Genomic DNA, 72,089 nt, shown 5'->3' on the forward strand with positions numbered 1-72,089 from the left:
ATAGCCCGCCTCCAAGCTGCAGCCCATGATGCAATAACTGTTGCATCTCAGTACGACCCCAACTATAACTTTGGATATCCGCCAGGCCAGCCGTGGCAATAGACCAACTTAGGCCAAAAGCCTAAGCTTGGGGGAGTACGTATCTCTCACCGGCATTACATTCATGTTGACACACTCATTGCTAGTTGTCGGTGCTCATACTCTTTCATTGTACTATCCATGCTAGTTTATTTCCCTTTTTATGCTTTCTTCTTGTGTGTTTGAAAAATCTTAAGAAAACCAAAAAAAATAGTAGTAGCTTTTAGCTAGTTTACTTTCTTGCTGTAGTAGTAATAATTAAAAGAAAACCCAAAAATATTTCCTGTTCTTCTTTTGCTTGTTGGGAGCTTTCCCGTGTAAATAGTTTTCTTTTCTTTTCTTTGGGGGTCGATAGGAGAAGGCCATGATGAAATTGTTGAAGTGGCTCTTATATGCATTGTTGTTGATTTAACCAAGAGCCCATATTCCCTTGTCTTCTCCTGTTTATTGAATGCTTGCAGATTCCAGCTTAGTCCAATGCACGTGCACTATTATTATTATTCACATCGTTCGGTCGTGCAAGTGAAAGGCAATTATGACGATATATGATGGACTGATTGAGATGGGAGAAGCTGGTATGAACTCGACCTCTCTTGTTTTTGTAAATATGATTAGTTCATCGTTCCTGATTCAGCCTATTATGAATAAACATGTTTGCAATGACAATTAGAGATTATAGTTACTTATGCCATCCTTAATTAGCTAGGAGTTTATAATGGTTTACCTTGCGTGCCAACATGCTATTAAAATGGTTGTGATGTGGTATGATGGGGTGGTATCCTCCTTTGAATGATTCAAGTGACTTGACTTGGCACATGTTCACACATGTAGTTGAAACAAATCAACATAGCCTTCATGATATTTATGTTCATGGTGGATTATATCCTACTCATGCTTGCACTCAATGTTCATTAATTTTAATGCATGTTCATGACTGTTGTCGCTCTCTAGTTGGTCGCTTCCCAGTCTTTTGCTAGCCTTCACTTGTACTAAGCGGGAATACTGCTTGTGCATCCAATCCCTTAAACCCCAAAGTTATGCCATATGAGTCCACCATACCTTCCTATATGCGGTATCTACTTGCCGTTCCAAGTAAATTTGTATGTGCCAAACTCTAAACCTTCAAATGAAATTCCGTTTTGTATGCTCGAATAGCTCATGTATCAACTAGGGTTGTCCGTATCTTCCATGTTAGGCGGGTTATTCTCAAGAGGAGTGGACTCCGCTCCTCACTCACGAGAAAATGGCTGGTCACCGGGATGCCCAGTCCCATGCTTTATGCAAATCAAATCAAAATAATTGCAAACAAAACTCCCCGGGGACTGTTGTTAGTTGGGGGCACCCGTTGTTTCGGACAAGCCATGGATTGATGTTTGTTGGTGGAGGGGGAGTATAAACTTTACCATTCTGTTTGGGAACCACCTATAATGTGTGTAGCATGGAAGATATCGCCATCTCTTGGTTGTTATGTTGACAATGAAAGTATGTCGCTCAAAATATTATTTATCTCTATTTCAAAACCGAGCTCTGGCACCTCTACAAATCCCTGCTTCCCTCTGCGAAGGGACTATCTATTTACTTTTATGTTGAGTCATCACCCTCTTATTAAAAAGCACCAGCTGGAGAGCACCGCTGTCATTTGCATCCATTACTATTAATTTATATTGGGTATGACTATGATTGGATCTCTTTTACCATGAATTACAATGTTTAGTCAGTCCTTGATCTTTAAAGGTGCTCTGCATTTATGTTTTGCGGTCTCAGAAAGGGCTAGCGAGATACCATCTTGTTATACCATATTATGATTGTTTTAAGAAAGTGTTGTCATCTGAGATTTATTATTATTGCTCGCTATTTGATTATGCCATTGATATGAGTAAACATGAGACCTAAGAGTTATTGTGAATATGGTTAGTTCATAATCTTTGCTGAGAACTTGAATGCTGGCTTTACATATTTACAACAACAAGAGCAAACAGAGTTTGTAAAAGTTTTTCTTTATCACTTTCAGTTTGTCAACTAATTGCTTGAGGACAAGCAAAGGTTTAAGCTTGGGGGAGTTGATACGTCTGCGTCGTATCTACTTTTCCAAACACTTTTGCCCTTGTTTTGGACTCTAACTTGCATGATTTGAATGGAACTAACCCGAACTGACGCTGTTTTCAGCAGAATTACCATGGTGTTATCTTTGTGCAGAAACAAAACTTCTCGGAATGACCTGAAACTTCACGGAGATTATTTTTGGAAATAATAAAAAATACTAGCGAAAGAATCAAGGCCAGGGGCCCACACCCTTTCCATGAGGGTGGGGGCGCGCCTGCCCCCTGCCTCGTGGGCCCCCTGGAGCTCCACCGACCTCAACTCCAACTCCATATATTCGTGTCCGGGGAGAAAAAAATCAGAGAGAAAGATTCATCGCGTTTTACGATACGGAGCCGCCGCCAAGCCCTAAACTCTCTCGGGAGAGCTGATCTGGAGTCCGTTCGGGGCTCCAGAGAGGGGAATCCGTCGCCATCGTCATCATCAACCATCCTCCATCACCAATTTCATGATGCTCACCGCCGTGCGTGAGTAATTCCATCGTAGGATTGTTGGACGGTGATGGGTTGGATGAGATTTATCATGTAATTGAGTTAGTTTTGTTAGGGTTTGATCCCTAGTATCCACTATGTTCTGAGATTGATGTTGCTATGACTTTGATATGCTTAATGCTTGTCACTAGGGCCCGAGTGCCATGATTTCAGATCTGAACCTATTATGTTTTCATGAATATATGTGAGTTCTTGATCCTATCTTGCAAGTCTATAGTCACTTACTATGTGTTATGATTCGGCAACCCCGAAGTGACAATAATCGGGACCACTCCCGGTGATGACCATAGTTTGAGGAGTTCATGTATTCACTATGTGTTAATGCTTTGGTCCGGTACTCTATTAAAAGGATGCCTTAATATCCCTTAGTTTTCATTAGGACCCCGCTGCCACGGGAGGGTAGGACAAAAGATGTCATGCAAGTTCTTTTCCATAAGCACGTATGACTATATTCGGAATACATGCCTACATTACATTGATGAATTGGAGCTAGTTCTATGTCACCCTATGTTATAACTGTTGCATGAATAATCGCATCCGGCATAATTCTCCATCACCGATCCAATGCCTACGAGCTTTTCACATATTGTTCTTCGCTTATTTACTTTTCCGTTGCTACTGTTACAATTACTACAAAACCCCAAAATATTACTTTTGCTACCGTTACCGTTACTTCCATACTACTTTGCTACTAAATACTTTGTTGTAGATACTAAGTTATCCAGGTGTGGTTGAATTGACAACTCAACTGCTAATACTTGAGAATATTCTTTGGCTCCCCTTGTGTCGAATCAATAAATTTGGGTTGAATACTCTACCCTCGAAAACTGTTGCGATCCCCTATACTTGTGGGTTATCAGTGTGCAGATCGCGGAGGTGCCGTACTTTCGGTACTAGGATCGGTCGGACCATGAAGACGTACGACTACATCAACCGCGTTGTCATAACGCTTCCACTTACGGTCTACGAGGGTACGTGGACTACACTCTCCGCTCTCGTTGCTATGCATCACCATGATAGATCTTGCGTGTGTGTAGGAATTTTTTTGAAATTACTGCGTTCCCCAACAAATATGACCTAAACGGCAGTGCCAAAAATATGTTGCACTATCATTATCAACTTTGCATCTTTTGGCATCAATATTATGAATATGTGTATCACTACAATCGAGATTCATTAAACCATTCACCTTGGGTGTATGACCACAAAAGGTTTTATTCATGTAAACAGAATAACAATTATTCTTTGACTTAAATGAATAACTGTATTGCAATAAACATGATTCAATCATTTTATGCTCAACGCAAACACCAAATAACATTTATTTTAGGTTCAACACTAATCCCGAAGGTAAAGGGAGTGTGGTATGGTGATCTTATCAACCTTGGAATCACTTCCAACACACATCGTACCTTGCCCTCAACCAGTCTTTGTTCATTTTGTAACTCCTGTTTCGAGTTACTAATCATAGCAACTGAACCAGTATCAAATACCCATGGGCTATTATGAACACTAGTAAAGTACACATCAATAACATGTATATCATATATACTTTTGTTCACTTTGCCATCCTTCTTATCCGCCAAGTATTTGGGGCAGTTCCGCTTCCAGTGACCATTTTCTTTGCAGTAGAAGCACTCAGTTTCAGGCTTGGGTCTAGCTTTGGGCTTCTTAATGGGAGTGGCAACTTGCTTGCCATTCTTCTTGAAGTTCCCTTTCTTTCCCTTGCCCTACTTGAAACTAGTGGTCTTGTCAACCATCAACATTTGATGCTTTTCTTGATTTCTACCTTCGTCGATTTCAGCATCACGAAGAGCTCGGGAATCCTTTTTGTCATCCCTTGCATATTATAGTTCATCACGAAGTTCCAGTAACTTGGTGATAGTGACTAGAGAACTCTGTCAATCACTATTTTATCTGGAAGATTAACTCCCACTTGATTCAAGCGATTGCAGTACTCAGACAATTTGAGCACATGCTCACTGTTTGAGCTATTCTCCTTCATCTTGTAGGCAAAGTACTTGTCAGAGGTCTCATAGCTCTCGACTCAGGCATGAGTCTGAAATACCAATTTCAGCTCTTGGAACATCTTATATGCTCCGTGGCGTTCAAAACGTTTTTGAAGTCCCGGTTCTTAGCCGTAAAGCATGGCGCACTAAACTATTAAGTAGTTATCATACCGAGCTTGTCAAACGTTCATAACGTCTGCATTTGCTACTGCAATAGTTTTGTCACCTAGCGGTGCATCAAGGACATGATTCTTCTGTGCAGCAATGAGGATAATCCTCAGATCACGAACCTAGTCCGCATCATTGCTACTATCATCTTTCAACATAGTTTTTCTCTAGGAACATAAAAAAAATAAACGGGGAGCTACATCGCGAGCTATTGATCTACAACATAGTTATGCAAATACTATCAGGACTAAGTTCATGATAAATTAAAGTTCAATTAATCATATTACTTAAGAACTCCCACTTAGATAGACATCCCTCTAATCATCTAAGTGATCACGTGATCCATATCAACTAAACCACGTCTGATCATCACGTGATATGGAGTAGTTTTCAATGGTGAACATCACTATGTTGATCATATCTACTATATGCTAGGCTCATCAAGTTTAACCCGAGTATTCTGTGTGTGCAAAACTGGCTTGCACCCGTTGTATGTGAACGTAGAGCTTGTCACACCCGATCATCACGTGGTGTCTCGGCACGACGAACGTACGCAACGGTGCATACTCAGGGAGAACACTTGTACCTTGAAATTTAGTGAGAGATCATCTTATAATGCTACTGCCGCACTAAGCAAAATAAGATGCATAAAGGATAAACATCACATGCAATCAATATAAGTGATATGATATGGTCATCATCATCTTGTGCCTTTGATCTCCATCTCCAAAGCACCGTCATGATCACCATCGTCACCGGCTTGACACCTTGATCTCCATCGTAGCATCGTTCTTGTCTCGCCAACTATTGCTACTACGACTATCGCTATCGCTTAGTGATAAAGTAAAGCAATTACATGGTGATTGCATTTCATACAATTAAGCGACAACCATATGGCTCCTGCCAGTTGCTGAACTGTTACAAAACATGATCATCTCATACAACAATTTATATATCATCACGTCTTGACCATATCACATCACAACAAGCCTGCAAAAACAAGTTAGACGTCCTCTACTTTGTTGTTGCAAGTTTTATGTAGCTACTACGGGCTTCTAGCAAGAACCGTTCTTATCTACGCATCAAAACCACAACGATTTTTCGTCAAGTGTGCTGTTTTAACCTTCAACAAGGACCGGACGTAGTCAAACTTGATTCAACTAAAGTTGGAGAAACAGACACCCGCCAGCACCTGTGTGCAAAGCACGTCGGTAGGACCAGTCTCACGAACGTGGTCATGTATTGTCGGTCCGAGCCGCTTCATCCAACAATACCGCCGAATCAAAGTAAGACGTTGCTGGTAAGCAGTATGACTATTATCACCCACAACTCTTTGTGTTCTACTCGTGCATATAACATCTACGCATAGACCTGGCTCGGATGCCACTGTTGGGGAACGCAGTATTTCAAAAATTTCCTATGATCACGCAAGATCTATTTAGGTGATGCATAGCAACGAGAGGGGAGAGTGTGTCCACGTACCCTCGTAGACTGAAAGTGGAAGCGTTATCTTAACGCGGTTGATGTAGTCGAACGTCTTCTCGATTCAACCGATCAAGCACCGAACATACGACACCTCTGAGTTCTGCACACGTTCAGCTTGATGACGTCCCTCGAACTCTTGATCCAGCAAAGTGTCGAGGGAGAGTTCCGTCAGCATGACGGCGTGGTGACGGTGATGGTGAAGTGATCCGCGCAGGGCTTCGCCTAAGCACTACGTGAATATGACCGGAGGCGTAAACTGTGGAGGGGGTGTCGCACACGGCTAACAGTTATTGGTGTGTCTTCTAGGCGCCCCCTCCCCACGTATATATAGGTGGGAGGGGGAGAGGAGTAGCAAGGGCGCGCCCAAGTAGGAGGAATCCTACTTGGGGCCTTGTCCAATTCAGCCTCCCCCTTCCAAAAGTGTTGGAGGGGGAAGGAAAGAGAGAGAGGGGGGGGGAGAAGGGAAGGGGAGGCCGAATCCTCCCCTTTCCTTTCGCTCTTCTCCTCCTTCCTTCTCCTCCTATTTGGCATATATGGGGCGCACCAGCCCACTAGGGGCTGGTCTGTCCTGCCCTTGGCCCAATAAGGCCCATATCTTTGCCGGGGGTGCCGAAACCCCTTCCGGTGACCCGATACGTACCCGGTACCCCCAGAACACTTCCGGTGTCCGAATACTATCGTCCTATATATGAATCTTTACCTCTCGACCATTTCGAGACTCCTCGTCATGTCCGTGATCTCATCCGGGACTCTGAACAAACTTCGGTCACCAAACCACATAACTCATAATACAAATCGACATCGAACGTTAAGCGTGCGAACCCTACGGGTTTGAGAACTATATATGTGGACATGACCGAGACACATCTCCGGTCAATAACCAATAGCGGAACCTGGATGCTCATATTGGTTCCTACATATTCTACGAAGATCTTTATCGGTCAAACCGCATAACAACATACGTCATTCCTTTTGTCATTAGTATGTTACTTGCCCGAGATTCAATCGTCGGTATCCTCATACCTAGTTCAATCTCGTTACCGGCAACTCTCTTTACTCGTTCCATAATGCATCATCCCGCAACTAACTCATTAGTCACATTGTTTGCAAGGCTTATAGTGATGTGCATTGCCGAGAGGGCCCAGAGATACCTCTCCGATACTCAGAGTGACAAATCCTAATCTCGATCTATGCCAACCCAACAAACACCTTCGGAGACACCTGTAGAGCATCTTTATAATCACCCAGTTATGTTGTGACGTTTGATAGCACACAAGGTGTTCCTCCGTTATTCGGGAGTTGCAAAATCTCATAGTCAAAGGAATATGTATAAGTCATGAAGAAAGCAATAGCAATAAAACTGAACGATCAACATGCTAAGCTAACGGATGGGTCTTGTCCATCACATCATTCTCCTAATGATGTGATCCCGTTCATCAAATAACAACACATGTCTATGGTCAAGAAACTTAACGATCTTTGATTAACGAGCTAGTCAAGTAGAGGCATACTAGGGACATTTTGTTTTGTCTATGTATTCACACATGTACTAAGTTTCCGGTTAATACAATTCTAGCATGAATAATAAACATTTATCATGATATAAGGAAATATAAATAACAACTTTATTATTGCCTCTAGGGCATATTTCCTTCACTTAGGCAAGGGGATCCCCTCTCCCCTTATCTCTTTCTTTTTTGTGTGGAGGGCTTCTCTGCTCTTTTAAAGAAGGCCCAACAGGAGGGTAGCTTGAAGGGAGTGGCGTTTGGGAGATCTGGCCCCCATGTGACTCACCTTTTGTTTGCTGATGATAGTATTGTGTTCTTGGAGGGCACAAGGCAGAATATGGAGACACTAAAAGATATTTTACAGAGATATGAGGAGGCTTCAGGCCAACGTGTAAACTTTCAGAAATCGGACATTTTCTTTGGGAAAGGCTGTCCGGAGGGGACAAAGAACGAGTTAAAGCAATCTATTGGGATAGAGGAGGAGGCTCTAAGCGAGAGATACCTAGGCTTACGAACACTGGTTGGAGGTCTAAGGATGGTACTTTCAAATATGTGACGGAGTGTTCGAAGGGCAAGGTTAGCGGATGGAAAGGACAGGGGTTGTCCAAGAAGGCAAGAGAGGTTCTCATAAAATCGGGCCTCCAAGCGACACCTACGTTTACCATGAGTTGCTTTCACCTCACAAAGAAGATGTGCCAGAATCTGACTTCTATCTCTTCTAAATTCTGGTGGGGGCAATGGATGGTGAATGCAAGGTGCATTGGATCGCTTGGGAGAAGATGTGTGCTGCCAAAAAAGATGGTGGGCTTGGCTTCCGTGACCCGGAGGCGTTCAACAAAGCTCTCCTAGCAAAATAGGCTTGGAGAATCCTTCAAGTTCTTGGATCTCTTTGTGCTCGAGTTCTGAAAGCTCGATATTTTCAGGAAGACTCGATCCTTTCGGCAACTTGTCCATCGGCGGGCTCGTTCACGTTCCGTAGCATTCTCCATGGCAGAGACCTCCCGAGGGAAGGACTGGTGTGGCGCATAGGTGATGGATCAAGGGTTAACATTCACCATAACAATTGGATCCCGCGAGCTGGAAGTATGAAGCCACTCGGCCAGGCATTTGTTTGGGGCATAATGAAAGTTAGAGACCTCCTTCTCCCCAACGGAACGAACTGGGATGTGAATCGGGTTGATGCAATGTTCACACAGGATATAAAGAGGATTGCAGTGGGAGGGCCAGATTGTGAGGACTTCTTAGCGTGGAATTTTACTAAGAATGGTGTGTTCACAGTGAAGTCAGTGTATCATCTGAGAATGTCCATGAATAAGTCGAGATCCGGACGGCCGGAGCCCTCGACGTCTACCAGTAAACACAAAGGCTTCATGGCGCTTTGGGATACCTCGGCACCGGGGAAAGCCAAAGTGCATGTTTGGAGATTGGTGAGGAATGGACTGGCTGTGGGCTTGGAACTCCATCGACGAAGAATTAAACCAGGGGGGTTTTGTGTGGCGTGCGGGTGGGAGGAGACGATACTCCATCGTTTCTGGACGTGCCCACACTCAGCACTCTTTTGGCAGCTGTTGCGCTCGGAAACGGGAGCTATGGTGGCAAACACACCAGAGATGACTAGGTCCTAGAGTGAGCCGTCGAACTGGTTGTTAGGATGGTTCGCAGGTGCTGCAGAAGAGGAGAAGGAGCTGTTTATCCAAGCAGTGTATGGGCTATGGTTGGCAAGGAGCGTGCACCACATGAAATAATGACGACTGTGCTGATGCATGTGAAGGAATGGGGGGAAGTACATGGTGTAGCACCTCGACCTCCAAAAGTGATTGTTCATCAAAGATGGGAATCTCCTGAGGCGGGCTGGGTGAAGATCAATGCGGACGGAGCCACGACATAGGTTGGAGAAAAAGGAGGGGGGAGTGGTTTTACGGGATCAAAACGGGGCATATATAGCCGGAGCCTGCTACTATTTCCCTCAGGTTGCGGATCCGGAAGCTGCAAAGATCCTTGCCTGTAAGAAAGCGTTGCAACTGGCGAGGGAGCGTAATGTCAATAAGGTGCACATTGAGCTGGACTGTCAGACGGTGGTGAAAATGATCAATGAACCAGCCAGAAACCTGAGCGCCGTTGGGCCTTGGATTAGGGAGGTGAAGGAAATGGTCCGGTCTTTCGAAGATGCGAAGGTAACTTGGGTGCGACGCTCGGTGATTATTGCTGCACATAAGCTAGCACGTGTAGGGGTAGGGGATGAAATTTGTAATGTGTGGCTTATGGTTCCTCCAGACTCTATTCTAGATGTAATTGCGGATGAAATTCCGAGCTCTAATACTTAAATAAAGTGGAGTGTTTACCCTTCAAAAAAAAGTATGAACCCATATCCGACTACACCTTCAAAGGACTACAAGAGCATGCAGAGCCCGACCAGTTCGACATGCATGTGAAAGGGTGCTTCTAGTCTTTCAGATCGCCTCCATGACCCTTGAACGGTAAGCTTTTTGTCCTTGGAGAAAGCAACAAACGGGAAAGTTTGACAACTATTTGAGGAGGATAGTGTTTTGACTAAAATCAAAACAAATAGATAATTTTTTTAGAAAATGTGTTTTTTCTTTTTTTTTGCGGGAAAGAAAATGTGTTTTTCAAACAAACATGTTCATGTATTCTACATGCCTGTAAATTTTATGAAAGAATACATGTGTCGTGATTTGAGAAAACAACAAAAACATGTTCGAAGGCTACTTTCTCTAGCATGGATTTTGCTGTTTTCACATGTTCTTTTCTCACATTTTTATAGATAACACGAAAATGTCTGTCATAAACAGTTTCATAATTTTTAATTTTTAATTGTACATTACTTCTATTGTACTGTCAGCTTGAGCAGAGTTTTTTTTTAGACAAAGCCTGAGCAGAGTTTCTTTTTTTTGAGTCGTTGCCCAAAGAAGGCCCAAACCCAAAACCTTGCCTGAGAAACAAAAAAAAAAAAAAAACCCCAAAACCGCCCAAGTGCCTCCCGACCGCCATCGCAGTTATGGATTCCTCCCCCTCCGCCTCCCCCGCGGCGGCGGCGGCTGCGCCTGCTGCTGGTGCTGCTGCCGCCACGGACCGGTACACGTTCAGGCCGGGGCTGCGGTGGCAGCCGGAAGTCGAGGAGTACTTCGCGTCGGCGTACGGCCGCGACCACTTCGCCCGCATCTCCCAAGCCCTTGCGTGAGTTCGGTTAAATTCCTGCTAATCTTAGGTTCCTTGCTGGTTATTGCTTTGATTTCGGACGAGGGTAGCTGGAATAGATCCTTAGGGTCTTTGCCGCGATAAGCTTAAACATTTTTCTGCGGGCGGCCTTGCCCTTAGACAGCCGGTGCCTATGCTTTTGTTAGTTTTGTGTACTTCAATGTTCCACTGGAAACTCGAAAAGCTTTTCATCTCGATGCGTTGATAGCAGAATAGTTATGTACGAGCCCAAAGAAGGGTCGGAAGCAACACCGCTAGACCCACTGCAGCACTGCCTCAGTGCCCCTGTCTTTGCCTGCAGACAGACCTCTGCCGTGATTGTGTCGGGGAAGCTGGTGGGTGTTGGGCTACATTGTGGAAGAAGTCGGCATTGTGCTGCTTCGAGATCCACCATGCCACAGCATGCTCATTGAATAGGTAGGTGCCCTTTCGAGGGGCGGTGTGGGCAGAGTGGATGTCTTGCTGTCACCAATCCACGAAGTATTCTCCAACAATGGGCAGCCGGGTGGTCGATTGAATCCATGAAAGGGCCTCGTGCCATAAGGTTCAGGGAAGAGGCAGCCGGTGAGGAGGCGGGCCATGGTCTCCTCTGACTGTTCACAAAGCAAGCGCCATGGGGCATGCTGCAAGCCACGCTTCGCGAGCCTGCCTGCAGTCTAACAATGGTCATCTGTTAAGGTTGAACTGCGGAGGAGCCCAAGAGTTCAGTTAAGCTTCTAATGTCTTGGAAGAATAACGGCCTCATTGGTTCGAAGACTTTGTGGTTTAATTTCTCCTACATTGGATGATAGGAATACTTCGCCGTTTCTAAGAAACCAAAGCAATTTCATAGGAATCAAAACATTTACCACTTCCTCTATTTTGCACATGCATTTATATCATATTACTTTGCACAGTTTGCATAGGTTCATGCGAATAAAAGAGACAAAGAGGCCCTAAAAATCCAAATAGAAAACAAGCTTAACTCTGATCTCTCCTGCATGGTTCTTAAAAACAAGCTCAACTCTGAGACTGTTGTTCTATCCTAAGTCAGTCGACTATGATTCTGAAGTAATGTGAGACTACAGTGGCTGTGTACAAACAGAAACCAGGTGCTGATATGATTATGGAAAGACCAGTCTTAATCTAATGGCTAAAGCAAAACACAACTAGAATTACTGTTTCAAGATTTCCCAATACTTGTTTGACTTTAGACTTTCTACTTAGTTGCTCTGATGATTGAAGGAGGAAAAAAGTCTTTTTGCATAGTAGTTAATTAAGTACTCCCTCCATCCCACGATATAAGAGCGTTTTCGACACTAGTGTCGAAAACGCTCTTATATTATGGGACGGAGGGAATAATTTTTTGTGTAAGTAAAAGTTTAGGATTTTTTATGTGATTAGGTTTAAGGATGAGGAATATGAGCATTTGCCTTTGCTTGTCTTGTTTTCAGTTTCCAACCTGCCAACTTGGTTGTGTAATTAACTTTATCCCTGCCTTTTCAGTACAACAAGGTGCAAAGCTTTTGCGTTTTCTCAAAAAAAAAAGAACATTTAAGCTGGAGAGAAATATAACTCAAAAAGGGGTATTTAAGAACAGAAGTGTGCTTTTACTTGGCCAATTGATTTATAGAAAATTCATCTTCAATTCACCACAAAAGTGTATTGATTGTCGAATTTTCTGATTCCATGACTGTCTGTTAATTTCCTAATTCATATGGTGTGAGGAGAATGGGTTTCGAGAAAGAGATGAAAAGCAAGATGATTTGGGGTTGAGAGTTAAAGCTTGTGAGGTTTGAGCATGTAACTGCAACTTGGCTCAAACCCCACCAACTGAACTTTGTTGTGCATATGCTTTCGCTGCTTCCACTTATTACTACAAACACCATTTGTATCACTTCACTGAGCATGTGGATGTTGCTAAATCGTAGCAACACTTCAAGGATATTATGATTATGGTGAGTTTTCTTGGGATAGTACTTTGTGTCCTTGGCTTCCTTCACATTATACTGTACATACTTTTCTTTACTATGTTTAGTCTTGGGAAATACCAAGTGGAAAACTAGAGTGGCTCGTGACTTCACCATGCAGTCAAGTAGAGATTGATGGTAGCAGTAGTAAAAGGAGCTAAATCTGCAGTTTCGTGCCAATTTCCAATGACCTACGGTGTTAATGTTATGTTATGACTAAACTAAGTTTAACTTTCTTGATCAGGCATCCTTCTTGCTACTCTTGCATCCGTGTGAATACTCTAAAGTCTACCACTCATACTGTCATGCAAAAACTGCTGAAATTGGTAAATCAGAATGGACTTTCTTGTGGATTTAATGGTTTGAAGATCGGTGAGCAGAATGGTGGAGAGCAAGCACATGAAGGGAGTTACCTGGTGCACAAGTGCCCGTATTCAGGCCTTGAAAATGTTCTATTTATTCGAGGTTCAGGACCACATGCTCTGCATTACAATGACCAACCTGGTCACTCTATGAAGGAGATAATTGTAAGTCGAAAATGTGCAGAGTCAGTTCTTCGAGGAGCCCAGGTGTGTTCTAAAAACCACCACCATCTTTCAAAAGACACTGTTGGTTATTCCTTCCATATTTTTTTCAGACCCTTCCACATTGACGTAGGACATTAGACTTCTTTTTTGCCATTCAAGTCTTGCATGATGTCAAGTTTTGCGTTATCACTCCCAATCCCAAATTTATTTGCCACATTTTTCATGCATGTTTATCTACTTCTCAGTAAGTCAAAACATCGTTCGTAATGTCACAAACATGCTCATGATGCACTGGGAATACCTACTGTATCTTACTAAACTACCTTTAACAAGTTCGGAATGATTGTTGTTGCCCTTCTACAGTTAGCTAATTTATTTCCCTTTTTCTGGTTAAATGTAATATGCTTATATTGTTTTTTCCCTTTGCTGACTATTGCATCTATTTATTTTCTCTTGAGCTTTTTGACCTGCATTCGATAAATTACTGAAAAGAGTTCTCAGAAGTCCTTGGTGCTAGACTGGGTGGTGTACATTGATCTTAATGTCTTCATCCATCTACATCTTTTCCCTGGAATTTGAAATTTGGAATACCTTATTTACTACTCGTAGATGCTATCTCACTGCAAGTTCACTGTTATTACGAAGCACACACTCCCTTTTCTGTATGTTTGATCTTTCCTGTTCATTTGCTTTATCTTTAGGTGTATGTCCCTGGTGTTTTAGCTTGCAGTGCACATGTTGAAAAGGGTGATAAGGTTGCAGTGTCAGTCGCTATTGAACAACCTGTCAAGGACAGTGGTTGGGCTGTTGGTATAACACGAGGAATCGTTCTACAGGGGTTGCAGTCAGGCGAGTTTTTGTAGTGGAAGTTGCCAGTTCTCTTTGATGCCTTGTTGAATAAATTGATATGTTTTTTCTTATATGCCTTAGAATAGATGGTTGAGCTGTATTTGTTTTAGTTTGGTGTACAATGTTGTTTCCCCTGATCAAAATACAAGGTCATAAGTTGTAAAGTCTACTTAACATTGCAGATGCACATTATGAAGAGAGAAAGGGTTTGTACATTGGTCAAGGGATTGCTGCAATGTCAAGGGCAGGAATATTTCGTGTTCTTCATGGAGTTGCAGTAGAGATGACTGAGAGGGTATACAAACTACCATCTTTTAATGGTATGTTTTTTTCTTGAATACACAAGAGAGCTGCATATCGTTGCATTAAGAAAAAGTGTATAGAAGATTAGAAGTACAACCCCACAAATCCAAACAAACAACACCAAATTACATATGCGTTAGTGACAGCAAAACGACCATGACCGAAGCAATTAAACTACTAAACATCCTCAGTTGACAGTAGCCTTAAGCTGCACGAACCACTTAGCTCCTGCCAAATAGTAATTTTTTTGATACATTTTTGTGCAAAGGAGCAAAGAACATCGCTTCCATGCGACGCGAAAGACGTTGGTCATCCGCTTAACTCCGAGGTTTAACCAGTCTGCCTTCTCCTTCAGGAACCGCAGGGCGTCCCGTTGGTTGTCATTTAGAAAGGGGTTGAGCCAGGACTATTTAGTCTCCCGATGGTGCAGAGCGGACAATGTTCCGAAACGGTGCACTAGAATTCTAATGGAACCCGGGTCATGACTGCTTTGACAGAGCACAGGGCAGGCAGTCGCCTTGCCTCTGCGGTGTGAACGACGAGGGCCTTCGATATCCCTGGGCGTGAAGATGGTTCATCGATGGAGGACGGCGACGGTGTCAATTGGTGCTCTTGCGTCTGTGGAGCCGGGGAATTAACCACCCCGACATTTTCTTTGTTCCCGACCTCCGTTCTCCACTGCAGAAGCTCGGGGTTGGCCTGCAGGTGGGCTTCTTGAAGTGGCGCCTCCAGATTGCGCCCTATCATCCGGTGCGGCCTGGTTGGCTCCCTCGCTGTGCTCGTCCTCTTCGAAAGCGGAGGTGATGTTGGGGCAAGGAGGAGCTTGGGTGATCGGCACCGCTATCAGTGCCCCAGCAAAAGTGCGCAACATGGTATGAAGGGTCACGACTGGAGTGCCCATTGAGGCACCAGCCAGATCGGCGCCTATCTTGCGTCGTGGCCTGCAAGACAAATTATATATAAAAAGCAAGTCTACTATAATGGACAGAGTAGCTGAAAACATGACTTGTAGGTCTTCTTTAAGCCTTGCTCGGACTTTTTCGTGGTGGCGCCAGTAGAACGATGACCCGTGGCGCTGGGCGAGGAATGGCTGGAGCCGAGCTGGTAGCTAGGTCCAGGCGTATCTTCTGGCGCTTCTCCCACCTTTCTTCCTCTTTAGGCGGATTTGGCGGGTCGACCTGGGAGCTTGGTGCCCCTTCATCTAGGGTGCGCTTCACAACAATAAAGCCTTCCGTGCTGGAGTTCGACAACCCCTCGTTGTGGGAGGCCGGCGTACGTGTGGCAGTCTAGGAGTTGTCCACGGAGTGAAGGAATGTCATCTCTGAGGTCTCTTCGTCCTTGGGCTGCAGAGCCGATGAATGGTCTCCATGAGCGATGTGGCCGAGTAAAGAACAAATTATCAGTCAGTTTGGATTATGAGGATTGACAAAGCGGAAAAGATGAGTGATGTTTACCTCGGCAGCGAGCACCTTGGCTGAGAAGCCCATGTTGGATAGTGCTGTGGGAAAGTCCGACATCTTCCCCTTGAATAGCAGGGAGAGCATCTCTTGGACGAATTTGGATTCAAAGAAGGGATCCCATATTGCCCTCGTGGGATCATCTTCCTTTGTGTACCTATGCATTGGGTGAGCTCGGGATTGAAGTGGCTGGATACCTCGGCTTAGGGCCACATGCATCACGTGCACATGGGTCACGCCTTTGTCGGCTAGATCGCACACTCTACGGTGAAGTCTCTTCACCGTGGCTGTTTCTACCAAATTGTTTTTGGGACTTCAGGAATGACGTTATTGGGGAACTGATTGGGGGAACCTGGCTAAAAAGTGTGACTATACCAGCTTGGGGAGGGTTGTGGACGTAGAACCACTCTTCTTGCCATGTTTTTATTGGTTTCCAAGAAGTCGCCGATGAGTTACTCGGATCTAGCCACTTGGAAGTACCTCCTCCACAAGCCGAAGTGGGTTTCGACACAAAGAAAGGTCTCATAAAGGGTGATGAAGCACAAGATCGAGGGGGGGGGGAGATGGTGGATTTTGAGGCAATAGAAATGCAGAAGACCTCAAAAGAAAGGATGAATGGGAAATCCAATACCGTGGATGAGGAAGGGGGATGAAAAATAACCTGTTCGTGTTGCTCCGGCTTGGGCACGGCCTCCGCCAAGACATCGCCGTTCTCCGCCACGATGACCGGAGAGCGCGAGAAGGCGACGGTAGGCTGAGGGAGACGACCACCGTTTGCGAGGCGTTCTAGCTGGCCGCCGGTTAGTGGAAGACATCCGCTTGCCCTTGGTCTTCGATGGGACCTCCTTGCGGGCGATGACCTTCCCGGTGTTGACGGGCTCGCCGTTCATCAGGCGGCGCTTGCCCATGGTGGCGTGGTGGTGCTGCGTTGGGGCTGTAGTGTGGCCGCGTAGCGGAGCAGCAGGACGCGGCAGCGGTGCGAGGAAGAAGGAAGCGGAGGAGGTGAGTGTAAAGCCCTCCCCCTCTCGGTTCATTGCCCTTATATAGGTGTATGGGAGGTTGAACAACGGCATCAATTAACGCCACGCAGCAAGCTATCTCTTCGTATCCTGATAACAGCGTTAAAGGCGCATGGGGATCGCGGAGTCTGTCGTTAGTTGCGTGCGGGAATCGAGGCGCACGTCGTTAGTTCATGGGACGTGGCCTTGGTGTGGCCCACTCCCACACTGTCACTTTGACTAGTGGTTCAGGTCTGACACATGGTCCGGTTTGACTAGCTGATGAGACCCGTCCGGTCTGACAAGCAAGACTGGACAAGTTGAGTTTGTCAATGTCGCGTGGGAGTTCAGCCTGCGAGGGTTGGATGCGCGGAATTTTTTTTGTGGCGCAGGTCAGCTATCTTCATCAACAATTCCAGACCGAAGTTGTTCGTGCAACTTCGGAAGCAGTCTGTCATTTGAGTCATTCGAAGGCCGAGTGCAAGTAGATGCTGTTAGGGAAAGCTTTGAAGAACCAGTTTCAACCTCGGCAAGCTGAAGACAATGTGCAGTTCGGTGCTGGTCAAGGTGCAACCAAGTTTGAAGACCGATTCAGGGTTACAGGCGGTGTTACGGCCCAGGGGTGCCGCACCATGTCGGTTGCCAATCCAAGGGTGCCATTTAGGCTGGTTTTGCCCTAGGCCATCAGTACAGCCCACGGGCCTCGTAATTGAAGACTCTAGAAGCCTTGCCATCAAATACAAGGAAGCGAGAGCGATGGAGGACTCCCCTCCACGTACGTAGCCGACTAGTTGTGTAACCCTAGGGGCCTCGGTATGTTATATAAGCCGAGGCCGAGCTAGTCGATAGATACATTACAATCCCTTTTCATACTTGTACTTTGTACACCCCAATCGCAATATACTCAGCAGTAGTAGGGTTTTACCTCCACCAAGAGGGCCCGAACCTGGGTAAACTCGCCTCCTTGTTTCCCCTCCGACAATCACCACGGCAGGATACCTTACCGAGGGATTTGCCGGAATCATCTCCGACTGTTGGCCATTGGAGCCTAGCCCCCAAGGCCAATATATAGATGCATGTATAGAAGAAGAGGAATATAGAGCGAGGTTCCAAACTTTTTCCCAAGTTAACCACATCGTATCAGAGCAGGGTTGATGGAGACGCTCTATCCTGGTGGCTGCCGGCAGCGTGTCACTATGACGACCTGCAAATCGACGATGCTAGGAAGTCAAGTTAATAGGGGGCTTGAATGTGCGCGCGCGCATGTGTGTGTTTGTCAGAGCCTGGTTCACTTAAGAAGAGGAATAGAGAAGTGAGGTTCAAGAAATTTCACCAAGTTAATCACATAGATAAAGTGATTATATGTTGTTATCATTCTTAAGTGTGCCTCATTAGTAATTAATAGATACCCCAAAGTCAGTTTTATGAAAAATTTCGCTTGAGTTCTATACTTTTCTGTGCGTAAAACTTAGGGCTCTGATGATATTTTCTCATAGGACCTGTACTTGAGGTATCTTAAAATAGTTAGTAAGATATTTTGAGAATGAAAAATCGATATAATAGATTTGTTTAAGAAGTATATTGAATATGGGAGTACCATGGCAATGATCTTCATGAAGTATATCTGGCCTAAAGCTAACTTTACCTGAGCAATCGTCTGTGGTAGTGAGAACTAGTGCCAATGATCCCCACAAAGTTACCATTAGCCATAGTTAGCTTCCATATTTCCATAACGGACATTTCACTGTAAATCATATCTGTTGTTCTGGACTAGTAACCAACACATATATTTATCTTGAGTTTGACCTACTAGTTCGTGGACCGTGGTGATATGCATTCCAAAGCTCAGAAAAAGTGATATAGCATGGAACTGTGGATGATGCAAAATGCCTTTCGCATCTGTTGTACTGTACATTTTCAGATTCATTAAAACTAACTGTCCTTTTCTTTTATCATTTAGACGTGCTTGAAGGGGAGATATTTCTTCAAAATTTGCCAAGTATTGTGGCTGCTCGTGTCCTTGGTATGACTTGTATTTTTTTTTAGAACATTTCTTTGTTGTTACATCAACCAGAAGTGTGATTTTATCCAACTCATTTTATCTGTTGCTGTGGTCTTTATTATTTGTATGTATAATATGTATCTGAAAACAAACTGCTGCTCGCTTTCTAGCAAGTTAGGATTAAGTAAAGGTACGGGGTAAACAATAAAAGAATGGCTACAGCTAAGGAAATAGTAGTTGTAGGATGGTGTCATGACCTCACTGAGACCGACTAAGAGTCGGGGACAAGCAACCTAAGAAGGTGTTCGTGGAGGGCAGAGGCACCGCTAAGCACACCCGTCGGCCACCCTATGCAGAAGAGCCTGAATGTTTGGCCTAGCTCCCTCGAACATCCTGGCACTCCAATGCTTCCAAACTTCCCAGGCCTCTAGGACAGATTCCGTATGCTGAGGACCTCCCTTTCGCACATGTAGACCCACATCCTTACCATGGTCTTGTCCAGTATCACCATCCTATTGATATGGTGAGAATAACAATGTGAATGATAATGTGTCTGCTCAATTGCCCATGGACCCTGGACACCCTCCTACCCTGGTTAGAGACCAACAGCTGCAAGATGGTCAGTCTTCAGAGCCTCCTTCCTCTGTTAAGATCTAGCTGATTGATAATAGTGATGCATATTCAGACAGTGTTAGCGACAGTGCTCCTGATCATGAGAGTGTCGCTGTGGACACTGCTTGGGCTAACTCTCCTGTCAGTCTTTAGGAAGCGGTGGAGTTGCTCTTCGAATGGCAAAATATTCAGATTCTTAAATGTCTTTTTCTATTGTTAACATCAAAGCTCCTGAAAAGAGGGTCACTGTAGACATGCAGGATCTCAGCCACCCTTTCCCTCAAACTTATTGTCAATATGAGTACTTCTGCTGACCTTCGTACTGCCGCTAAGAAGCTTTGCTTTGATCGGAATCTGTCAGAGGACCCGCTGCTACTGCTCCCACAGCATGTTTCCTGTTTTGATCGTTTTGAGGATCGCTTCCAGGATGATAGAGGTGTTCGGATCACCTACTTCAGGTGCAAACGCAAACTGTTCATGTCTGAAGCTTCACTCAGGAGGAGCGCTCACATAAGCCAGCTTCATGATGGTCTCAAGATGCCATACCCTCTGCAATCTAAGAAGGGCAAGCTCCCGGGGGTCTCATCTCCTTCCTGCAAGAAGCCCTCTTCTAAAACCTGGAGTTGGACATCACACCACCTTATTGCCAGCCTGCACCTTATCTGCCCCTGGACACCACCCAGGCCACTGGAACTGGCTACTGTGGCATCCCTCCAATGCAGCAAAGCTTCAGCTTCCAAGGATTATCAATGAAGATGTGGACTGATGGCCTTGGTGGGATGGGCTCCTTTGTGCCCTTCAAATCTTTTGGTTTTTTGAACTTTATCTATGTTTGTTATCACTGCTGGCCTATAGCCGTTTGCTTATGTGTCATGTTGGGATTGCTTTTGGGTTATCTCATTTGCTATGGCCATGCTGTTAGGTGTATGTCATTGACGGACAGCTATGCTGCTCGTCCTTATGATCTCTAACTGTTTAAATATGGATAGAAATGTTTCCTGTGGAGGTGGCCGCCGAACTTGGAGTAGGAGCTGGCGTGGGGCTGTTGGGAGGGGAGGCACCGGGAGGGGCAGGGGTAGGTTAGAGGGCATGAGCTATAGCCTGTCTTTACGTATTTTATTTAACTGAAACTACAAAAGAAGTTGTTGGAATAGTCAACCAATTACTCTTGCTAAGAAACAAAGCAGTTGAAATGTTGAACCGTGGGACATCTGATTTAGTTTTCTCCTAGCAACATGCATGTCCACATATGGTTGACCTACAAGATATTACTTGCATGCTTTGGAATTTTGCTTCTGTAATTATAATGGCTTCTAGACCTTGGGTTATCCTGGGTTTGAGTGTTTTTTCATATAAACAACAGTATTTCCTGTCCTGATGTGTTTATGTGCAATTTTTTTATTTTTTATTTTATTTAACAGATCCCCGGCCAGGAGAGCAAATATTGGACATGTGTGCTGCTCCAGGAGGGAAAACAACAGCAATTGCTATCCTTATGAGGGACAAAGGAGAAATTGTTGCCCTTGATAGATCTCACAATAAGGTAATTCATTATGTTAGATTCAGCATACGATATTGCATCGAGTTAATGTTGCCGTCTGAGCTTATGTGGTCATGTTTCTCCCCTGCATGTTGTGTCCGGGTCATGGTTTGATGTGTTATATATGGCTTCATGAAATATCCTTCTTTCATGACAAAAGGCAAATAGAAACTACAGTGGTTTGTGCTGGTCTTTTGTGGAACTAGAGAAGGGAAGAAAAGATTGTGAATCTCAAGCTTTGTTCGGATTGGTAACACAATAATGCATGCTCACCCTCATCTGTGTCAATGAGCTCTGAGCTATGGTTGATTTATTTGGGGAAGGTAAAAATAGAATTTCAAAAGCGGAAAGGCAATTATTCTGGGCTGGGTGATCCTCTTCTTTAGAAACACCGAGTACAACCTTAAAGCACACACATACATGCACCTACAAAAGAATAGAGTCACATAGCTTTAAGATTGATGAAGTCACCAGGCACCTCGCTATCGGCAGGAAGCCTCTCATTGAAGGAACATCATGCCTTGGTGAAACACACATGGCCGCAAACTTGGGGTTTGAACCCTAGTGGGCTAGGGGTACAATCAACCTTCTCGCCATCCAACCACAACTTGGTCCTATGGGTTGGGGTGATCCTGGCTAGGACTTTATAGTCTGACTCTTACTCTAGGATAACTCAATTCTAACTCCATTCTTTCCTAATTGATGATCCGACTCGTATGCAACATGGGTGCTTTCTGTTTGCTTCTCCAAAAGGCTAAAGCTAGTGCTCTCATCCTGTTAGACCTTATTCCATTTCTTACCCAGACTCAGTGATTTGGGTTTTATCTCCTATAAAACAAACCACTTTGCTCAGTCCGGCATGCTCCACCTCAAAGCTTGGCGCTGCTGCATATTGGAACTAGAGTGTCTGCGAAAAATTGGACTTTGTTGCGGTATGTCAGATATATGTGTCTCCAAAAGGAGTTCACCACATTTATTGAGGGTAGAGGACCAATTAAATAAAAGAGATTCTTGTGATAGATAATCTTATGACGCCGTGGCATGTCAAGGGAATTTTGCCCTATGGAGAGGCTACACATACATGAGGATGCCAAAAGGCTACAAGAGGATGCCAAGAGACTAGAATGCAAAAGGTCAAAAGACATCACTAATATAACACCCCCCCTCGAACTCATGGTGGATCCACAACACTGAGTTTGGAGAGATGAAATCCATGTTGCGCTCTAGTCTGGGCCTTCGTGAAGAAGTCTGCTAGTTGTAACTCAGAAGACACATACTGAAGAGCAATAACATGATCTTGCACAGCAGCGCGCACATAATAAGCATCAACACCAATATGCTTGGTAAGCTCATGCTTCACGGGATCCCACGCAATACTGATAGCACCAGTACTGTCTGACAAGAGGGTGGTAGGTGTAGTAACAGAAACACCTAAATCCTCCAGTAACCATCGTAACCAACCAAGTCACCTCTGCTGTCAGAAGAGCCATAGCTCGCAACTCAGTCTCTGCACTCGAACGGGAAACTGCAGTCTGTTTCCACATCTTTCAGGCAATGAGAGAACCACCAGAAAAAACACAGTAAGCAGAAAGTGAACGGCGATCCGTAGGATCACTAGCCCACGTAGCATTCAAATAGGCCTGGAGTTGTAACGAGCTGGAACGGGGGAAACCGAGATGACGAGAGATCGTGCCACGAAGATATCGTAGAACACGTAGAAGGTGACTATAGTGAACTGAAGTGGGAGCAGAACCAAACTGACTCAGAATATGGACATGATAGGAGATATCCGGACGCGTGACAAGAAGATAGACAAGACTCCCAACAAGATGACGATAACGCGTCGGATCAGACAAGGGCGAAGGTGAACATTGAGCTCCATAGGAGTCTCAACGGTGCGCTCATCCTCTATTTTTGAGTCGCCGAGCAAGCCAAGTCGCCGAGGCTGTGGCTAGTGGCTTGCTGGCTTGAGTCTGCGACTTGGCTTTATTACTCTCCCCAAGTCGCCATGGCTTAGAATAGGATTTAGGGGTAGAATTAGGAGTTATATTACCTTGTAATCTTTTATAGTTGGCAATGGAAATCCCTTTCTGACCTTGTGCAAGCTCGTCTTTGTTGATTGCAGGTGCACCTTGCAGTATAAATGTAATAGCAAGCATGAGCATCAAGTTGTTTGCACCTTGCAGTATATATGTAATAGGAAACTTGCACATTTGAGTTCAAATAAAGAGGAGAACTTACTTCTTGTGTGTCCATCTGTCCCAATTTGTTTTCCTTGATGATCCTTTTTTCTTTGCACCTGATCACCTGATTCAGATAAGGAAAACAGCAGCAGTTCTACATATAAATACCATCACAGATCACAGCAACAAGTATTACAACAGAAATTAAGCATTAGTTCATTACATTTAACTACGAACTACCAAGTTCTTAACTCTTAACAACCAGCCCCAAATCGACCCCAAATCCTATGTCCAAAATAAGGGATAAGGCACACCAGCCCAACCCCCAAGCCCCCAACTCCATATGTCCAAAAAGAAGCCACACGGTCCACACCAGTCCCAAATCCTATGTCCAAAAGAAGGCACACCAGCCCCAAATCCTATGTCCAGAATAAGGCACACCAGCCCCAAGAGCCCCCAACTCCATATGTCCAAAATGAAGCCACACCAGCCCAAGTTCCATCAGTCGTCCTAGTAATCCAGATCATCATCAAAGCCAATGGAGCCTCTCTCTTCACCTCCACCTTCACCTTCACCTTGATTTCCCTCTTGATCATCTTCACTTGTTGAATAATCTTCAAGATCAACCTCCTGATTTGCATCCTCCTCCTCGTCCTCATCTTCTCCAACTTGGTTTTGCACTCGAGATCGAGAATAGACATGGGTAACAGCAGCCTGGCTCCCACTCCCACGGCTTCTAAGGTTGCGCAATGGACCTTCAGATGCACCGACAGCTTCGTCAACTTGAGCCCAAGTGATATCAGCCCCTTCATAAACCGGCTGGGCATTATGGTCAACCCATTCATTGTCCCATTGTAAGTCTTCTAGGACTAATGGGTCAGACCTAGTCCCTTTGGAGCCTTCCTCACAAATCTTTTGGAACCTATCGGCATTCTTCCGGTTGTATTGAACATATGACAAATCATTAAGTCTTTGGAACTCCAACCTATTTCTCTTTTTGCTATGGATCTGAAAACAACATACAAGAAAACAATTAGCAAGGCTACCATAAGCACCCCACCAAAGAACTACAGAAGTACAATGAACATCAAGTTGGTACTTACTACTTACATTTTGAAAGCAAGACCATTTTCGTTCACAACCGGAAGCTGAAGCACAAAGGCTAACTATGTGCTTTGCTAAATGTTGCAGCTCATAAGCAAGGCCACCATAAGCACCCCACCAAAGAACTACATAAGTACAAATGAAGACAATGTTAGAATTCGTAAGCCAAAAAAGATAGGTGCTGAAATTTATGAAAAAGTAGAAGGCTAGAGCTGAAGTAACTTACGAGGACTCTTTTTTGTTCGGTCATTGATTGCCAACTTAGAGCTGAAGCATTCACCTTCACCTCTTTCATAGTCATCAGCCAATCTACTTATCATGCTTGCTTTATCATCATCGGGCTCCATGTGCAATAGCACCTCATTAAACATATGCCTAAGCCTTTGACAATATCGTGCTTTCTCGGGCTTAGCTTTCAGACCATAGATCCTATTTGGGTTTAAGAATAGTGCAGCTCCATACAACTTCACCCCCATTTGAGATTCCCACTTGTCCTCTACTATTTTTGTCACCTTCTTAACCAACGTTGGTTTGTCATCTATCGCAGCCTTGATTCTCTCCTTTGCATAATCCATTGCTGCCATAACCTCGGGCATCGCCGGCTTCTCATCGCCATCAACAATCCTTAGCACCCTTAGAAGAGGTAGAGAAACTTTCATGCAAGTCTCTACCGAGTTCCAAAACCTAATGGACAGCACATCTTCTTGAACTTTTTGTCCCACCGGTGAGGTTGACAACTTATTGCTATGCCAAACATCACCCACAAACAATTCTTTGAGAGCTTGCCTATGTTTGTGCAAGCTTTGCAAGTTGAGAAAATTTGTGGCAAAGCGAGTAGCTCCAGCCCTCACAAGATCACGATTGCCGGTCTTCACTCTCATTTCATCTAAAACCTTGCCATGCCTGTAGATGAATGTAGACACCCTTTTTCCATTTGTAATACACTCGCTGAATTGCTTGATTTTGCAAATGGACTCCAACATAAGGTTCAAACAATGAGCTGCACAAGGGGTCCACCATAATGTAGGGATCCTCTCCGTTAAGAGTCTACCCGCTGCCTTGTAGTTAGCACCATTATCCATGCAAATCTGAACCACGTAGCCTCTTCCAATGTCGTTGATCCTTTTCTCCATCAAATCTGCCAACAATTCTTTGTTGGCTACTAGGGCTGATATGTCAACGCTATCAATGAAGAAAGTCCCGGCTGGACTATTGACAAGGAAGTTGACCAAGTGCCTAGTCCTCCCATCGGTCCACCCATCGAACGTTAGTGTGCAGCCATACTCTTGCCATGCCAGCTTATGTTGCTCTCTCAATGCATGTGTCTTCTTCTTTGCTTTCACAAGAAGTGGAAGCCTAAGAGCATGAATAGTTGGGGGGATGTAGCCTGGACCATATTGCCCGGTGGACTCCAATGCAATCTCAAAGGCTCTTGATCGGGTAACATTGAAGGGAATGGCATTAGCAAAGAAAAATGCTGCCCAATGATCATCAACTCTATCCTTATCCTCGGTGGTCCTTTTGAAGCAACCTGCGTTCAATGCGGCTTGAGAAGGATTCTTCGAGTGCCTTAGCTCAATGACTTCTTCCGGAGTCTTCCTAATCATCCCGGCAATTGTTCTTGAAGCCTTTTGTGTCGGTAATTCAGTTTGGACAGTCTCGGCCTTCCTTTTTGCTGTCCTACTACTAGTTTGAGTTGCTGTTGCATCCTCTTCTTCATCACCAGTTGCTGTATCTTCTTTATCAGACTCCCCTGGCATATTATGCTTCTTTGCGTAGGCCTTCATGAAATCCAGCATCTCCTTTGAAACAGCCTCTGGCACCTTCTTGCATTTTATAGAATTCTTCTTCCCTTTAGTACTAGCCCCAGCTAGGTGACGCTTGAACCTTGCTATTCCAGCATGCACATCTGTCCCGCAAAATGTGCATCGTATCTTATCCCTCCTGTTCATGTCATGCCAATACCCATACTTCCACCCAGGGTCTCCCGACTTTGCCTTCCGCTTAGGATCCTTGGATGGATCATACTGCTCAGGCTCAGGCCCATTGCCGCCGGCTGCACTATTGGCAATTTGGTCAGTCATCCTCTAGCTGCAGCCAAGGTGCCTGCAGAAAAAAACAGCACAACACAAGTAGTAATTAGTAATTACTAATTAGAGCAGCAGAGCACATCACTACATCAGTACATGGAGCAGCAGAGCACATCACTACATCAGTACATAGAGCAGCAGAGCACATAGATCTACAGCAGAGCCCACCCCACGCTATCTTTCCTTCGGTCCTTCTCCTTCCCCAGTCCCCACAGCAGCAGCAGCAGAGCACGCAGCAGCAGCAGCAGCAGAGCAGAGTATGCAGCAGCAGCAGCAGAGCACACAGCAGCAGAAGCAGAGCACACAACAGCAGAAGCAGAGCAAAGAGAGGCAGAGGGGGGACGAGCCATACCTGCAGGGTTTGCTGGCGCAGGCGCAGGAGAAGATGGAGGCGGAGGCGGAGGAGGCAGGTCACCGGCGGAGGAGGCTCTGGAGGGGCACGTCGCCGGCGGCCGTCGATCTGGAGTCCTAGGTCAGGAGACCCGCGCGGTTTCCCTCCATTTCCCTCTCTTCCTCTGTAGTTCCCCCGTGGCCCTCTATTTATCCCCCCTGTCCTCCCCAAAAATATCTCTGGCAGGTGGGCTGATATGGAGCAAGCCACGCGACTGGCGGCTACTAGCTGCCGACTAATCGCGGCAAGTCGCGGGCGAGCCAGCTAGTCGCGCGACTCGCTTCCTGAGTCAAGTCGCCTGCGCGAGCCAGCCACGCTGCGACGACTTGGCGATTAGTCGGCGACTCAAAAACCTTGCGCTCGTCACTAAGAGCCGCACGGGCAAGAAGATCCTGGATATACTTTTCTTGGGAAATAAAAAAGCCATCAAAGGTGGAGGAAACCTCAATCCGAAGAAAGTAACGAAGAGGACCAAGATCAGACATCAGGAACTGCTCACTGAGACGGGCCTTGACAAAGGCAATGTACTCAGAATCGTCGCCAGTGATGATCATGTCATCAACATATAGAAGAAGAGTCCTACCACGAGCAGAAAGGTGGACAAACAACGCTGGATCATGAGCACTGGGTGAATAACCAGCTGCTGTCACCACAGAGGCGGAGCGCTCAAACCAGGCACGGGGGGCTTGCTTAAGGCCATAGAGAGAGCGACGAAGACGACAAACCATGTCATCAGGAACAGAATACCCAGGTGGTGGCTGCATGTAAACCTCCTCACGCAACTCACCACTTAGAAAGGCATTCTTCACATCAAGCTGAGACACAGACCAATGGCGAACAGAGGCCACGGCGAGAAGTGTGCGGACAGTGGTCATATGGGCCACTGGAGCAAAAGTCTCATCGTAATCACGGCCATGCTCCTGCTGAAAGCCACGAGCCACAAGACGAGCTTTATAGCACTCAAGAGAACCATCAGAGTGAGTCCTTATCTTATAGACCCACTTACAAGTGATGGGACAAACACCGGGAGGAAGAGAAACTAGATCCCATGTGCCGGTGTGCTCAAGGGCAACAATCTCCTCAGCCATCGTAAATTGCCATTCAGGATGAACAACAACATCTCGATAAGAAGTCGGCTCAAGAATGGTCGAAAGACCATAGCGAGAAGGAGAATATCTGTCAGGGGGCGGACAAGGCCGAGAACGAAGACCATAAGTCGGCCGAGAGGACGACACACCAGAAGTAGAGGGCACATCACTAGACTCATCCGCAATAAGTGGATGACGAGTATAATGGAAAGGAAAGGAGGGATGAGGTGGAACCACTTGAGGTGGTGATAGGGAATGTATCGGTGATGAAGGTGGAGAAGGGGAAGGTATCGGTGATGAAGGTGGAGAGTCATGCGATGAGGGAGGAGAAGAAACCGTAGGAGAGGACGGGGTCGGATTTGCAACAGCGGGACGAGGAGTAGGAATACTGGGCACAAAGGGAGGTGTATCCGGAAATGTAAGAAAAGAGATGTCCTCTGTGGAAAAGGCCGAGGAGGATGGGGGTGGGTAGAAGGTACGAGGCTCATCAATGGTCACATCCCGAGAAATACGCATCCGACGACCGATAGGATCCCAACACCGATAGCCCTTATGCTCATCACTGTATCCGAGAAAGACATACTCAACAGACTAAGCGGTCAGTTTGGTGCGTTCACGAGGGGCAAGCAAAACATAGCAAATGCAGCCAAACAAACGAAGCGTCGAATAATCAGGAGAATGACCAGAAAGACGCTCGAGAGGAATACCACCCTGTAGAGTAGCATATGGCTGAATGTTGATGAGATAGGTGGAAGTGGTAACAGCCTAAGCCCAGAAGTGAGGCAGAAGAGAGGCGGCGATCATCATGGCACGCGCCGTCTCAAGAAGGTGACGATGCTTGCGCTTAGCCACACCATTTTGAGCATGAGCACCAGGGCAAGAGAACTGAGTAAGGGTACCCTGCTCAGCCAGGAATCCTCGCAGCGCAGGTGAGATATACTCACCAGCTGAATCTGCATGAAAAACTCGAATAGGAGTGGAAAACTAGGTATGAAGCATGGCAGCAAACTTTTTGTATATAGATAAGACCTGACATGAAATAGATCCAAGTGTACCGCGAAAAATCGTTTATAAAGATAATATGGTAGCGATGACCCCCTTTTGAAGCGAAGGGAGCCGGACCCCAAACATCAGAGTGAACGAGATCAAAAGGATGCTCGGACACTGACTCACTGTGAGGATAGGGTAGCTGAATCTGCTTACCAAGCCTACAACCTAGACAATCCAACGAAGCGTTACCAGAGACAGACCCTAGAACACCACGATGAACCAAAGACGAGAGACGGGAGCCACATAAATGGCCAAGACGATGATGCCACTGCTGAAAAGAGCTGGTAGATGCAACAACAGGGGTTGCGAGACTGGCGGCGGCGGCAGCGGAGGGAAGACGATGCCAGTCAAGTTCCAAGAGACCATCAAGGCGTCGAGGGCCAACACCAAGTAGAGCACCTGTGCGGTGATCCTGAATAGAACACGAATCAAAGTCGAGAATGACCCTACAACTAGAGTCAACAATCTGACCCCTAGATATGAGTTGCATGGTAAGTCGAGGAACATGAGCGACAGAGGGAACATGAAATGAAGAAGTGCTAAGAGTGCCTCGACTAGCTACAGGGAGAGGAGTGCCATCAGCCGTAAGAATACGAACAAGAGACTCGACAGGTTGAATGGATGTCAAAGATGAGGAATAATAAGTCATATGAAAAGAAGCTCCAGTATCAAGAATCCATGGGGATGTACCTGAATGAGTGGAAGGTGGTTTTTAAGTGCCAGAAGAGCCAGTCACAGAAATTGCAGAACCTGTCGGTGAAGAATCCCAAGCAGCAAGCAGGCATCGCAGGTGCGCAATCTCATGCGCAGACAGGGACACGACGGAAAAGGCAAGGTAGAAACACCTGTCGGCGATGAGTAGTCGCCACCACCAGTGGAAGCCGCGTGTACAGTTGATCGAGAGTAGCGAGTCGACGTAGAGCCGCATGTGGAAGCCACTGGGAGAGTCGACGTAGAGCGGTCACCGCCGCGTATGAAGCCGCGAGAGGAGTCGGTGTAGAGCGGGCACCACCGCGGGCAGAAGACGCGAGAAGAGTCGACGAATCGCAATTAGCACAGCCCGCTGAAAACGCCATAGGCGACGACGTCATAGACGAACGAGCACCAAGCACCGAGCGACGATGTATGTGCGAGACTGAGTCAATGTAAGGAACACCATCGAATACCACCTCGTAGCGCCGGGTGGCGACATAGCCCGACGAGGAAGACATTTTTTCTCTTTTTTTCTCACTTTCTCTTTTTTTTTCTCTTTTTTAATGAATGCAACAGTGGAAGTATTAGGGGACAGCCCAACAAGCTGGCTAATCAATCGAGGAGCACGGCGGCCCACCAGCAACCTAAGCAAGCCGATCTAGCATTGGCTTGGAGAATAGCACGCACGCCAGCTGATCTAGCGATTTAGCAGGCACGCACACACTACGTGGATCACGCGACCCCGATGCAGTCAATGCACGCAAGCTTGCAGCGGTGGAGCACGGAAACTGGCGGCCGACGGCCGATCTTGGGCGGGAACCAGGCGCCGTGGACGACAGCCTGGGCGGGAACAGGTGGCAGGCGGCCAAATTTGGAGGAGAGCCGGCGATCTCAGCGGCACACGATATGGACGAAGCCTGTGATGGAACCGGCGGCCGATCTTGGGCGGGAACTGGGCGCCGCGGACAACAGCCTGGGCGGAAACCGGTGCCGGCGGCCAAACTTCGACGAGAGCTGACGATCTCCGAGCTGGGCGGCGCACGATCTGGACGTGCAGGGCAGCCGTGAAGAATCCACAGACCGGTGACTTGGGTCTGCTCGCGTTGACGAGACAAGAGCAACAGCTAGTGGGGAACGAAGGAGCGGCTAGCCGGGAGAGGAGAGCACCGGTGTCCAAGGGGGAAGGGAGGTGTAGCAGCGGCCGGTGAAGAAAACAACGACGACGCAAAATTGGATTGCGAGCACGAGTTGCGCGTGCAAAAAAAAAAAACTAAGCTCTGATACCATGTTAGGAAATATGCAACTTATGTTATTGAGAGGCCAAAGCCAGCATATATACACATACATGAGGATGCCAAAAGGCTACAAGAGGATGCCAAGAGACTAGAATGCAAAAGGTCAAAAGACATCACTAATATAACTAACAATCACATGCATGCATGCATTCATGCGTAATCGTCGACCTCATGGTTGCATCATCGGCTTAATTGCTAAATCCAAATTTTCAAAATGATTTATCACACAAATTGTTAATCCAATTATCGACCCGTCTTCACCTGTGAGTTCGTCTCGACGAGGGGCTTCAAAAGTAGTAACAACTACTTTTCAAACCCTAGAAAAGTGGTCGTTACTGTTAGAGTAATATATACATAGCTTTACCCTTTGTATTTTCCATGTGGCTATTAATTAGAAGAAAGACTATTTCAGACGCCTACAATTGAATAGGAGTGCAGACAACATAGCGAAGTACAAGATGGCAAGGAAGACCGCAAAGCAAGCTGTGAGTGAAGCAAGGGGTCGGGCGTATGAGGGCCTCTACCAGCATTTAAACATGAAGGAAGGCGAAAGGGACATCTATAAGATGGCCAAGATCTGAGAGAGGAAGACGAGGGATGTCAACCAAGTCAAGTGCATCAAGGACGGAGCAAGTCGGCTTCTGGTGAAGGACGAGGAGATCAAGCATAGATGGCAAGAGTACTTCGACAAGCTATTCAATGGAGAGAATGAGAGCTCTGCCATTGAACTGGACGACTCCTTTGGTGATACCAACAAGCGTTTTGTGTAGTTCGAGGTCAGGGAGACTTTAAAAAGGATGTAATGAGGCAAGGCGATGGGCCCTGATTGTATCCCCATTGAGGTCGGGAGTGGCCTCAGAGACATAGCGATAGTATGGCTAACTAAGCTTTTCAACCTCATTTTCCGGGCAAACAAGATGCTCAAAGAATGGCGGTGTAGCATATTAATACCAATCTTTAAGAACAAGGGGATGTTCAAAGTTGTACTAATTACTGTGGGATTAAGCTGATGAACCATGAAATGAAGCTACGGGAGAGTCATTGAGCACCACTTAAGAAGAATGACAAGCATGACCCAATATCAGTTTGGTTTCATGCCTGGGAGGTCGACCATGGAAACCATTTTCTTGGTACGACAACTTATGGAGAGATGCAGGGAGCAAAATGACCTGCATATGGTATTCATTGACTTGGAGAAGGCCTACAATAAGATACCACAAAATTTCATGTGGTGGGCCTTGGAGAAACACACAGTCCTAGCAAAGTACATTACCCTCACATGTACGATGATGTTGTGACAAGTGCGAACAAGTGATGGCGGCTGTGATAACTTTCCAATTAAAATAGGACCGCACCAAGGGTCAGTTGTGAGCCCTTATCTTTTGGCTTTGGTGATGGATGAGGTCACAAGGGATATACAAGGAGATCCCATGGGATATGCTCTTTGTGGATGATGTGGTGCTAGTCGACTATAGATTGACGGGGGTCAATAGAAAGTTAGAGCTGTGGGGACAAACTTCAAAATCGAAAGGTTTTAGGCTTATAGTAGAACTAAAAGTGAGTACATGAGTTGCGGCTTCAGTACTACTAGGCATGAGGAGGAGGTTAGCCTTGATGTGCAGGTGGTACCTCAGAAGGACACCTTTCAATATTTGAGCTAAATGAGCCATCAAATCAAAGCTGGATGGATGAAGTGGTGCCAAGCTTCTGGCATCCTTTGTGACAAGAGAGTGCCCCAAAAGCTAAAAGACAGGTGCTATCGTATAACGATTCGACGTGCGATGTTGTATGGCGCTGAATGTTGGCCAACTAAAAGGCGACATGTCCAACAGTTAGGTGTGTAGCAGTGATGCGCATGTTGAGATGGATATGTGGCCACACAAGAAAGGATCGGGGGGTCTAGAATGATACTCGTGATAGAGTTGGGGTAGCACCAATTGAAGAGAAGCTTGTCCAACATCATCTGAGATGGTTTGGGCACATACAACGCAGGCCTTCAGAAGCGCGCCAATGCATAGCGGACGACCAAACCTGATAATGTCAAGAGAGGTCGGGGTAGACTAAATTTGACATGGTAGGGGTCCGTAAGTAGAGATATGAAGGACTGGAATATCACCAAACTAGCCATGGGCAGGGGTGCGTGGAAGTTAGCTAGCCACGTGCCATAACCATGACTTGGTTTCGAGATCTTATGTGTTTCAACTCTAGCCTACTCCCTGCTGCTGCATGTGCGTGTATATATACTAGCCTATGACCACCTGGGAATACAAGTTGCTTTTCCCTGTTGTATAGTTTTTTTTGCATATTGTATGACACATGCACGTGTATATATACTGGCCTATGGCCACTTGGGAATACAAGTTGCTATTTCAAGGAAGCTTTCATAACCGAGGAAGATGTCTCGTTGCAGGGATAAGGAGGTGTTGCTAGGATAGGGGTCGGTCTTTTGTTCGAGTCGTAGTTCAGAGTAAGTTTAGGGTGTGTTTGGTTGGGGAACAAAATTGAATGGAATGTCATGGTTCCATTCCTCTGGAATGGGTTGGTTCTGTTCCTGTGTTTCGTTGAGGAAGATAGTTGGAATGGAATGGTGACATTTCGGTGTTTGGTTGGCGAGATGGAATGGGATGGTGACAATATAGCTTTATATGTTTACGAACAAATTATATGGCATTTCAGTTGTATTTGTAGGATAAATAATTTATAAATTGACTCACAAGCATAACAAAGTGCCCCATATCTCAATTTTATTTCAATCTGCATTCTCTCGAACATTTACGGTGATTTGAAGATGAAACATGCACTGCTTATTATGATAAATATACAACTATCTCTCTTGCATGATAACATACCTAAAAACAAAAAGAATAACTAGCTGACTCTAAGCAATAAATTTAGGGTTAATGCTAGTTGGCTCGTTGCCATTGAGTAAGCATCAGATTGGAGGAAGCATGGGAAGTGGCTCCCGCGAGTCCTAAACGGAAGACCGCATCGTCTAGCAAGAAAGGTCGCTGTCGCTCTATCGCAGATCCGGTCAGGTCGCCTCCAACAAGCAAGGTCCGGCGCGCCCGCTATAGGAAACGACGATGAGGCATATATAGATGAGGGCGGCACCAACCGTCTGACGTGCTCGCCGCTCCGCTGTGTCTGCCACTCGTCTCCTTCAGCCAGATCTGTGGTGTGGCGCTGCTAACAGGGATGAGGCGGCAGGGATGAGGGGGTTGCCGGCCCAAAGCTGCCTGCCCGAGGGAGAGACGGAAGGGGAGAGCCGTCAAACTGAGGAAGAGACGAGAAAGGAGAACCGTCGGCCTTGGGAGAGACGAGAGAGGAGGAGCGACGACCGTGAGGGAGAGGGTTCGCGGGGCGAGTGCGTCGGGAGGGAGATGAGAGCAAGAGGCCGTTCCGCGTGGTTCCTCTATATTGGAGGTATAAGTGCGTTCCACATATGAATATTCTGTTCGGGAGAACGAGTGGGTATCGATTCCTAAATCAACCAAACGCGAGAACGGGGCCCAAATGCGGAATGGACCCGTTCCATTCCACCCCGTGACCCGAACCAAATACACCCTTAGATTGCCGGATCGAAACAGAAAATGAGAGTGGGCTGGGTTTTGGCTAGAGGATGGTTATAAACTCAAGTACTAGTAGACATCCATTCGACATGACCTGTAGAAAAATAGTTTAAAAAGGGAATAAATTATTTAATAATTTATTTTATTCAAGCAATTCCCCCCTAGTCCCTCTAGTAACAACTACTTCTCTACAGTTTGAGAAGTGGTATGTTATAAAAACAAGATCACATGCTGTTAATTTTTTATAATATTTTTTGTCACCACCAGTTGCCAGATTATAGTACCATGGTTGCCATGTTAGGAACGAGCAGTTGCCACCATAATAGTGTATGGTTACCAATTAATAACTTGCTTGTATTTAGACATTCCTATGTCATGTAGAGCTAGAGGTAAGTATTCAAGTTTTTACCAACATGTAAAAATGGTATCATATCACAAAGAAGTATCACGCAAGTATTGCATTCGTGGAGAATGAGTCTCAACAACCTGCTAACCAAGTTAGAAGTTACAGTAACTGAGTGGCTATAATCTGGTATAAGCTGGAAAGTAAACGACAATAATCTGGTGCCAATGGAAAACAGTCGCCAAAATATATCAACATGTGATCTCATTTTGAAGATCTCGTCATAGTGAAGCCATCAGTGAAAAAGGTTTGAGAGAGAACATTTCAAAAATATGAAACTTGAGCAATGTTTGTTGTCATCATGCTTGCATGTATTAATCTCTTTGGTTGCGGTGCGGGAAGACTACAATGCGGCGCCGCAACGTAGTACTCCCTCTGTTCCTAGATATAGGGTGTATAGTTTTTAAAGGAAAAATCCAGATTGTATGGTGTAATGTATTTGTTGACAATTTTACCCTTTCACTGATCACATCCCACACATCACGTCCCTAGAAAAAAGGAGATGATTTATTAGGCACAACCACAATCCGTGCATTTTCTGCATGCTGCGTGTAGGTTTGTTAGTGAAAAAAATTAGACCGGGTGTAGATTGTGCAACCGGCCCTTAGTTTTAGGAACGAATAATCTTGTTCCTTTTTCTTGTTCGTTCATGTGAACAGATCGAGCAGGCAATTGTCTTTCTTCCTTCCTTCTCATGGACAATCAGCACACCAAGGAGGCAACCTCCCATCCCATGGAGCCGGCGACGTCCCTTCTCAAGGATGAGGAGATCAAGCCGACGGACTCTGTTCCATTGGACAAACAACAAATCAAGCCGATGATCGTGCCATGCGTCATGTATCTTAAGTGCCTGGGACGACGAACGACTTAATAAATTGGTTCTCTACTTTCTGTGTACTGTCTGTGGCAAGATACGAGTTTTGTTTGAGCCGCTCTCAAAAGAATCTTCAACGAGCAGCTCGGAGTTTAAAGGTAACGACGATGAAAATAATGGCAGCGACTTGGACACCGGATTGAAGATTAGAGAGTTTGTGAACAGCAAATATGGGGACATGTAGGACTTGATCGGTACTCTACTTTCTGTTAACAGTAATCCTTGTGTTATACTCCCTCCGTCCGGATTACTTGTCGCAGAAATGGATAAAAATGGATATCTAAAACTAAAATACATCTAGATACACCCATTTCTTCGACAAGTATTTCCAGACGAAGGGAGTATTTACTTAGCTAGGGAGTAGTAGACTAGTCGTAGGCTGGCTGGAGCTTCCTTATTAAGGTAGTGCATGCATGTAGACAACAATAGTCAATTTGGTTTTTGCATGTACCAGCAGCTGCTAGAGCTGCATGGTCGGTTTGCATAGGAACCGACTTCCCCTGTATTATATATGTGCCTTAGGGCAGCAATATGTTAAACAGCATAAGTAAACCACTTTCCTGTCTTCACTCCAGCTCCCCTCTTGCTCCTCTGCAGTCTCTTTCTAACACTTTCGATGTGTTCCCAATGTAGGTGTTGAAGATTATAACATGTCGGTTTGAGCATGAATATATTTATTGTTGTATCTCTACTTTCGTTTATTGTTGTATCTCTGCTTTTGATGTGTTCGTGATGTAGGAGTTGAAGATTATGACATGCCTGTTTGAGTATGAATAAATTTATTTTTGTATGTTTACTCTATTTTTGATGTGTTGCCGATGTATCCATATATCTCCACATGACTTTGAGCGTCCACATGTTAATCACCATACATATATTATTGCCATTGAGTGTAAAAAAGAGTTGAAGCCAAGAAGAAGAACATCAAGAGTTGAATGGAACACTATTATGAGTAACACTAACCCGATTACAGTATCGAAGACCCTTGACTAAAACCATTTGGAGTTCAACGCGAAACACTACAAGTTGAACGGGAAAACGCTCGACAACATTATCATGGTAAGCACTACACATCCAGTGAAGATTTAATGACATCGTTAACAATGCTTGCAGCGCATAGTAATGCCACCGGGAGATCGCCGAGCCTCTCACAGTTCTCGCCAAGAGTTTCTCCTGGTTCTCCTGAGCCTCTCTCCCGGTTCTCGCTAGAGGCTTGGCGATCTCACGGTGGTATTACAATGCGTTGCAAGCATTGTTAACGGCCATTGGATCTTTATCGGATGTGTAGTGCCTACCATGATAACGTTGTCGAGCGGCTTCCTGTTCAACTCTTAGTGTTTCCCGTTGAACTCTAAATGGGTTTATTCAAGGGTCTTCACTAATATAATCGGATTAGTGTTACTCATAATGGTTACCCATTCAACTCTTAATGTATTTCTTCTTGGCTTCAACTTTTTTCTACACCCAGTGGCAATAATACATGTATGGTGATTAACGTTTGCACGCTCAAAGTCATGTGGAACTGTATGCATAAATCGGGAACACATACAAAGTAGAGTATACTCATGACAATAAATTTATTCTTAGTCAAACGAGCATGTCATAATCTTCAACTCCTACAATCGGGAACACATATGGCAATAATTTTATTCATGCTCAAACCGGCATGTTGTAATCTTCAACTCCTACATCGGGAACACATCGAAAGTAGAGTACCGATCAAGTCCTACATGTTTTTGTATTTGCTTTTCTCAAACTCTTTAATCTTCAATCCGGCGTCCGAGTCTCTGCCATTATTTTCGTCGTCGCTACCTTTATACTCTGAGCTGCTTGTTGAAGATTCTTTTGAGGGCGGCCCAGAGAAAACTCGTATCTCGCTGCAGACGGTACATTTGTAAGATGCCAAGTCCGAGAACCAATTCATTAGGTCGTTCGTCTTCCCGGGCACTTGAAGACACATGACGCATAGCACGGTTGCCGGCTTGATCTGCTGTTTGTCCAATGGAACAGAGTCCGCTAGCTTGATCTCCTCGTCCTTGAGAAGGGAGGTCGCCGGGTCTATGGGATGGGAGGTCGCCTCCTTGATGCGCTGATTGTCCATGGAAAGAAAGGAATAAAGACATTCGGCTGCTTGATCTGTTCACGCGAACGAACAAGAAAAAGGAAGGAACAAGATTATTGGTTCCTAAAACTAAGGGCCAGCTGCATGATTTGCACCACGTGTCCACGTCTATTTTTTTTCCTAACTAACCTACACGCTGCATTTTTTTCCTTACTAACCTACACGCTGCATGCAGAGAACACACGGGTTGGCGCTGTCCTAATAAAGCATCTTCTTTTTTCTAGGGATGTAACACGTGGGATTAGATCAATGGAAGGGTAAAATTGTCAACAAATGCAACACACCATATAATCTGGATTTTTCCTCAAAAAAATATACCCTATATCTAGGTGTAGAAACGGAGGGAGTAAATCATATATGTATGGTACTAGGTTTCTTGTATTTCTTTTTTCAGATTCCTAGTTTATCTCCTAAGGTCATGTTCACATTGATGTGTTAGAAAGCTTTACGAGATGTCACAGCTGAGCAACAAAAAATCTGTCATGATGCACATGCACATGAAAGTATGCCTTTATTTATGTATCTAACATTTATCATGTGTTCCCTGATGGTGTATATCTTATGTATCTAACATTTATCATGTGTTCCCTGATGGTGTATATCTTTATCCCGAGAATCATATTGTCGTTGTAATAACATAAAATTATATTCCAGGTGATGGGTATTTTGAAGTTGGCTGATGAGATGGGCCTAAGTTGTATAAGAGCTTATAAACTTGATGCTCTCAAATCTGTACGGAAGGCTTATGAGGAAAGAAATCTTGGCGTGGCTGATAATTGCTCTGAAGCAATTGTGACCCTAGCAGAGAACTCTGGCCCTATCCGTAGTATAATCGGTGCCGGTGTTACGAATGCAGCTGAAGACAGCTCAACTGCAATAGTTGAGCAGACTGGTAAGCAGCATGCCAATTTATACCCATGTCTTCATTTTTCTTCACCACATCAGCTCTATTCTGTGCATTCTGGATCCTTTTTGTTCACATGATGGTATCATATGGATTTTTCAGATCTCTGGATAACATGGATGTTTTAATGTTCTTTGGGTATTTCTAGTTTGGAGTGAGAACTGTGTCTGAATTTGTTTGAATTATTTAGACACTAACCTAAATTGTCACACTATTTCCTGAAGCAGCAGCAATCATATTTGTTGTACATGTTGGACACTGTATATGTTGATCTTTTCCAGTATTCGGGAATTTCATTTTTTCTTTTAAATGATGGAACACCAGATGCCAAAAGGTATGTTAGCAAGGCAGACCTCAGGAAGAATTTAAGGCGATTGAGGAACGGGACAGGAAGAAGTAACTGCTCTGGAGGTAGAGTTGAAGACTCAAAAGGATTCTTTCCAAGCAGCTTTGATCGTGTCCTCCTTGATGCTCCATGTTCTGCACTTGGCTTGAGACCTCGTCTCTTTGCTGGTGAGGTAAGGGACTACTATACCTAAATTGTGTATGTTGTTGATCGTTAAATTGCACTTTACATTCTTTGCATCACTATATGTTACAATTGTTTGCCTATGTGAATACAAGATCAACAAAACAGTAATCATAATTTATAATTACTATCCGTATTATATTTTATATTATAAAATAAACTCAGATATTTCATGTTTAACATAGTGACATCTAATCAAGCTTCAATCCATTATTAAGTTTCATGCACCAACTAGTAGAACCAAAAGTTGGAGAAGGTTGGGCCTTGACATATACTTGAACACCTCCTCTCACGTGTGACTCGATAAGGCCTACATGTGGAAGAAAGAGTGCAAGCAAATGTTTATTTAAAATGTGAAAGCCAAGACTTGAACCCAGAGGTTTCGGATTAACAAAGCTTGGAGGTGCCGTACTTTCAAAACAACCCGTTATGGCATAAAGAACTAGGCACTCTAAAGTCCCTGACTTCTCATGCTAGGAGGTACCAGACCCCTCCGGGCACCCTACGAAAATGATTTGGTAGATTTTGATCTGGTATGGGCCTGGCCCATCACAACTTAGGCCCATAGGGCCGAATTCGTGTACGAAAATGATTTGGTAGATGTTGATCTGGTATGGGCCTGGACCATCACAACTTAGGCCCATAGGGCCGAACTCGTGTAAGTGAATTAGAAGAGGAGGGCTGATCAATGTTTGGAGATGAGTGCTGCCACATCCTACGGCACATAGAGACGAGCTGCTGGTACACCTCTCCTCATTCAACATAGTATCAGACGCCGACGACGGGGCCTGACGGGAAGGCGGCGAAGGGGCTCATCTCGGTAGCGGGCACTCATCTCGCGGTTGTGCGCCGGCTAGCGGGGAGGTCTGCTAGTGGCTGCGTGCGAGCGCGGGAGACGTGGAGGTGGCACGTGAGATGTGTGGCGTGGCTGCGTGGGAGACACAGCGACATCACGGCTTGGTCGGAAGGAGACGCTCGTGCTGCTAGAAACTGCTGCTACTAGAGGCTTGTGTTGCTGCTGTGGCTGCTGGTTCTATGTGGTTGTGCAGTGATATCATGGACGAGAGTAATGGATAATCCATTTTCATTTTTATCTTGCATTCAACAAGATTTTTCAGGTCTCCAGAGATTTTCTTCATGATTAGCGCATCCCTTCTGGAGACCCGACCCTGCAGAAGAAATTAGTTCTTCTTAACCACCCACATTTGTTAGGGTGGCTGAGAAGCAATGTATCTAAGTGCGCCAATTGAGAATTTAGGCATTGAAGCAAATGCACTTCTCTTCACAGAGGGGTTAGTATACTCAAATAAATATGCCGAGAATTTTTCAAACGTTTGTGAACATAGTGGTTTGAAGAATAATGCACACATTCATTAGACCGATGATTGTTTCCCTGCGAAACAAAGGCATTAGCACGACCATAAGTGGGTCTGCGACCATTTGAAGACTTTGGGCCATATGAAAAAATTTCCCCGGGGTTTTTCTTCTTCATCAATGGTGTCATGACGACATTCACTTGAAGACTTTCTAAAAGGCTTTTGGGCACCCAGATTTTCTTCATCGGGGGACCATTCCTACAGTTAGTTCCAACAAATTTGGTAAATACTTCACCATTCTGATTTTTGAACAGTTTATAGTTGGAGTCAAATGACTCATCAGAGACATAAGAAGTAACACAGTTGTAGCTAGACAAAGTGGATGGATTGACAAGAGGCCCTTTTGCAGGCACCCAGGTGGTTTTGGGGTTACTGCTCAGGTTTTCAATAGGATCCATCTGCATTGATTTTTCTTTCAAATGCAATACCCTATTTCCTACGGTTCCTGTTCAAGATCTGCTTCTTAAGCACATCGCAATGCCCTTTGAGGCTTTTGTACATGCCTGTCATATACAATTCCTTCAACCCTGCATTTTCGTCAGTGATATTTGTGGTTCCTTAGATGAGGGGTTAGTAGCCTCCGAGACAGTTGAAGAAATTGCACTTGCATTTGAACATTCAACAGAAGAATTTGCATTTTCATGGTCAAGGCATTTCAAGTAAGGTGACACAAATTCTTTGCGAGCGGTACTGATCTATTGAGCGAGCAAGACATCGTTTTACGTTCGAAGAACATCATGAGATGCTCTTAGTTTTTCGAGATCTTGCTTCCTTTGAAGAAATTCATAGGAAAGCTACTTATGATTGGCTGAGAGGGCCACATGACGACTTTGAAGTTCGTCATACTTTGATTGAAGACTTTGAAGATCACCGGTCAAAGATTGACTTCGATCCATTTCCTCATCCAACAAATCATCGCTTTTGTCTAGAAGTTTTTGAATATTTTCCATAGCAGTTTGTTGCTCAGTTGCAATTTTAGCAAGTTTCTTGTAGCTAGGTTTAGATTCATATTCAGAGTCATCTTCACTGAAAGTATCAAAGTAGGCAGCACGTGAGGATACCTTTGGCATCTTTTGCCATGAAGCAATAGGTGGGAGTAGAGTCGTCGTCACAGGCCTCAGCGTCGGTGACGTAGCCATTTCCTTCATGGTTGAAGATGGATTTGGTGACGAAATCGGCAGCGAGAGGTAGGCTCGCCACACCCGAGTCCGACTCCTCAGATTCCTCATCTTCCTCTTGATCGGATTCTTCCTCAGAATCCATTTCCTTGCTGATGAATGCACGTGCTCTGCTAGAAATGTTCTTCTTGTATGATGAAGATTTTGAAGAAGACTTTGAGGATTTCTTCTTCTCATCAGAACTGTCATCCTTGCTCTTCTTCTTCTTTGATTCCTTTTCCCAGAGAACTGTCATCCTTGCTCTTTTTCTTCTTTGATTCCTTTTCCCAGAGAGGGCAGTCAGTGGTCGGGCTTCTTGCATTTGTGGCAAGTTCTCTTCTTTTAGTCTCGAACATAAGATTCTCCAGTTTTCTTCGAGTCATACTTTGAAGGCTTTCCAAAGCGGGTTTTCTTTGAAAACTTCTGGAATTTCTTCACTAGCATTACAAGTTCTCTGCCAATTTCTCCGAGGTCATCGGAACTGCAGTCATATTCTTCTTCAGATGAAGAAATTCCTTTGGCTTTTGCTTTTGCCTTATACACGTTTCTCCTCTCAAAAGGGCAGCCTGGTGCATGTAGCTCCTGCTTGCGCAGGGTCCGGGGAAGGGTCCGACCACTTTGGGTCTATTGTACGCAACCTTTCCCTACATTTCTACAAGGCAGCAACTTCACCACTGCGCCAAGGCTCCCCTTCTTAGCTTGCTAAAGTTCAAGAGTATTGAGCCTCTCAAGAATATCAGCCAGGTCAAGTTGCTTGTAGTTAAGACGCTCTTGAATCATCAGTCCCAAGATGTCAAATGAACTGTCAAGTGATCTCAACAATTTCTTCACCACCTCATGGTCGGTGATGTCAGAGGCCCCAAGAGCTTGAAGCTCATTGAAGATATCAGTGAGGCGATCAATGTTTGCTGGACGTTTTCATTGTCGAGTCTCTTGAAGCGGTTGAAGAGATTGCAAAGAACATCAACTCGGGAGTCACGTTGAGTTGAAACCCCCTCGTTGGCTTTGGAGATCCTATCCCAGATAAGCTTTGAGGTTTCCAAAGCACTCATTTTGCAATACTGTCCTTTGTTAAGATGCCCACATATGATTCTTCGCTTGAGAGTCAAGTTGTTTGAATCTCTTCACGTCATTAGCATTAATAATGGGTCCAACAGAGGGCACACCATTCTCGACGACAAATCAGAGATCGTTGCTGATAGCCTCAAGATGCATGTGCATCTTGTTCTTCCAGTACGGGTAGTCTGTGCCTTCGAAGATAGGGCACGTAGCGCAGACTTCGATCATACCTATGGCCGACATAAATAAAACTCCAGGTGGTTAAACCAAAATCACACAAAACAAGGGAGTACCTTGCTCTGATACCAATTAAAAGCGCAGGTAATCGGGGGGAAGGGGTGAATGGTAGATTTTTTCGTCAAAGTCGGTAGAGTTTGACGAAGAACAGAGTGATGAAATAGAAACAGAGGGGAAACTAAATCATCACAGTGAAGCAAAACATGCGCACATGATAGATGCAGATGAAGAACATGCAATCATACATACAATCAAAAGTAAACATGATGAACCGAAGGAATGAAAAGCATCAAAATGAAAGTCTTCAGTTCAAAGTCTTCAGAATGCAGGACACAAATTCTTCAAGTGCACAAGTACCGAAAGTAAAGGGTTGAGGAATTTGAAACCAGGTTGGCTCGGTGAAGAAACGGTGTTTTGTTTGACCAGTTCCAGTTGCTGTATCAACTGTATGCCTAGTTAGGGAGGCTGAGATCGAACTCAAAAGACACCAAGTCTTCACCTTATTCCCCTTGAGCTAAGGTCACTTAGACCCCGCCCAATCACTCGTGGTAAATCTTCAAGGTAGACTTTCAAAACCTTCACAGACTCGTTCTATGGCACTCCACAAATTCTTCTTGGATGCTTAGAACATGACGCCTAACCGCCTGAAAGAATGACAGTCTTTAAAGGTAATAGGCGTCGAACCACATAGGACAATCTTTTCAGTGATGCTCAATCACTTTGGCTTTAGGTGTTTGGGTTTTTCCTCACTTGGGTTTTCTCAAGTTCGTCAGAGGAAAGGTTGCTCTCAAATGACACTTGTCAATCTTTCTCTTGGAGCAGCCAACCAACTACTGATTGTGGGGGGCAGCTATTTATAGCCAGGGGTAACCATACATGGTAAGACATAAGTCCCCTTCGGACACGACCGTTGTTAAGATAAGGATCCACTCAACAGCTGGCACTTGCACAACAACGGTCGGTGCGACAATTTCATCGGAACTCTCATTTTCCTCACATGGTAGGCAGATCGCACGGCGAAATCCTAACTCTTCAGTCAGACCAATTTCGTCAACGACCAGAAGAACTTTGTCTCTGTCGCTGAAGAACTCGACTGCATTGCAAGAGATTTCCAAAATCTTCACTCAAATAGGGTCATCCAAAGGCAAACTCCATACTTAAATCCGACCTTATATTGCCATGGTTTCAAGCTATCCTTCACATAGCAGCCAGCCTGTGGAGAATGCCGAATCAGCGAGCCGCTTTCCGATTAGGACATGGCAACTTGTATCACCTTGGGAGAGCTATAACTGGTCACTGCAGATCTCGTATGTGTACCTTGCTCCTGAGTGCCTATATCCCTCCTGGCCGTTTCTCCATGTTTTGGGCACCTTCCCCAGTGCGCCTCACCTGGGTCCTGTCACAGCAGGAATGCCTCGTTCAGCAGGAGTTTTTCCAAAAACGAGTGCAGACACTCTTCAACTCATCGGTGTTCTACATCTACCTTTGGGATTCGTATTAGAGCTTAGTAATTGTTACTATGTGTTTGGCCTTACGCAAGAACATTATATCAGGATCTTGTTTATTGCGTGATGGATATTCGTTTCAAGTTTGAGAACAATGGTTGTTCTATATATTTAAAGGATATGTCTTATGGCTGTGCACCTGTTAAGAATGAGTTGTTTATTATGGATCTTGAATGTAGTAATCTCGTCTTTAACACTGTCTAGCTAATTGCCCGTGTGTTGCAATAGGGGCATACATATTCTAGTGGTTCAACACCAATTGTGTCTAACATAAATCTTACACCAATCATATTCTAGATTTTGGTAAGATTTGATTTGATTTGATTATGGGTAGGGGAAGGCAAGAAATGTTTTGATTTAGTTGGCTCGTGTGGCCAGCTCATTAATTGGAATCGTAACATACCACTTTTGAAACCCTAGAAAAGTTGTTAATAGAAGAGCTAGGAATTTTTTCGCTTAGAATAAAATAAATTATTGAACATTTTATTTTCTCTATTGCAGTTTCTTTTCTCCGGCCCATGTCAAAGTGGAAGTCCACTAGGACTTGAACTTATATCTATCTTCTAGTCAACATCCAGGCCCCCTCCTAGCTTTTGTTGGATCTGGTTTCAAACCTACCCCGACTTGGACTTGGACCCGTGACCAACGATCCATCCTAGCCAAACCTCATTAGCCCTGTGCGAATGCATCTTCCTCAGCTCCGAAATCTTCCCTTGAAGATCTAAGCCAACTCAGATATCGAAATTATATTGACGTTACAAAATTGTATGCAAATTTTATATACAATTTCACATGCAAATTGACAGACAAATTCACATATACCTAAAACAGGAGGACTGCATTTACCTCGGGCCAGCGCACTAGGAGTCCGGGTCTGGCATGGCGGCATTCCTTGGGACGACGCGACAGCGATGGAGGGAGGGTGAAGAATGCCAGGCCCGCGTGGCAGTTTTTGTGGATGCCAGAACTCTGGCCCAACAGCATGCGCTGTGCGGAGGGGCAAAGGCCAGTAAGAGGGGAAGCTGCACGGCGAGGGGGGAGGCTGGGGAGGTTGGAGGCGAGTGTTGCGCAGCGGAGGCCTTCTGGTGAGCTCCCGACACGGGAGGGAGAGCCACGTGCAAGGGAAGTCTCCTCCCGCTCTCTGTCGTTCGGTTTTGGGGCCTGAGGGTATGCCTGTGGGAGTTGGGGCTGGGTGGGAGGGGTGTTATGGGGGGCCCGCATTTTCCTGGCTCTAATAGGGGGCCTGCTGGAGATTCTCTAATATCTAGATGGTTAATTTTAGTACAACTTGCTAACTTATTTGCTGTTTCATGCATTGCATTATTACAGGAAACTCTGGAATCGCTGAGAAAGAATGCGACGTATCAAAGAAGATTGTTTGATCAAGCTGTTAAGCTAGTTCGCCCTGGTGGGATAATTGTTTATTCCACGTAAGTCTGTTGAACTTTGTTTTATTGTTACTGGGGTAGAAGGTCAAAAACTCGTGCTACATTGCTCTGTTCTCTGGTGCTGGTACACAGTAGTTCAATTCACGTTTTCATTGCTTACTTGACACAGTTAAGAGATACTGAGTACCCACTGTATTTCCTGTACTGGGATAGTGGGTCTCTGTTTGGATAAAAAGCACAGAGCCTGGATTATAAACAGTGCAGCTAGTGGTCTAACAGAGATTCATTGTAAGTGCTGCAGCAATACCAAAAAACAAAACATAAATGATATTCAGCAGGTGAAACGATCAATTTTGTTCCATCTACATACACTGTTGTGCACGATATCAATGTTAGCTACTTGATGGATAATCGTAGTTGCTCCATAAACTGCATAACTTGCTAGCAGTCATTTTATCTTGCATATGCCTGCCATTTATGCTGGTGTATTGTTTAAGTGGCCTACAATTTAAATGGGAAGCAAATAAGCAATACAACTCACTGTACAGTGTTGATTACTACTGGTACCTTATTTATTTTTCTGCTTTCCAGGTGTACCATAAATCCAGGAGAAAATGAGGCTTTGGTCAGATATGCCTTGGATACATACAAATTCCTGTCACTAGGATCACAGGTAAGTTCAGTGACTTGTATGTTGTTGTGTCTTCGCTGCGGTGGATTAATGTGTCAGAAGATTTTGTTTGTGCTACTGCACATGTAAAGTTTTCCATTTCTCTTTAAAAGCGATGCATGTCTTTTATCTGCAATGTGTCTACCTGATTCTGCTGTTGGAGAGACGTGTCTTATTTTAGCCATTCGAAAATTTTAACTCCCTTCTGCATTTTCTACTTCCGTCACCCTTGTTAGCTCTGGCACCTTCTACGGATGTGAGTTTACATTTTTGGCAGAACTGCAGCCATGAGAAGTGAGCTAAAATGGTTAAATTTGTAATGTTACTTTTTCCCCTTGTCTGTTCTCAAAAGTCTCCCAGCACATTTTCTGTGTCCTCTCCGTACCTCTCCTTTCACCCACGAATCCTTCTTTTTCTCATTCATTGGCTGCTGGGAGCCAACTGGCATGATTGCTCAACGCTGGTCCCCAGCTGCCTGTGCTAAGGCAGTGCAGGAGGCATCTCAAATGGCCTCTCCACCGCACAGATCTGTTCCTCTATCTTGGTTCCATCATGACACAGAGTCCTCCACATTTGCGGCACTACATTCCACAAGTATGCCTCCTCGCCTCATTACTGTATTACTGCCGTGTCGAGCCGCTGCAGCACTGAGATGCCTTGAGTTCCACTCATGCTGGTGCTCTCCAGGGTGTCTTCGTTTGGTCAGTTGGATGCCGCATGGCTGCTTGGCACGTTTACCACTGTTGGCGGTGTGCCAACGGCGCTGGCCCCTGGCCCTGAGATCCAGGACTGGTAAAACATGAGTGCCCAGTTTTCTTTTAACGGAGTTGAGCGGCAGAAGTACTAAAAGCAAACAGGAGTGGCAAAAGCAAGGGACACCTTTTCCAATGCAAAACCCAGTAGCTATATATTTACAGCACAAAACTTGAAAAATATCCCATTAATTTATCTGTTGCATTTCATCACTTGTTTGAAATTAATGGTTGTTGCAAAAGTTGGCGCAAAAGCTTGATCGGTTTGCGAAGATGCCACTGAGCTGCTCACCTGCCTGGGCTTGAATCCCTCTGCCTGCATTGTTCATAACATAATTGAAATATTTGTTTATTTGCGAAACAATAGTTTAGCTCAACATTATAGTGCATGTTAAAGCTGGTGAACTTGATTTAAAAATGATAGCATGCCACCTTAAGACAATGTAGAAGCAAATTAGGTCTTGGACCCTTTGGTGGTATCTGCATTTTTGCTTCAAATATGCACACATATTTCTAACTTGAGTAGAGAAACTGAGTGCTTTTCTTATACTCCATCTGTTCCGAATTATAAGATGTTTCTAACCTTTTCTGAATCTGATGTATATAGACGTGTTTTAGTGTGTTTGTTCACTCATTTCAGTCCATATGTAGTCCATATTGAAATATCCAAAGCGTCTTATAATTTGGAACAAAGGGGATTTATAATATGTTTACTTGAGACAATTAAACTTGCTGTGCTATATGACTCATTGCTAAACTCCCGACACCATTTCTATTGTCAACCCTTTTTCAGCACCCAAAAGTTGGAGGACCTGGTATTATTGGCTCGTGTAAGCTGCCCAACAAGGCATATACTGAGTAAGATCCAAATATTTTTGTTATATCTTTGTTTGAAATTGGCTCCTGAACCTGTTATCTAGATTATGTTGTGGAACGACCATTTCGTGATTTGGCAAAACTCAGTGCCATAATTTGGCACATGGCTACAGCCGGATGTGGTACATTTGGGGATTGCATCCCAAACTTTCGTTGTTTCTTTTGACCTTTTGAGAATAGTAGAATAACATGAGGGCATTTCATATGCATAGGCATCAGCAATGTACATTAGTTTGATAAGCTGTCCTTGTGCATAAGACTGTACTAGGAAAAATGCCCGTGCGTTGCAACGGGAGAAAAAAATATCATATTCTAAATAAATTCATTATTGATGGTCCAAGACTATAGATAAGTGGCGGAGATAAAAGAACTCCAAGAACTCTCAAACAAAAATTTGAAGCATTTTCTCATTTAGCTTCATGAGCTTCGCCGGGTGAGCTCATTAATTTGAAGCATTTTCTCATTTAGTATGAGCTCAAACAAAATTTTGAGTTCACACGCATATTGTTTCACATTCTACATACTGCTAAATGCTAAACCACCGATCAAACGTACTCATTATCCGGAACTAAACTCAACCAAATTACGGTGGAAAACATCAATTTTGTAATGAGTAAATGTTTGTGCTGAATGGAACATCCTTGTGATTTTCCCATTCCTATGTCAGTCTTTATGTAGAACATTCACCTTGTGTATCATTGCCACATGACTCTCCTCCACTCTTGCTTTGGCTCCATCACTTTATACCACTCCAGTTTACTCTGTTATCACATGACCGCCTTGTATAGCTTCAGTAATCTAGAATCCACTATGTGTGAATTTGGGAGCTCGCCGGTGGAACAACGCGCTCTGTAGCTTCACTGCAATGCCTCATCATGCTCCATGATGGTGCCGCTGCTCAATGCCATTTCAAATGATTAGCCTCTCATTGTTTCATATAGCCATAACATTTATTCCTTAACCCTCCTTCCCGACCACGCCGACGGTGGCTGCGGTTTCCACCTGATCACAAAGCGTTCTAACATGGTCAATCCCAAGACGCTGGACTTGTCCACCACATGACCTGCTCATCCTGCTCCTCTCCTTTCTGTTGACGTCTTGAGCCCGGCGCCATCGAGCCGGCTAGATTCTGAAGCACATCTAACTCTTGAGAGCCTTTAGAAGGATGCACTGTTTATACCATTCGCCAACATAGAGCAGAAACAAACAGGTGCATTCAAACAGCCTCACCTACCCAAATTCCTTTCCCTTTCTATAGAAGCTCATTGTGCACTAATTGTACATGAAACCAATGACAAGCAAATAAAATACTTACATGATTTAGAATTACAGGACAAACTCATCATATATAGAATCAAAGAAAGTTGAACTATCTTTGCCTCTGGGAATTAATAAAGAGAAAAGAACGTATCACCACAATAACACACTCGAAGGTACCAACATCCTATCACAAATAAAAAAGGCAAGTACCAGCATTCTATCACAAATAAAAACGGCAAGTGCCAACACCCAATAGACTTATTTCTCCACCATCTTGTAACTACATCTGCTTTTCATCCATCTAAAGTCTTTCTCCAAGATCATCGTGAACCCAATGTGCATGAGTAGGTCTCTAGGTGACAGAGTGCAAATAACAACACGCAATTCCATAAGAAGTTTCTCTCATAAAAACGTAAGAAGTTATCACATGAGCTGCATCCGACAATAGTGGAGGGAAATTATACTATGAAAGGAGATAATGGAAGTTGAGAAGATTAACTATTTACCTTCACTATCAGTATCATATCATAGGCGGACACAACATATTTTAGATTAGAGTGATGTCACTTTGCCACTGTTGATACTCCAAGGACATGTGTGGTGTTGGTAGGAGCTAGGATCCTACCTGGTCTAGGGCGTAGGTTGTACGGGAAGGGGGAGGGTTGACGGAGATGCGATCGCGGCTGCCGGTGGCGGGGCGTCGTGGCGCGATGAAGAAGAGGCGGCGGCGGCGCAAGAGGCGGCTAGGGTTAGGTCTCCCGCTTCCTTCGGGAAGCCGAGCAAATAATGATTGCTTCTTGCTTGATTAGATTGATACATCTCCTCTCCTTATATATAGAGGTTTACTTGACTCTTAAGCAAACGATCCTAATAACGATAAGATAATTGGGCTAAGCCCCTAATAACGATAAGATAACTTGGGCCACAACCCACTTGGCTAAGCCCCTAATATGCCGGTCATAACACTTCTCCCCGCCTGCACAAACAGCTCGTCCTCGAGCTGTAAGGTGGGGAAGCGCTTGCTGAACTCCTCGAGGTGATCAACCAGCGTCAAACACCTTCGCAACAGCTGGGGCGGCCAGGTCGGCGGCGACGGCGTCCTCCGGAATGTAGTCTGCAGCCTCTAGGTAGAAGAGTCGCGGGCAGACGTGGCCGGGCGTGTAGGGCTCATCGCAGTTGAAGCACAACCCTTGGCGGCGATGCTCGAGTAGCTCGCCCGAGGTGAGCCGGCGGAAGGGGCGCGCCGCGGTCGCGGCGAGGGGTGCCGCGGAAGCCTGAGCAGGCCGACCCTGTGCGGGAACATCCGGTCAGGGTAGCGACCCAGCGGCCCGGGACGGTGATTCCTGCTGGATGGCCATCTGGAGATCCTGGGGTCCCCGAAGCTCCACGTCCACGCGGATGTGATCCGGAAGTCCACTGACGAAGAGGTCGGCCCGCTGCTGCGCCGTCACGCCCGACGCGTGGCATGCCAGGGCCTGGAAACGGTCGGCGAAGTCCTGAACCGTGGAGGCGAAGGGAAGGCGGCCTAGCTCTGCCAGGCGGCTCCCGCGGATCGGTGGCCCAAAACGAAGGAGGCAGAGCTCGCGAAAGCGCTCCCAAGGGGGCATGCTGCCCTCGTCCTGCTCGAGGGCGTAGTACCAGGTCTGTGCCGCGCCGCGGAGGTGGTAAGAGGCGAGCCAGGTGCCCTCCGAGGCGAGGGTGCGCTGCACGCGAAAGAACTGCTCGCACTGGTTGAGCCAGTTGAGGGGGTCCTCCGTGCCGTCATAAGTGGCGAAGTCCAGTTTGGCAAACCGCGGCGGTGTCTGAGTCGGAACGCCATGGCCGACTGGCTCGGAGGTGCGAAGCAGCGAGGATTGGGGCGCCCGGTCAGCATGGCCGCGACCCGTGGAGTGCCCCGCCGAGCCGCAGGGATCGCTGAACTGCAGAGTTTTTGCCTGCGGGTCTCCAGCCGACGTGTAGACGGGTGGCGGCGATGATCCGGTCAGCCAGGCCGGTATTGGGGACGGTGACGGCGGGAAGCGCACTTGCTGGATCAGTACGCCTCCCTGCGTGGGTGACCCGGGCCCCGTGCTGGGCGGTGGCGGGGCCGGCAGCTGCAGCGGTACGGACCTGGGTGGCGTGGGGGGCGCAGCGAGGGCCGGGGCCGACCACTGTGGCCATTGAGGCGCGGCAGCGGGCGGCGGTGGGGCCGGCAGCTGGGGCTGCGGCTGCCCGGACCCAGGAGGCGTCGGGGGCGCAGCGAGGGCCGGGGCCGGCCACTGCGGCCATTGAGGCGTCGGGGGTGCGGCGATCGCCGGAGCCGGCCACTGCGGCCAGTGGGGGGCGACGGCGGGCGGCGGCTGATCGGGCCAATGGTGGTGTAGAGGCCCGATCGGCGCCGTGGTGGCCGTGTACCAGGGCAGGGCGGCTGGCCCGGTCGCGGCGGCCGGCTGCAAGGGCGGCGGCTGTCCGTAGGGCCCGGCCAGGTAGAGGCGTATGCCCTGGACGGCGGTGACGAGGTCGTTGAGGACCCCGGTCATCTCCGCTGGCGAGTAGATGGCGACGGGCGGCGCGGTGGAGGGCGGCGGCGTCTGGCCGGTGGAGGCGCCGGCAGTGGAGTCCAGCAGCGCGGTGGTGACGGGCAGCGGCGGGTTGGGTGGTGGTGCAGACATGATCGGAACCGAGCTACGTAATACCAAATTGGTAGGAGCTAGGATCCTACTTGGTCTAGGGCGTAGGTTGTACGGGAAGGGGGAGGGTTGACGGAGATGCGATCGCGGCTGCCGGCGGCGGGGCGTCGTGGCGCGATGAAGAAGAGGCGGCGGCGGTGCAAGAGGCGGCTAGGGTTAGGTCTCCCGGCTCCCTTCGGGAAGCCGAGCAAATAATGATTGCTTCTTGCTTGATTAGAATGATACATCTCCTCTCCTTATATAGAGAGGTTTACTTGACTCTTAAGCAAACGATCCTAATAACGATAAGATACTTGGGCTAAGCCCCTAATAACGATAAGATAACTTGGGCCACAACCCACTTGGCTAAGCCCCTAATATGCCGGTCATAACAGGTGTGGAGACCCACATCTGCATCTTGAAGCAGATTATCTTGAGCTCCTTGAACTGCAGAATGCCACAGTTGCGAACACCATTAACTCAGTGCTTAGCTATTTTCCTTCAAATCGGCCACCTCTGTAGGAAGCGAGAGGCCTCAATGAGAAACAAACCATGGAGTTCTACACTGATTTTCCCAGGAAATTCATATGTTTAATTGGAAAACAATTCATAGAGCTACAAACCTATCAAGAGGCACAAACCAGCTAAATACCTTCAGTAGTGGTGTCTCAAGTCAAGCCTGCAATAGGAGAAGTATTTGTGGTGCCATCAATATGTGTCAGACTATACTGAAATGTGCAGCAGCTAAAACCATTCATTCATTATAAGATAAATATTATTTGCAATCTGAATACAAATATTATGTTATTACTCAAGTTTGCTCGTTGATTTTTTTTCAGCTTCTAGTGCAGATTGGAAAGTATCGTTGAACTAAGTATATTGTACATTGTAGTGGATTGCAGATTCTGATGTGCACAACTCACAAAATAGCTCGGCTAATTTGCTGAGAACAGATTCAACCAAAAATATCTGGACCATTATTACCATGGTTACCGTTGCAGGGAAATAAATCATATGAATGTTTATACCAAATCATTGATACGTATCCCTTGTGAAACACATCAGAGGAGAAATTTAAACAGAACCTGTTTAAAATAACTCCTCTGTACATCTATCTTAATTTTTGCACAGATTTCTCAAAACCTTAGTACAGAGCTAGCAAGAAAAGAGTATATACACTATAATAAACAGGATTTTAAAAAATCTGAAAGTTGATAAAACAGAAAATCCAAATGTATTAGGGAATATCAGTATTCAGTCATCATACCTTTGTTTGAGCCTGAAAGACATTACAATTAGATATACGATGCAAGTAATCTAAGATTCAATGTTTAGTTTATTCAGAAGAAACAAACATTACTCCATCCAAATCCTCTCCATTGGAAACATTAAGAAAAACCATTGGCTAGCATGGGGTGGCATGAAAAATATCTGTAACGCCTCCTCTGAACATCAAACTGAAGTTGCTGCACGGTAGTTGATTGGTAGAGGTAGAGATGTAAACCACCCTTCAGTTGTATGGAACTTACTGCAGGCTGCCACTGAAGGAGATGCAAACCACCTTAATTAGTTGGTTTTGTTCAGATCCCTACAACGGACAATGTGGTGATCTGTAGTAGTCTAGTAGACCATAGAAAAGAATTTTTATTCTTGACTTGACATTGCAGATCAAGCCAGGGTAGTGGGGCATCTATGATTGCTTGTCTGGCTTTCCTCAAAGAAGCTCCCATCTATATTGATCAATCACCCAGCCAACTTCCGGCGGCGACCACTTTTCATCGCTTTGCTCGGCATGCTCATTCTCAGTTTGCACAGCATCTCCTTCAGCCCGGTCAAGCTGCAAAATTTTGCAAAACATCTCCTTTGGCCAACCAAACGACATTGGACAGACCGGACTTTGCCGAGACATTGGGGAAAGGTGTGGGCGCCTTCATCATTTAATCTGGGGACAACCAAACAGATCAGGTCAATCGCCATGCCTGCAAAATCAACTGAGTATTTCCTCTCTTTGTCTGCTCGCTCTGCTCAGCCATGGGATGCGGCAGAGCCAGAACAGGGGAGCTGGTTTGGGCAGTAGGCTGTCCGCGAGGAGGGCCTGCACGGGAGCCGGCAAGAGTTTCCTCTATAGCAGGTTGCGAGCCGCACTGGATGGGAGAGGACAAGGGTGTGCAGCAGGCGAGGAGCCCCTCGGGGGAGTGGAGACGCGAGGTGAGTCACCGCGGCAGGGCCCTACCGCACACAATCAAGCCATCCACCGGCGCCCCCATCGCGCCTATCGGCGGGCGGCGTGCTTGAGGGAGCCGCCGGCTAGTGCTCCGTCAAGGCTATTTACCGGCGTCGGGGGACTACGGCGGCATGTGCAAGGGGATGGGAGAGGGTTGCCGGCAGCGGAGGGATAGGCGCGGCGGCGGAGGAACCCTAGCGCCAGGGCATCTCGAGTTCTAGTGCGGGAGAGAGAGGGCCCGTCAAATCGTTTCTTTCACTTAACAGATAAGATCGTGATGGAGTGCGGGTTGAATACTAAAAAACACAGGGACTTTTGTGTAAAAAGGATGTGACGGTGAACCCGACAAAGTCAATCCATGCTTTATTATTAGGGAAAGATTGGGCCAAATAAGCTGGTTTGTTAATCAAACTGCTGGACAAGGTTTGTTTTAATAATTCTGGCCCTTCTTGCAGCGTGCTGCTCTGTAGTACTAGAAGCATTTTACTCCCTCCTTCCCAAAATATAAGGTGCGATTGACTTTGCACGGTTTTGATGTACGACTTTGACCACTAATATATATCAAAGTACATGAATAGAACATGGATAAATGGCATTGTCGTATTTGTCTTGTAAAACAATTTTATTTCATATGTTTTTATAGACACACAGTACGTGAAAATCATAGTCAAATTTGTGCCATGAAGACCAAAAAAGTCAAACGGCGCCTTATATTTTGGGAAGGAGGGAGTACATTGTTGGAAGATCTTTTGGTCTATGGCATTTTATTTATAGCATTTTCCTGTAAAAAAATGTATTTATTAGTAATTATGTTATCAGCTGTTCAGATATATAACGACTAGCAGGCGGCACTTGGCTGAATCAATATATGTTTAATCTTGCTTCAGTGTATAAAATGGTTTGTATTACTATGTGTAAAATAGTCATGTACCTACCCTTTACCCATGAGACTTTTATTTTGCATGTGTTCCAGTAAAAGTTGCCTGGACAACTCTAACAATCAAACGCTCTTGCAGGCAGTGGTTGACGGAGGATGAAGCACAGCTTGTCCAGAGGTTTGATCCATCATCATCACTGGATACGATGGGTTTCTTCATTGCGAAGTTTAATGTTGGACAGAAGGAGGACTGAGCAAAGTGTGGTTTGTGTTGAGCACCATATGTTGGGTACTACAAATCTTCGATAGAATCAGTTAAATTGCAGGCATTTTCAGTAGTCACTGGCATGTATTGTTGCGACTACCTGCATTGCATCCAAACATTTCTTGAGAATTTTGGTTATCTAGGGGCTTATATAGTAACGAAATCACAAGAGGACTATGATTTAAACATGTGTAAGTTTGATATGACAGAAATTTTTTGAGGTATTTCTAGGTTATCGCTGGATGGGTGGTGGGTTGGAACAGAATTAAAGAACAATGTTGGGTTGGCCTTCATGATAGGTCTTTCGCTGGAGAGGTGACTAGTTGTTCAATTGTTCAGTGTGTATTGTTTCGCAAAACTACAATATTTTCCTATTATTTGGTTTTTGGTTACTTAAAAACATCTCTAGCAGATGGTGTTAATCCAGTAGCCAATATCTTCATATAGGTTATTGATATGGCCATGGGTCTACATCAGTTGAGAACTGAAAAAAGATTCATTTGTATGTGATCGTGAGATCTTGTTTTGAAGCCCTGTAGGTTATTGTTAAGTTTCATGCACTAGCCAACGCAAAGATAGCCTTCATGAATGTGGCCCTCCATGTCACTAAGGATGGCCACGCTGTGCTGCCTCTAGTGTCGAGAATGTCATGAAAAAGCTACACATGATGCATGTTGCGTCCGTGGCGTAAAAAAACAAATGTGGCCAAGAAGTGAGGGTAACAATACGAAATTGTATCTTAAAGTTATTATAAGGGACACGTAGGTATATAAGATGGGTTCTGATGTAACGTAATATGAGTCGTATTCTTAGTTTTGTATGCGAAATCATTGGTGTACTCTCATGGTACCGCCTTGCGGTACAGTGGGCTGATGTAGTTTCATTCGGTCTTCGGAGGAACGCCTTCGCAGCTTGTCTTGAGTGGGGAACTCAGGTATCGACTCGGGATCTGTTGGAGGTGTGTTCTAAGTTACGCGTTGTTGCTTTGGCTATGGGACAACCACAGCCCGGGCACATGTCATTTGTAAAGTGTTATTCCAGGTAAGGATGTCACTCTGATTTTGAATACACTGGGTAGATTTGTTGTGTAGAGCGGCAGAATCGATATGGAGTATAAAGGCAGCATAGTCTTGCATGTAGGACTAATGCTCCCTCCTTGACACCTTTCTTTTTTTTGGGCTCCGCCATCTGGTAGAAATTCTTGCAGACGACCAACCCCCTCCTTCTCTGCCTCGATGTTACCGAGGTGGCACTTGTGTGTCACTCATTTGGTCTTGTCCTGCTCGCCACCAGACTTGGTGTAGATCACCAGTACCTTATTCTTACCAGCCTGTTGGTTGTTGGCCTTCAATGCCAGTCTATTGCCGGTCTTGCTACGTCGCCACACTCCATCTATCTTGTGACGTTTTCTCATTCCACTCTTGCATGCCTTGGAAGGACAGAGGAATAAATGCTTGCTCATGCCGTCCACTATAACGCCTGCTCAAGCGATGATCAGACACAATAATTGATAGTTAGTTTAAGTACTGTTGCGTGTGTCTGTGAGATGTGAGCGTTCAACGTTATCTTGGCCGATGCAACAAATCGGAACATATGACATATTCCATATCCTAACCAAACCTATGTCAGTAAGTACACGGTCCAACAAATATTGCTAGTGTACGGTTCAAATAGTATCTTTGTTCATGGCTAGCTAGCTAGGAAGGAAGGAATGTCGATGAGTGTCTCACCGGGAAATTTCCCAGGATGAGCGCAACATATGCCTTCCTTGACGGCTATGGTGGGTAACAAATAATCAATGAGAAGGTGAGATCACACGCCCTCATCTCTCACTTTGGCCTCGAGGTGCTCCATTAGTTCTTGGTATGTGGAATTGAACCCGAAGCTAGCCAGCAACAATGACCAATACTTTTTGCACTACAAACCGGTCAATTCCCTTACAAATGTGCTCAATGTATCAAACCCATGCCCGGCGGACAGATAAGGAAGCTGCCAATTCAAATCTACAAGTACAAGAAAACCCCAACAAAATTTAGCATACATGATAGATTTAGAAACCCCAACAACAATCCAATCCCTTCCATCGGTTAGTAAAACTCAATAAATGTCCAAATTTGTCGGACAAATACTTCCAGGGCGACCACGGTGATAGTTCCTTCCTCCATGAATTTATGGGGTAGTGTAGCTATTCATAAATACACTTGTATCTTGCCTTGAGTGTGTGTGTTCTGGTGTCGAGTTGTATCAGTCGGGTTGTATGATGGTCGATGCTTTATCTATAAAGCAGGCAGGAGACTTTTTGGGTAATTCTAGGTTCAGATCACCAAGCCACTTCACATGTTTCTATAAGTGGGTGTAGCCATATACATGCATACATGTAGCAACACGTATCACATATGCCACCACCGTTCCTCCCTACATTTACGTTACGACAATAGTGATTAAGGGTCTCCCCATGGATGTAGCTAAAAGAGGTTTCCATAATCACCTATCAAGAGATCAACGGAGGAGGGAGCTGGCTTCTGTCACTGCAGTACCTCCTCAACCCACCATCTCGCAATGATAGTAATATCCCTCCATCCATAAAGGAAAATGTTGAGTGGTCGGCCTTACACAACATTGGAAGAACATTAACATAAACATACAAAGGAGGATTTCGTATCCTATCATCGTTCATCACCTAAACATACTAGGGTTCCTCCATATCCCTGAGAACTAGGGGGTTTACGCAGACATAGACAGGCATAATCATGGCAATCATGGATGAATACATGATCAATGTAAAACACGTAAGAATCCACCTAGGGTTTTGGTACTTCAAAGAGATTAATAGAGGGGTGATGATGATGACGATTGTTGATATTGGAGTCTCCACGATCAGGTTGATGGCATGGCAGAGTAGTTATGCAGATTGCCCCTTCGGAGGCTAGGGTTATTGGTTCTGGTGCGTATTTTGATCTATTTGTGTCTCCTATCCATGATTCGGCGGCACGGGGTTGAAGTAGTCGGTCAGGGGATGGGGGCCCCTCGTGGTATGTGAGCTGATACATCGGGCGTGCTCGTACTAGACACCGTATTTGCCCCCGAAAGCGCCATTGTTGCTTCTTTTCCTACCACTTCATTGTTGCTTCGTTTGGTAGGTTATTATCACACTGATTAGTGCGATTTTTACCACATAATGAACTTCTCTTCCTTAATGCCTCAAATCTTCTCCTTCATTAGGATCCTGATAGAATCAACCAAAGAGGATGTACGAACACAATAAAATCCCCCAAATCCTATAACTACAATGCAAAACAAGAAGTAAAATATGATGCAAAATTGGACTTATCACCTCCTTCGACGAGGTGCACCCTAGACGCAGCTCATCTAGAGGGTTGTACCCATGCTAAGACCACAGAGTGCTTGGATCCGAGCCACCGATGACTGTTCGTTGTTGTCCCTGCGTGAGGAATAGCGCCTACCGCTCTCTGGATGTTGCTGCCACCTCCCGTGTCGGTCATCCCCACCCCTACGACGAGTTTGTCCAAGTGGACTCACCCATGCACTCGGGGTGGCGGGGGGGGGGGGGGACTAGCTGGGTGTTTCCGTCAGGGTGCGCCGCCCGTCGGCCTGGTGTGCTACGAGTTAGTAGCTTACAATGAATTTTTAGGGGCCCGACACCTCGTCATGTCGAGGCATTGTTGTTCGTTGATATGTCTCCAACGTATCTATAATCTTTGATTGTTCCATGCTATTATAGTATCAATCTTGGATGTTTATTATGCAATTATGTGTAATTATATATCATTTTTTGGGACTAACCTATTAACTTAGCGCCAAGTGCCAGTTGTAGTTTTTTTGCCTGTTTTTTGTTTTCCAGGAAATCAGTACCAAACGAAGTCCGAATGCCATGAAACTTTTTGACGATTTTTTTCTGGACATAAAAGACACTAGAAGCTTCGGGAGAAGACTAGAAGGCGAAGGAGTGGGCCACGAGCCACATGGGCGCGCCTGGGGGTAGGCGCACCCATGTGCATCATGGGCCTTTCGTTCCTCCGTTTGACCTAATTCCAGCTCTATAAATTCTCTAAAATCGGGAAACCAACAGAGAGCCACCCAAAATACTTTTTTCACCGCCGCAAGCTTCTGTTCTTGCGAGATCCCATTTGGAGGCCTTTTCCGGTACTTTACCGGAGGGGGAATCGATCACGGAGGGCCTCTACATCATAGCTAGATGGCTTCTTCTCTCTCTCTCTCTTTGATCTTCAATACAATATTCTCCTCCATGTTCTTGGACATCTATTCGATGTAATCCTTTTTTGCGGTGTGTTTGTTGGGATCCAATGAATTGTGGGTATCACGGAGGGCCTCTACATCATAGCTAGATGGCTTCTTCTCTCTCTCTTTGATCTCCAATACAATATTCTCCTTGATGTTCTTGGACATCCGATGTAATCCTTTTTTGCGGTGTATTTGTTGGGATCCAATGAATTGTGGGTTTATGACCAGATTATCTATGAATATTATTTGAGTCTTCTCTAAACTCTTTTATGCATGATTATTATAGCTTTGTATTTCTCTCTGATCTATTGATTTGGGTTGGCCAACTAGATTGATTTATCTTGCAACGAGAGAGGTGCTTTGTGATGGGTTCGATCTTGCGGTGCTCAATCCCAGTGACAGAAAGGGACATGACACGTATTTGTATTGTTGCAACTAAGGATAAAACGATGGGTTTTATTCATATTGATTGAGTTTACTTTGTCTACATCATGTCATATTGCTTAAGGCGTTACTCCGTTCTTTATGAACTTAATACTCTATATGCATGCTGGATAGCGGTTGATGTGTGGAGTAATAGTAGTAGATGCAGGCAGGATTCGGTTTACTTGTCTCAGACGCGATGCCTATATACATGATCATTGCCTTGGATATCGTCATAATTATTCGCTTTTCTATCAATTGCCCAAAAATAATTTGTTTACCCACCGTATGCTATGTTCAAGAGAGAAGCCTTTAGTGAAAACTATGGCCCCCGGGTCTTATGTTTATCATATTAAAATCCAAAAATACCTTGTTGTAATTTTATTTACTCTAATTTATTTTTTGTTTTATTTATCTATCTACCACTACGAGATTTGATCCTTGCAATTAATCGCCAAGGGATTGACAACCCCTTGTTTGTGTTGGGTGCAAGTATTTGTTATTTTGTGTGTATGTACTGCTAACGAGGTGTTGCGTGGTTCTCCTACTGGATTGATAACCTTGGTTCTTAAATGATGGAAATACGTATCTCTATTGTATTGCATCATCGTCTCCTCTTCAGGGAAATCCCAACACAGCTCACAAGTAGCAGGAAGAATTTCTAGCGCCGTTGTCGGGGAGACATCCCCAAAACCCATCAAGTACCATCGCATAAAATTTCATCTCCTTTCATTTACATTATTTTCCATTTGCCTCTCGTTTTCATCTCCCCCACTTCTAAAATGTTTTTACAAAAAAACACAAAAAAATTGTTTGCCTTTTGTTCGTTTGCTTGCGTGCTTTTATTGTCTTCATGATAACACTCAAAAGAACAGAAAAGAAATAAGAAAAATAAGATGGATCCTCTTCATCTTGCTAATCTTTTAAAAGATCCAATTGTGATGAACCAATTTCTAGTGAGTTGAGTGCACTAGATTATCATTATGAAGTTTTGCTTAAAATTCGCTGAAAGATCGTGGATGTCGCCTAGAGGGGGGGGGGTGAATAGGCGCTTTAAAATAATTATGGTTTAGGCTTGAACAAATGCGAAATAAACTAGCGTTTAATTTATCAAGCACAAAACCTAAAATGACTAGGCTCACCTATGTGCACCAACAACTTATGCTAAGCAAGATAAACAACTAGGTGATAGCAAGATATATGTCAAGAAACAATATGGCTATCACAAAGCAAAGTGCATAAGTAAAGGGCTCGGGTAAGAGATAACCGAGGCACACGGAGACGATGATGTATCCCGAAGTTCACACCCTTGCGGATGCTAATCTCCGTTTGGAGCGGTGTGGAGGCACAATGCTCCCCAAGAAGCCACTAGGGCCACCGTAATCTCCTCACGCCCTCGCACAATGCAAGATGCCGTGATTCCACTAAGGGACCCTTGAGGGCGGTCACTGAACCCGTACAAATGGCAACCCTTGGGGGCGGTCACCGAAACCGTACACTTTGGCAACCCTTGGGGGCGGTCACCGGAACCCGTACAAATTGCTCGGGGCGATCTCCACAACCTAATTGGAGACCCTGACGCTTGTCCGAAGCTTTACACCACAATGATTGAGCTCTGAAGCACCACCAACCGTCTAGGGCGCCCAAGCACCCAAGAGAAACAAGCTCTAGGGTACCAAGCACCCAAGGGTAATAAGCTTCTCAACTTTTCACTTTCACGTATCACCGTGGAGAACTCAAACCGATGCAACTAGTGCAATGGCAAGGGCACACAGAGTGCCCAAGTCCCTCACTCCCAAATCCCACCAAAGCAACGAAAGCTATGGAGGAAAATGAGAGGAAGAACAAGAAGGAGAACACCAAGAACTCCAAGATCTAGATCCAAGGGGTTCCCCTCACATAGAGGAGAAAGTGATTGGGGGAAATGTGGATCTAGACCTCCTCTCTCTTTTCCCCCCAAAACTAGCAAGAATCCATGGAGGGATTGAGAGATAGCAAGCTCCAAGAGGTGAACAAGGGTGGGGGAATAACTTGCTCAGATTTCTTAGGTTGGAGGTGGAAGAAGGGGGTATAAATACCCCCAAGAAAAATATGACCGTTGTACCCCGGGCACTCGCACAACCCAGAGAAAAAGCCACTAAACTCCAGGCACCTGGACAAACAAGGGAAGCACATCGGCATGGGGGTCGGGCACCCGGGGGTCCCAACCCCGGGCACCCGGAGGGGGTCGAGAGGAGGAGGCGGAGGAGCCCGGGCACCGGGTCGAAGACCCCGGGCACCCGGGGTGATCAGAGGAGGAGAGGGAGCGCCCCGGATGACCCCGGGCACCCGGGGGGCGAGACCCCGGGCACCCGGACCGGCCAGAGAGGTCACTATGGAGGGGGGGTGACCCTGAGCACCCTGGGGTCAAGGAGCCCGGGCACCCGCACTAGGCAGAGAGATGCGGGAACCGGTAAAATTGAAACGGCCACAACTTTTGCAAACGAACTCCGAATTTGATGAAACCAAGTTTGTTGGAAAGCTAGAGACAAGGGCTAACACAATCTTGATAGAAATATCAATTGAGAAAATACCAAAAATAAAATGGTGATAATGCTTTCTCAAATAAGACCGGTAAAAACTCCAACACCAAAAACGCAAAAGAAGATGCTTAGGAAATCGGTTTTCGATGAACTAGAGCTTGTCACGAAGATAACCACAAGCTCTAAAACCTCACAAAGAGAAAATCCAAACAAGAACAAGGAAATAGGATGGTGCCAAGAATGCAATGGTTTGAGCTCTCACCGAAGGATACGATCAAGCTACTCACTCGAGAGCCCCCCTTGATAGTACGACTATCGATCCTATAATCCGTTCTCACAACTACCACCATGAGACCGGTAAAATAGAAAACCTATCAAGAACAAACATTTTCCTTGCACATAGTCCACTTGAGCTAGATGATGACGGTCTTGATTCCCTCAAGTTGGACCACCTTTCTTGATTGCACTAGCTTGATGAAGACTAGTAGATTGCTCCCCCATACTACACTATGGGTGAGACACTCCTTGGCGCATCTTCACAAGTCCATTGTCACCACAATGGACGGCAAGCATCAAGGACGTGATCTCTTCATGATGCTCCACTTGAACTTGCACACCGCAATCTTGATGACGATCACCACTTGATGTCATCCTCTCCATGGGTTGTATGATATCTTCCTCTTGACGCAAGCCCATGGAAACATACCTAACCCCACATAGAACTCTCATGTAGACCATGGGTTAGTTCACAAAGCGTAACATATAATGCTTACCATACCATGGGATCACTTGATCCCTCTCGGTACATCTTGCACGCTTTCTGAGTTGATCAACTTGATTCACTCTTTGACTTAGTCTTGATCAACCTCTCACATGACCAATCTTTAGATAATTACTTAAATAGCACCTTGATCATTACATACTCTCCTTGAAACCAACAAATGGACCTCAAGAAAAGCCTATGGACAAATCCTTCAAATATAACTCAATGCAACCATTAGTCCATAGAGAATGTCATCAATTACCAAAACCACACATGGGGGCACCACATGTTCTTTCAATCTCCCCCATTTTGGTAATTGATGACAATCACTTTCAAGATAGTCTATATAAGGAATTGTGCATCACCATGCAATGCAACAACCAATGATGCATGTGTATGAGATGCAAATGCTTAGGAACAAAACCAAAGCAAGAAGAAATAAGGCCAATATAAATTGTGTTCCTCCATAGAAGGTAAATACTTGGAGGAAGACAAACTATATTGAGGCACAAAGATTGCTAAAGAATGATATGACAAAGACACAACAAAGAGAGAAACAAGCAATCAAGCAATCAAAAGATACCAATTGAAGCAAGCTATCAAAAGATACCAATTGAACCAACTAGACCAATGATCCTACGTGCCACATGAATAAAAGACATTATGATATGAGCAAAGGAGTGTCCTAGAGAAACTAGAGAAGCTCCCCATGATTTGTGCACTCCTTAGAATATTTGCATTAGGATACCAAGTGCACAAAATAGGATCGTCACTCCCCCAAGATCAATAGAACCTCACGACAAGTGCAAGAGAGCAACGAAGTGTTCTAAAGACACTAGTGAAGCTCCCCATGATTTGTGCACTCCTTAGAATATTTGCATTAGGATACCAAGTGCACAAAATAGGATCATCACTCCCCGAAAATCAATGAAACTCACAACAAGTGCAAGTGAGCATGTAGGAAACAAAGCCTAGCACTTGCAACAAACAAATGGTTGACCAACATATAAAAGATGCAACTTAAGAGTAGGCTCAACCAAAATGATGTGTGTGAGTCATGGCAAAGCACTTGAGAAGACTAATGTAAGGGTGAGCATTAAGCAACTTAGTCTTGAATAGTGGAGATACAAGGTGCATGACATGTCCTTCCCACACACACCAAGCAAATGGGTTCACAAGCACACTAAATATGCAAAATGAATAACCAACACTTGTGACAACCCATGGTGAACAAAGAAAATGATAGCTTTGTCAAGAGGAGGGATACCAATCGAAATGGCAAAAGCCTTATCAAGACAAGCAAGAGAAAAAATATCTTCACCACAACAGAGTGCATCAAGATGCAACGACATAAGATCCGCACTCAAGATAAATATTTTAACATAACCACCAAGGAAAGGTGGACGTGAAAGAATAATGTCGTGGTGGGCGCACGACAGATGCCAAGGGATGGCTAAAGAGAGGAGGAGGCTCGAGGGCGCTCGTGGACTCCAGAGGCGAGGTTGGCATGAGCGGGCGCGGGACGCCGGACATACCCAGGTTCGGGGCTCTCCGGAGAGATAATACCCCTAGTCCTGCCGAGTATAGTTGGATGATCGATAGTACAATGTTGCTCCTGGAGCTGTATGGAGGAGGAAGGAAGCTGGCCAAGGCTTGGGCTGCTCCTTCTCTCCGGTGTTGCTGTTTGTGGCTAGTCCTCTTGCTCGCTCCTCGAATGATCGTGGGCTCCCGGGGGTTTTATAGTCCAACCCCCCGGGGGTACAATGGTAATGTTATAAGTCGGTGGGTCCGTGTTGTCGGTGTCCGGGGACCCGGGCTGGGTCCCGCTGAGGGCTTGTGGTTCGCCGGGTTCCCCTAGGTGCGGGCCTCGCAAGCCTAGGGGGACTGTGCGCCGTCTTGTCGATCATCAGGGCGTGGCCGAGTTGAGTCGCGTACAGTGCTCTCCGTCAGGTTGCCGCTTGCTGTCATCAGCGGTGAGGGCGGGGGCACTGTTGCCACGCCGGCCCTGGTCAGCGGGTAGGTGAGGGGCACTGTAGCCGCGTTCCTGCTGACCACAGGCATGGGCGGGGCACTGTTGCCTCGGTCATCGTTGATTGAAGTCTCGTCCCCATCATACGGCCTGGATGGGACGGGAGTTGACCCGCGGCTGGATTGCGTAGCACGCCTTGGGTGGCGCTGGCTTGTTGAGGAGGCTTCGGCCGCGCCGGGTTCGGCTGTCTTGCGCCAGTTGTTGAGGCCGAGTCGACGTGTCTTGCCGGGTCGGCTAGTCTGGTCGGCTTGCGGGGCTTGGCCGGGTCGAGCGACCCGGCCAAGCGCGTGCCGGTATTGAGGGGCGGTGCCAGCCCCATTGTTTTTGAAGAGGATCCGGGTTCCGTTGCCTGCCCGGGGTCCATCCCCCCGACAAATAAGGATATCAACTACAGATGTAACTTCTCTCAAGTGTATACGATTCTAGGTAGATGAAAATCATGATGATATCAATCCACAAACAAGGATATACACACGAAATAGTTACAAAAAGGAAAGAACAAGATATCCACAAGGAACTCATAAATATACCAATAAGAAATTTGCTTGAGAGCATAGCACATGGCTAGATATGGTCTTATTGTATATAAATGAAATCCAACCACACGAACATCAAAGACATCACAACTAGAAACAAGAGATCATTGTTGGGATGCTTTGAGAAAGGAAACAAGTATCACAAGAAAGAATGAATAACATGCCATGATACAACCTACACAAGGTTGATGCAAGAAATGTGTGCATGAAGTATATGAAGATACTTGTTACCGAGTTAACATTGGAAGGATGTAGTAGATACCAATTGAAGGTAGATAGTAGTTCATTGCTCATCCTAGCTTGACTCCAATAAGCACATGGTGACAACACCTTCCTTGTGAGTGAGCCAAGCATCCAATGCATCTCCAATTGTTCCTAGAACAACAACACAAAAAAAATGGTACCCAAACTCATTGGGACCAAAGAGTTAGAGAACCAACAATACATAGGACAAACTCCACATAAATATGTGCATATAGATATGAAAATGAATTTCATGCACATCTCATCCAATTTGAGACTTGTGGAGTTTCCCCTATATATTGGGTCAAAGAAAGAAAGCATGCCAAAGAGACTACATGAAGTTAATATGCATGCTCAAGACTCTCAAGAACCGATACCAATTGACAAAGAAATACCAAGTGAAGAAAATATACCAAATGAATAAATCATCACTTGGAGGATATCAACTGAAAGATACATCAAGGAATGAGATGTCCATTGATACACGCGAAAAGAAAGATGTCAAACTCCCAAAAGAGAGAATGGTTCCAAACAAACCAAGTGCTGTACAAAGTTTCATGATGGCACAAAGTACCAAAAAGAAACGGTTTGCATTCCACCAACACACACTTGATAAGGATCACAAGGTGAGTGTTTTATAGAAAATGGGATAGCTCCCCCATGAGTTGTGCATTATAGAGAATTTGCATTTGAATACAAAATGCACAAGGTGGGATCACCACTTTCACTATATCAAGAAAACAATAGACAAGATCAAGAAAACAACAAGATCCTCAAGTGGCACGGAAGGCAATGGGAGTTGACACAATCTTGGCAAGAGATAAGGCAAATGAAAACAAAATCCGATGAAGATGATCAATAATTTCGACCTCACATAAGTGAGTACCAATTGTCAAAAGACAAGAAGTATTTGGAAATCATTCCCGATGGTAGATAGAAGGAAATCCAATATCATCTTCACACCAAGAACAAGAAAACTGCAACTTGTAGAGCTAACATGTCACCTAGGAACAAGATAATTTACAATATTATAATATACACATAGGTGACAATATCTCAAATGTACACATTTTCTAGGCTTGTAATATACACATAGTATATTACTCCCCCATAATGTGATACCCAAGAAAACTTAACAATAGGAAATAAAAGGATCCAATAAGAGATAATTAATGGACTATTTAGAATTTGAATTTCTCATGAGAAGACATACAACATAGTGACTAGATAAGCTTGCAATATCAATACTAGGTGGTATTCCTCATGTACATGAAGGAAATATGCCCTAGAGGCAATAATAAAGTTATTATTTATTCCTTATTTCATGATAAATGTTTATTATTCATGCTACAATTGTATTAACCGGAAACTTAGTACATGTGTGAATACATAGACAAAACATAAGTGTCCCTAGTATGCCTCTACTTGACTAGCTCGTTTATCAAAGATGGTTATGTTTCCTAGCCATAGACATGTATTGTCATTTGATGAACGGGATCACATCATTAGAGAATGATGTGATGGACAAGACCCATCCGTTAGCATAGCACTATGATCGTTTAGTTTGTTGCTATTGCTTTCTTCATGACTTATACATGTTCCTCTGACTATGAGATTATGCAACTCCCGAATACCGGAGGAACACTTAGTGTGCTATCAAACGTCACAACGTAACTGGGTGATTATAAAGATGCTCTACAGGTGTCTCCGATGGTATTTGTTGGGTTGGCATAGATCGAGATTAGGATTTGTCACTCCGTGTTTCGGAGAGGTATCTCTGGGCCCTCTCGTTAATGCACATCACTACAAGCCTTCCAAGCAATGTGACTAATGAGTTAGTTGCGAGATGATGCATTACGGAACGAGTAAAGAGACTTGCCGGTAACGAGATTGAACTAGGTATGATGATACCGACGATAGAATCTCGGGCAAGTAACATACCGATGACAAAGGGAACAACGTATGTTGTTATGCGGTTTGACCGATAAAGATCTTCGTAGAATATGTAGGAGCCAATATGAGCATCCAGGTTCCACTATTGGTTATTGACCGGAGATGAGTCTCGGTCATGTCTACATAGTTCTCGAACCCGTAGGGTCCGCACGCTTAACGTTTGATGACGATCGATATTATGAGTTTATGTGTTTTGATGTACCGAAGGTTGTTTGGAGTCCTGGATGAGATTACGGACATGATGAGGAGTCTCGGAATGGCCGAGATGTAAAGATTCATATATAGGACGATAGTATTTGGACACCGGAAGTGTTCTGGGGGTACCGGGTACGTATCGGGTCACCGGAAAAGGGGTTCCGGGCACCCCCGGCCAATATATGGGCCTTATTGGGCCTAGGGCGGGACAGACTAGCCCCTAGTGGGCTGGTACGCCCTATATATGGCCGAATAGGGTGGGAGAAAGGAAAGGGAGAGGAGAGGAAGGAAGGGGGCAATTCGGCCTCCCCTTTCCTTCTCTACCCCTCCTCTTTCCTTCTCCCTCCGGAAAACATGGAAAGGGGGGAGGCCGAATAGGATTAGGCCCCAAGTAGGATTCCTCCTACTTGGGGTGCGCCTCCTGCTGCTCCCTCCACCTCCCACCTATATATATGTGGGGAGGGCACCGCTAGAACACACAACAGACAATCTCTTAGCCGTGTGCGGTGCCCCCTTCCACAGTTACACAGCTCGGTCATCTCATCATAGTGCTTAGGCGAAGCCCTGCACCGGTAACTTCATCATCACCGTCGCCACGCTGTCGTGCTGACGAAGCTCTCCCTCGACACTCAGCTGGATCGAGAGTTCGTGGGACGTCACCGAGCTGAACGTGTGCAGATCGCGGAGGTGCCGTACTTTCGGTACTAGGATCGATCGGATCGTGAAGACGTACGACTACATCAACCGCGTTGTCATAACGCTTCCGCTTTCGGTCTACGAGGGTACGTAGACAACACTCTCCCCTCTCGTTGCTATGCATCACCTAGATGGATCTTGCGTGTGCGTAGGAATTTTTTTGAAATTACTGCGTTCTCCAACAGTGGCATCCGAGCCAGGTCTATGCGTAGATGTTATATGCACGAGTAGAACACAAAGAGTTGTGGGCGATAATGGTCATACTGCTTACTAGCATGTCATACTTTGATTCGGCGGTATTGTTGGATGAAGCGGCCCGAACCGACATTATGCGTACGCTTACGCGAGACTGGTTCTACCGACGTGCTTCGCACACAGGTGGCTGGCGGGTGTCAGTTTCTCCAACTTTAGTTGAATCGAGTGTGGCTACGCCAGGTCCTTGTTGAAGGTTAAAACAACACACTTGACGAAAAATCATTGTGGTTTTGATGCGTAGGTAAGAACGGTTCTTGCTCAGCCCATAGCAGCCACGTAAAACTTGCAACAACAAAGTAGAGGACGTCTAACTTGTTTTTGCAGGGCATGTTGTGATGTGATATGGTCAAAGACGTGATGAGATATAAATTGTTATATGAGATTATCATGTTTTGTAAAGTTATCGGCAACTGGGAGGAGCCTTATGGTTGTCTCTTTACTGCATAAGATGCAAGCGCCATGTAATTTTTTTATTTTATCGCTATGCGATAGCAATAGTTGCAAAAGGCAATAGTTGGTGAGACGGCCATGTAATGACACGTTGATAGAGATCAAGATGATGGAGATCATGGTGTCATGCCGGTGACGATGGAGATCATGACGGTACTTTGGAGATGGAGATCAAAGGAACAAGATGATGATGGCCATATCATGTCACATATTTTGATTGCATGTGATGTTTATCGTTTATGCCTCTTATTTTGCTTAGTTCGGCGGTAGAATTATAAGATGATCTCTCACTAAATTTCAAGGTATAAGTATTCTCCCTGAGTATGCACCGTTGCGACAGTTCGTCGTGCCGAGACACCACGTGATGATCGGGTGTGATAAGCTCTACGTTCACATACAACATGTGCAAGCCAGTTTTGCACACACGGAATACTTGGGTTAAACTTGACGAGCCTAGCATATGCAGATATGGCCTCAGAACACTGAGACCGAAAGGTCGAGCATGAATCATATAGTAGATATGATCAACATAGTGATGTTCACCATTGAAAACTACTCCATCTCACGTGATGATCGGACATGGTTTAGTTGATATGGATCACGTGATCACTTAGATGATTAGAGGGATGTCTATCTAAGTGGGAGTTCTTAAGTAATATGATTAATTGAACTTTAATTTATCATGAACTTAGTCCAGGTAGTATTAGCATATCAATGTTGTAGATCAATAGCTCGCGATGTAGCTCCCCGCTTATTTTTGATATGTTCCTAGAGAAAAACTATGTTGAAATATGATAGTAGCAATGATGTGGACTAGGTCCGTGATCTGAGGATTATCCTCATTGCTGCATAGAAGAATTATGTCCTTGATGCACCGCTAGGTGATAGACCTATTGCAGGAGCAGATGCAGACGTTATGAACGTTTGACAAAGCTCGGTATGATGACTACTTAATAGTTTAGTGCACCATGCTTTACGGCTTAGAATCGGGGCTTCAAAGACGTTTTGAATGCCATGGAGCATATGAGATGTTCCAAGAGTTGAAATTAGTATTTCAGACTCATGCCCATGTCGAAAGGTATGAGACCTTTGACAAGTACTTTGCCTACAAAATGGAGGAGAATAGCTCAGCTAGTGAGCATGTGCTCAGAATGTCTGAGTACTACAATCACTTGAATCAAGTGGGAGTTAATCTTCTAGATAAGATAGTGATTGATAGAGTTCTCTAGTCACTATCACCAAGTTACTAGAACTTCGTGATGAACTATAATATGCAAGGGATAACGGAAACGATTCCCAAGCTCTTTGTGATGCTGAAATGAATGAAGGTAGAAATCAAGAAAAGCATCAAGTGTTGATGGTTGACAAGACCACTAGTTTCAAGAAAAGGGCAAAGGGAAGAAGGGGAACTTCAAGAAAAACGACAAGCAAGTTGCTGCTCAAGTGAAGAAGCCCAAGTATGGACCTAAGCCTGAGACTAAGTGCTTCTACTACAAAGGGATTGGTCACTGGAAGCGGAATTGCCCCAAGTACTTGGCGGATAAGAAGGATGGCAAAGTGAACAAAGGTATATTTGATATACATGTTATTGATGTGTACTTTACTAGTGTTTATAGCAACCCCTCAGTATTTGATACTAGTTCAGGTGCTAAAGATTAGTAACTCGAAACGAGAGTTGCAGAATGAACAGAGACTAGTTAAGGGTGAAGTGACGATGTGTGTTGGAAGTGGTTCCAAGAATGATATGATCATCATCGCACACTCCCTATACTTTCGGGATTAGTGTTGAACCTAAATAAATGTTATTTGGTGTTTGCGTTGAGCATGAATATGATTTGATCATGTTTATTACAATACGGTTATTCATTTAAAGTTAGAGA

General features: G+C 45.2%; 1 protein-coding gene across 3 annotated transcripts; it reads left to right on the forward strand.

Annotated features, from left to right (window-relative positions):
* Positions 1 to 10,779: 10,779 nt before the first annotated feature.
* On the forward strand, positions 10,780 to 56,281 carry LOC109784995 (rRNA (cytosine-C(5))-methyltransferase NOP2C). Of its 3 annotated transcripts, XR_012189331.1 has the most exons (13): positions 10,780 to 11,034; positions 13,249 to 13,573; positions 14,233 to 14,380; positions 14,563 to 14,700; positions 19,099 to 19,161; positions 21,174 to 21,295; positions 38,809 to 39,046; positions 39,383 to 39,576; positions 45,753 to 46,006; positions 46,251 to 46,351; positions 46,901 to 46,982; positions 48,525 to 48,589; positions 55,756 to 56,281. XR_012189331.1 is itself a non-coding variant. In XM_045230723.2 (12 exons), exons 1-12 carry the CDS (start codon positions 10,856 to 10,858, stop codon positions 55,774 to 55,776), a joined length of 1,719 nt encoding a protein of 572 aa, XP_045086658.1. In that variant the 5' UTR covers positions 10,780 to 10,855; the 3' UTR covers positions 55,777 to 56,105. The 3 variants fall into 3 exon arrangements, 2 of the variants coding, with proteins under 2 accessions (XP_045086658.1, XP_020199197.1); XM_045230723.2 differs by lacking the exon at positions 45,753 to 46,006 and having other exon boundaries at positions 55,713 to 56,105; XM_020343608.3 differs by lacking the exon at positions 45,753 to 46,006 and having other exon boundaries at positions 10,781 to 11,034.
* Positions 56,282 to 72,089: the final 15,808 nt, after the last annotated feature.

This window comes from Aegilops tauschii, chromosome 7 (assembly GCF_002575655.3).
Source record: "Aegilops tauschii subsp. strangulata cultivar AL8/78 chromosome 7, Aet v6.0, whole genome shotgun sequence".
NCBI classification, from domain to species: Eukaryota; Viridiplantae; Streptophyta; class Magnoliopsida; order Poales; family Poaceae; genus Aegilops; species Aegilops tauschii.

Coding starts and splice junctions, on each gene's coding strand:
- LOC109784995 (XM_020343608.3), top strand. CDS start 10,856: ATGGATTCCTCCCCCTCCGCCTCCCCCGCGGCGGCGGCGGCTGCGCCT. Junction 14,381..14,562: donor TCTACAGGGGTTGCAGTCAG/GCGAGTTTTTGT, acceptor TTAACATTGCAG/ATGCACATTATGAAGAGAGA. Junction 46,352..46,900: donor GGGATAATTGTTTATTCCAC/GTAAGTCTGTTG, acceptor TCTGCTTTCCAG/GTGTACCATAAATCCAGGAG.